This window comes from Nelumbo nucifera, chromosome 5 (assembly GCF_055504915.1).
Source record: "Nelumbo nucifera cultivar China Antique chromosome 5, China Antique-T2T, whole genome shotgun sequence".
Classification (NCBI taxonomy): Eukaryota; Viridiplantae; Streptophyta; class Magnoliopsida; order Proteales; family Nelumbonaceae; genus Nelumbo; species Nelumbo nucifera.
This window is the reverse complement of record NC_142653.1, coordinates 41280550-41352638: the sequence shown is the minus strand read 5'-3', so window position 1 is coordinate 41352638 and position 72089 is coordinate 41280550. Positions and strand designations below refer to the sequence as shown.

The window sequence follows — 72089 nt, the reverse complement described above, 5'->3', positions numbered from 1 at the left end:
TGACCTAAGAAACAAAGAAAGATAATTGGATCTGGCTGAATTGGTTTGTTAAAGCAATGGGTACTTGTTCAGTCCAAGAAGGTTCAGCCGGTGGAAGGCTTGTTTCCTTAACTGTCGATTTAACTTGGGACCATGAGGAATGGTGATTTGCGGTCACTCTTAGATGAGAAAAAGGGGGAGGAGATAGAAGGGGAAGGTTACCAAGTCTGGACCGAAGCATGCAATGGATAAGGCTTTATGTTGAGAGCAAGATAGATTAAAAATCAGTAGGAAGTTTCTTTTGTTTTGCTTGAGTTTTGCCTTGCCCGAGGACGAGCAAAGTTTAAGTGTGAGGGGATTTGATGAGAATAAAAAGTATCATATTTTTATCCCCTAACATTCACTCTTTTATACTTATTTAGCACTTAAATGGACTCATTATTCTTGTATTTCGATTCTGGGCAAAAAGAAGGCAATTGGGAGAAAACAGGGCAATTCGGATGATTTTGCACAGTTTCGGCAACAGTCAGTAATCTGGGTATAACTCTCAATTCCGGACTCCGAATTGGACAATTCTAGAGGCATTAGAACAATGAAAAAAAGGCCCACAACTTTTATGTTTTGGATTTTGACAGATTCGGTCCGCATAGAGTACGAAACCGGGTCCGAAGTCGGAGCAAGTTCGTAGTTAGGCCCATTTCACAACTGAAGCCCAACTCGCAGAAGAACCTTGAAGCAGCCCAAGTTATCAAGCATCCCAACTCGAATTCAAGATCCAAGAGTCCCAATTTCGAATGTAATCTCTAGAGAGAGAAAGTACTATCAGATGTAAAGTCTTGAATGTAATCCTAGAGAGATAAGAAGATTGAGATTAGATCATTAGATAATAGATAGGATAGGATTAGTTCAAAACAGATCAGGACTTTCTAGCCAAGGTTAATCTCCTAGAAGGAGTTGGAAAACAGCCCTCTTCCTCTGCTATATAAAGAGGGGGGCAGACCAGCCTTAGGAATCACTCAAGCATCCAAGAAATCATCAAGCAACTCAAGCTATCAGGAAGAGCAGTTCAGCCTACTGAAAAGCAGAGCATGGAGGGATCAAAATTCATGAGCAGCTAAGTTTTTCCTTTCTGTTTCAAGGGGGGAGGTTCGATTGTGTCATCGTGAGGTTCTGTATTTAATTCAAGTCTTGCTTTTTAATTCAAATATTCATTGGTTCTTGTGCATATTCTCATTGGATGTTAAGGTTAATTAGTCTGACAAATTAATTAATATTGATTTTCCTACTGCTATCCATAGTTCGGTGATCCGTAATTGTCACGAATAATGGTACACGTAGAAATTAGGTTAATATCTTTCTGGATCAATTGTTCGTGAGAGCCTTTTACCAATGTATTGACATGTTTTAACCTAAAGGGAATCGATGGAACAAAATTCGATAATTGCAACTATCTTAATTATTGTTATTTTGGTTTAACTGTTTTCACAAAGCTTAATGCTATCACTAATTGATATGGAACGCTATCGTACCTAGTCGATTAGTGATAAGTGTTGATTGAATGCTGGGTTTGGTCAACTGAATTAGGAAAACACAAGGTTTATTGTGGCTATCCTAATAAATCTAAGGTTAAATGCTTGAATTGCAAGACCACCGAAGTCTACCAGTGATCGATGGCCAATTGACTAACCCGAACCCTTGAATCATAATTCAGTAAGACTGATTACATCTTGTTAGTTGAATTTGCTATTGCTTTCTTGTTCTTTTAAATTGTAGTTATTTAATTTTCCCACTCAGTTATATTATTCATTTGGCTGAGAGATTATTGTTTAGCTCCCTATGGGATTCGACCTAGTACCATTTTTACTGTAGAAATTTTATTGTGGGACTAGCACTAATTTTGAGGGCTTCGACAACCCGTCACTAATGCATAAGGCATACTCTTCATTTCTTCTTTTTCTTTCTCACTTGTAGTATACATTTGTAAATTTAATTTTAAAAGCCCTCTTATCAGTGGTACGCTTCCTAAGACAACCATTGCTTTTTGTTCTTCCTACCTTGGAGGATCCTCATGCCTAGAATTTATTTGACCAGTCCCAAATCCTTTATGGCAAAGGGTTTGCTTAACTCCCTTTAGCTTTTCAATCTTCTTAACATCTTGGCCAACAATCACCATGTCATTGACATATAGATAGATAATGATAAGCCTATATTTAAAAAACATTTCATAAAAAGAAAAATAATGGTATAAGTAGTTTTACTGAAACCACGATCTATCATAAATGATTCAAACTTCTTGTACCTACTATCTTGGGGCTTTATTAAGTCCAAAGACTCTTCTTTTCTCTACATATTAGATTTTCTTTACCCTTGACTAAGAATCACCTAGATAGAGGACATCTTAACAATTGGTGAGAAAATCTCTTCCAAATAAATCCCTTTCTTTTGGTTGAATCCTTTTACAACTAGATAAGCCTTATATCTAGGCTTTGTATCACTTTCTCAGCCTTGACTCTGTACACCCACTTATTCTTGAGTGATTTATTTCTTTCAGGTAGCTTTACCAGGTTGTAAGTATTATTGTCTTGTAAGCATTTCATCTCTTCTTACATTGCCTTCAATGATTGCTCCTTGTTCTTGTGTGATATAGCCTCTTCAAAACTTTTCAATTAATCTCCATTAATGAAAAGTAGGTATTCATTCAAAGGATATATTCTAAAAGGATATTGCAGTTTGATAGATCTTATTAATGGATATTCAATAGGTGGTTTAGGAGATTCTTGTTCTTCGGGCACTGAACTATCACTTGAGTCCTCTCTAAGTGTAAATTCAGATTCTGTGTGCACATCTTCATGCTCATCATGCAGGACCACAAATGAAGATCTTGGGTCAAGATTTACATGGCCTTCTTGCACAGATCTTAGCTTTTCTACCCTCTCAAATTCTTCAATGGTCTAATCATCAAAGAATATTGCATCCTTATTTCAGATGATGTTCTTATATACAAGATCTTATATCCTGTAGCCAAATTTTTATGTCCATATCCCATAAAATGCATTGTTTTCCTTTGTTGTCTAGCTTTGATCTTTCGTCCATAAAAATGTGGACCAAAGCCCGGTAGCCAAAGATTTGTAGGTGTTCATACGGATTGTCGTTTCCTCTCGAAACTCTCTTAAGAACATTTCCTCTTAGTAGAATAGAGGAAGAGAGATTGATTTAGTCTATTGTGGTCCTCATGGCTTTTCCCCTGAAAGGATTGGACAACTTGGAGTGAGAGAGCATGCACTTAATTCTTTCAACTATGGTGTGTGTCATCCTTTCTACTACTCTATTTTTTTTAAGTGTCTTGGGAATAATCTTTTCCAATCTGATACCATATTCTCTACAATTGTTATCAAATGAGCCTAGGTGCTCACCCGCATTACCAATTGTTACACACTTCAATTTTCTATTGATATCTCTTTCAACACTAACATGAAAGTGTTTAAATAATATTAACATTTGATCTTTGGATTTAAGATTATAAGCATAGAATTTCCTTCATTAATGAATGTAACAAAGTATAAAGCACCACCAAGAGTTCTAAAACTCATAGAACACATATCAATATGTATAAGGCCAAGAAGGTTGTTATTATGATGAGAGGCAAACTATTGGAAGGAGACTTTATGTTTTTTTTTTTTTTTCCAAGCAAACAAAGTAGATCTTTAGATGAAAACCTTTACAATAAGTAGTACCTCTTGTCTTGCAATAGGCAATACCTCCACCTCCTTATTGCATATTGCATCTTATATCACATAGAGAGTATTCACTTTCTCTCCTTTGGACACTACTAGAGATCCTCTGGTGAGCTTCCATTTCCTTTCACTAAAGTCATAGGAATATCCATATTATCAACGTAACTGGTGGAGATTAGGTTAAGGCGGATTTTAAGAAAATGTCCCATAGATGATAACGACCTTGCAATCATTGAAGATACCTAGATCAATTAATTATCTTATCCTAGATTTAGGAGGTCATAAAAAATAGGATAAAATACAAAAACCTCCCCCTAAAGTTTCTGACAATCATAAAATGCCTCCTATAGTTTTATTTTAGCAAACACCTCCCTTTTATTTTTTAAAAATTCAATAAATACCCCCCTTCCATCAATAACCAAGGCAGAAAACGTTAAAGAGATTATCATTTTTTAAATACCCATTTTACCCGTTTACAACATCTATTTTTACTAAAATAGTTCTAAGTCCTCACCACCCACTTCCCCTCCGCCTGTTCCATTGCCACCGTCCCTTGAACACGATCTGATCCTCGATGGTGGCATCGTCAAGCGAGATGGGTTCTAAGTTCTCACCACCCACTTCCGTCCCATACGGTATTGCTGCTTATGTCTTCATCCAGATGGGTACTTACACGGGTGGCCTCAATACTTTCGTTGTTGTCGGTCTAGCCTCCAAGCCTCTCCATATCGACAGTAAGCCCCACCCGGGTTCGGAAAGCTCACTAGTCTTCGTAACTTTGACACTTCAACTAACAATCTCGAAGGAGATCTCTCAGAACTCAGGTCCCTGACACAATTCATCTCTCTACAACTCTTCGAGAATAATCTATCGGGAGAAATGCCCAAAGAGTTTGGGGATTTTAAGTATCTCGTGAATTTGACGCTTTACTGGAACAACCTAAGTGGTACTCTCCCTCAGAGGCTTGGTTACTGGACAGACTTCAATACCATCGATGTCTCTGAGAATTATTTGACGGGTCTGATTCCGCCTGATATGTGCAAGAACGACAAATTGAAAGCCTTGCTCATGCTGCATAACAAGTTTATTAGAGAAATTCCAGCTACTTACACAAATTGTTCGACTCTAACTCTATTCTACGTAAGCAATGATTCCCTTTCTAGCAGCATCCCTACTGGAATCTAGGGTTTGCCCAACCTCAACATCATCGATTTCACTATGAATCACCTGGAAGGAGCCGTTACGTTCGACATCACGAATGCCAAAGCACTGTGGCAGTTATACATTGCAAATACTAGAATTTCAGGTGAATTGCCGTCAGAAATCTCAAAAGCAACGACTTTGATTTCTATTGACTTGAGCTCCAACAAGTTCTTAGGTGACATTCCGCTTACTAGTCAACCCATTTTAGGGTCATTTAGTAAGACACCCCTTATATTTTAACTGATGTGTTTACTGAGACCTGCCCTTTAGTTTGCCTCGATTACTAAGATATCCATTATAGTTTTAGTTTGTAATTGTATTAATTATTAATGATTCTTTTAGATCAAAGTGTAAAGTGACATTTTTGACACGAATGCCATCAAACCAAACTAATAATTGAAAAAGAAAATAAGGGATTTAAGCCTATTTTCTTTTGAAGAGTAGAAACCTAACCATTGAATGACAATGGATAGTTGTCCTTTTCCACAGTATTCAAAGTCAAAAACCATGCTAGAAGCTCCCAAAGTTCCTAGAGCAGCATCAACAGCGAATGGGTATATATGTGGCCAACCGTTAATTCATAATAGTCCTGAGGGCTTCGACAACATGACAATTATAACTCAATTAGGAAAAGGAGAAAGCTATTTTGACATTTACATAGCCAAGTGTAAAATCCTCACAAGAATGCTAAAGTATGGGTGAGAATTTGGAAAAAAATCTTCATAAAACAACTTCCTTTCTGAGTAAAAGTTATAGAACAAATATGATTGTTCTTTGTGTTGAATCTTTCTAAGAAGTTTGTTCTTGAAGTTTCTCTCCTGCAAATCCATTTCGGTTGTAAAGATTCTACAGATATTCTGTAAAAATTTTTGCAAAAAGTACTATTCCATCTTGCCTTGAAATTATAGATATTCTGTAAAAATTTGTTGGCGCCTCTGTACAATGTCCAATTTTTTTTAAATCTACGCTCAAATCAGAGTATTTAGATTTACCTAATTCATATGAATTAAAATATCTATGGAATATAAATTCACACTCTTTTTAAGAATTTAAACCTCCACCCATGGAGATGTTTTAATTTGCAATTCTCTTAGAGATGATTTGCAGTTTTATTTCAGTCAAAAGGCATTATGGCTATTGAAGTGGAGTGATAATAATTAAGGCATTCGTTGATATCCTCCTTAATAATTATGGCACGAAGTTGTAGCAATTTAGGTGCTTCGGCAATTCAAGAGTTGGGGCCTTTCTTCTTTTTTCCTTGATCTTAGTGCAGCGCACTTCCTCTCCTTTTTCAAAAACAATGGAAGCAGTAGTTGAAAGGGGGGAGCCAAATGGGAGCTTCCACTTGTTTTCTCCTCTAATTATAGAGGTTCACCAATAGACGATGAGTTGGTTTGAAATATTTGAATTGACTTGAATGGTTTCAATTCAATTCATCACCATTTAATGTTAATTGAAATGGGGGCACTAAATTGACATATCGGTGATCATTTTGTTGACCTAATTAAGGTAATTAAGTCATTTAATTGAAGTTAATTTCAATCCCTAATTGTACTTGGAACGAAGTGCCATTTGGCACATGGTTGGTTCTACACATAAAAGGAAATCCAATTGATTAATTGTAACATTCCTTCTTAACTTAGATTAAATTGGATGCCATTGAGATCCGATAATTCAATTTAAATGCTCTTCTCTAGACTGAAATGACAATTGAATCAATCTCCCTTAATTATGGGGCCATGTTCAACTAATTGGGAAATCATTTATGAAGAAGCCACTTGTTAGCTAGGTGTAATAACACCTCATGGATAATGTGGTCGGTCAAGATCCAACCAGAATTTCTTCCCCCCTCTTTTTGTTTATTATTTATTTTCTTGAATTCATGTTGGGCTCAATGGGACGGAAGGTTTTAGTGGGACCCAATGTATGGGGCCCTCTATCGTACTAGCCCAAGGTGTTGGAGCCCAACACCTTATTTTTGTGCCAAAGATACGTTGGTCCCTCGAGCATGGAGTGCCTTTTTATAGCCAAAGATACGTATCCTGGCCAGAGGTACTCGAGATAGAGTCCCATTTCCTTGTGGAATCATCTTTCCTTACTCCTCCTTATCTGTAATTGTGCTCATCCCCATGACGTGTAGTTGACATGGCTGGAAGGATAAGACGGGGGCCACACGATCCTATCGTGAAAACATATCCAGATGTAGACTTTCTATCATCTAGATCCGACTGGAAATCGGCATCTGTATACCCTTGGATCTGTAGTGAGCTATCGTCGAATACTAGACAAAACTCTTTTGTCCTTCGAAGGTACTTAAGTATGTTTTTCACAGCAGTCCAGTGCTCCTGCCCTAGGTTGGCCTGAAATCTGCTTACCACACTCACTGCCTGAGCAATGTCAGGACGAGTGCAAAGCATGGCATACATGATGCTCCCTACGGCAGAGGCATAGGGAACGTCTTTCATGTCATCAATCTCCTCAGAAGTCTTGGGAGACATCTTCTTGGAGAGAATGACTCCATGCCAGAAAGGAACATTTCCTTTCTTAGAGTTTTCCATGTTGTATCTTTTGACTATTTTGTCAATGTAAGCAGATTGCGATAATCCTATTATCTGCTTCGATCTATCTCTATAGAGTCGAAGACCCAGTATATAGGAGGCTTCTCCAAGATCTTTCATGGAGAATTGTTGTGAAAGCCATACTTTCAGTGTAGTTAACATTCCTACATCATTCCCAAGGAGAAGAATGTCATCTACATATAGAACCAAGAACGTAACCTTGTCACCACTGGTCTTCCTGTAAACACAGGGTTCATCCGGATTCTGCTCAAAGTCAAACGATTTGACAGCAGAGTCAAAATGGATGTTCCAACTTCTAGAAGCTTGCTTAAGTCCATAAATAGATCTATTAAGTTTACATACCATGTTTTCCGAACCTGTAGCAATGAAGCCTTGCGGCTGCTGCATATAGATATCTTCAGTAAGATCTCCATTTAGGAATGCAGTTTTGACATCCATCTGTCAAATCTCATAATCATGGTATGCTGCTACAACTAGCAGGATCCTAATGGATTTAAGCATGGCCACAGGCAAAAAAGGTTTCCTCATAATCGATGCCCTCTTTCTGAGTGTACCCTTTCGCCACCAGACGAGATTTGAAGGTCTCAACCCTACCATCGGGGCCCTTCTTCCTCTTGTAAATCCATTTACATCCGATTGCTTTTACCCCGGAGGGTGGATCTACTAGAGTCCAAACTCCATTGGTCTCCATTGAGTCCATCTCTGCTCTCATGGCCTCCACCCACTTCTGGGAATCTATGTTCAACATAGCTTCCGCATAAGTCACGGGATCCTCCTCACTAGTCAAGGTTTCCACTAGGTAACTATCCTGGTCATAACCATAACGGACTGGTGGCCTGGATACCCGAGTGGATCTTCTAGGTTGGTCACTACCTGGAACTTGTAGGACATCTTCCACTGCTCCTGAGCTCTCCTCATCAAGAACAACTTCCTGACGATGGGTGTCCAGGATGTAATCGGTTTCCAAGAATTGTGCATTTCGACTGCAGAACATTTTCTACTCACTTGGGTCATATAATAGGTAATGTACAGAGCCATTTGGGTAGCCTACAAATAGGCAACAACTGGTCTTGGATTCCAACTTGTCTGCACTCGTTCTTTTAACGTGTGCTGGACAACCCCAAATCTTCAAGTGTCTGACACTTGGTTTCTTTCCGGTCCAAAGTTCATATGGAGTATTCGGAACCGATTTGGTTGGAACCCGATTCAGCACGTAAATCGCAGTCTCTAATGCGTAACCCCAAAAGGATGTGGGTAACTCTGAGTGTATGAGAAGCGACCGGACCATATCTAATAAGGTCCTATTCCTCCTCTCTGAAACACCGTTAAGTTGTGGTGTAGCAGGAGGAGCAAATTGTGATACTATCCCATTGTCCTTTAAGTAGTCCCTGAATTCGTCAGATAGATACTCGCCACCTTGATCTGATCGAAGGGCTTTAATTTCTCTCCCTAACTGTTTCTCGACCTCTTGTCTAAACTTTTTGAACTTTTCAAAGGATTCGGACTTGTGCCTCATTAGGAACACGTAAGCATATCGTGAAAAATCATCTGTGAAGGTGATGAAATACACGTGTTGATTTCGTGTCCTAACACTCAGGGGACCACATACATTAGTATGTATTAGGTCAAGTGTGCCTGTACATCTTTCAGGCTTACCGTTAAATGGTCGTTTCGTCATCTTGCCTTGTAGGCAAGGCTCACAGGTGGGAAGATCTTCTACAGTTAAAAAATCCAAAGGACCATCCTTTACCAACCTTGTGATTCGGTCAACACCGATGTGGCCAAGTCGGTAATGCCACAGGCACGTGGGATTAACTGTATCACAGGCTCTCTTCTTGGGGATTTCAGCCGATGCAGTTTCGGTTATGTTAGTTTCTAGAGAAGGATGTAGAACATAGAGACCGTTCTCCAGTTCCCCATATGCGATGAATCTGTTATTTCTTTTAATAGTAATCGTATTACTAAAGAAGACAGAATAACCATCTGCACACAGTTTTGAGACAGAAATCAAATTTCTCCTAAAATTTTGTACATAAAGACAATCTTTCAGTACAATTGTTCCTTCTCTAAAAGGTAACTCCACGGTTCCTATGGCCACGTCTGCAACAGTTGCAGTAGTCCCCAAGTAGAGTATAACTTCTCCTTCACTTGGCTTTCTGCTTACCTTGAACCCCTGCAGTGAGTTACACGCATGAGTTGAAGCCCTGGAATCAATACACCAGGACGCAGAAGCAACCAACAGATTGTTTTCTATAACACAAGTTTCAAAATTACCTTTCTTGGATTCCAAGTAGGCAGGACAGTTCCTTTTCTAATGGCCAGTCATCTTGCAGAAGTGACAGGCATCCGATGCTTTGTCTTTCTTCTACTTTTTGCCCTTAGTGGCTTTCTTCTGAGGCTTCTTTGCCTTCCTCTTTCTTTTGCCTGTCTTACTAGCTTCAACAAGCATAGCTACATGCTCATCCTTTCTAATCAGTTCTTCAGCTCTTTGCAACATATTGCTGAGCTCTTGCAAGCTGACATTCTGCTTGTTCATGTTATAGTTCATGATGAACGGATTAAAGGAAGGAGGCAAAGAATTAAGGATAGCATCTATCTGGGTCACAAGGTCCAGCCCGGATCCAAGAGCCTCAGTTCGTTGATGTATCCCATCATCCGAAGACAATGGTCGTGAACTTGTTGGCCCTTGTTCATTTGTGTGGTCATGAACTGTTTCAAGACCTTTTGTCGAGTAGAACGATTCTACTCTTCATACATCGTCCTGAGACTGTCCAATATGTCCTTGGCAAGCTCGATCTGATCGAACGACCTCTGTATTGGGTTGTCCAAGGAGGCAATGATGTAACACCGGGCAAGGGAGTTTTTCTCCTCCCATTCTTGATAGTCTCTCCTTTGGGCCTCAGAAGCCCTATCGCCCTGACGCTCCGGGGCAGGATTCTTTGCCACTTTGTCCAGCTTTTCAGATACTAGGACCAGCATAAGGTTCCTATACCAGTCAGCATAGTTTGGGCCCTTCAACTTGTTGTCATCAAGCAGTTTTGCAAAAGATCCATTTGCCATTTTCTGATAAAAGAGCAAACATCAGTCCACAACCTAATTTGATTCATGTTCATTTCATAGATATGGATTTTAATCTACGATCCATTTCCATTTTAATCCGCATGATGTGTAGTTGACGTGGCTGGAAGGATAAGACGGGGGGCCACAGTAATAGTATAGCTCGGTCGAGCTAGGCCGACGTGGCCTATGTAGGATGACATGGCAGGGCGATAGCTGGGCGGCCATGTGTCTCATAGGACCAGCTCAGCCATGACTTGAGCATCTTTAATCATCAATAATCACTTGGAAACCCCAAATCAAGGGAAAGAAGAAGAAAATTGTATGTTGGTGGCCATGCAATTTGAAAGTGCTATAGTGCTTCCTAGGGCCTTGAAAGTCACTACAGAACTAGATGTGTTCGAGATCATATCTAGAGCTGGCCTTGATGCGTACCTCTCGGCTTCAGAGATTGCCTTGCACCTTCACATTGAAAACCCAGATGCAACAACCATGCTCGACTGCGTCATGTCTCTACTAACGAGCTACTATGTTCTGAAATGCTCTCGTCAACCGGGACAATGACCAAGTTGAAAGGTGTTATGGCTTGGCTCCTATCTGCATTTTTTTCACTAACAACTAGGATGGAATGTTGCTTCAACCCCTGCTTCTACTGATTCAGGACAAGTTGATCATCATGGGGACTGATCAAGAGATCGTAACACATATGAACTTTGTGATCATAAACTTGCTTTATTTGGTGTTATACAATGTATTCCCTTATCTCCAATCAGCATGATGTACATTATGACATTTATTGTAAATGAATAAAATACATATTTGATTCATGTTATTATGGTGTGTTTCTGTGTAATACGCTTAAACAGGACACATATGAGACTCGTGTTAGTTCAGAATCTTCAAAACCGTTGGATAGATCTGGGGAGATTTATCCTACCAAGGCTGAAACTGATATACCACCAAGTTGGTTGGGGTGACTTGTCTCAGCTACCAGGGTGAGGTTGCAAATCCCATAGGACTACAAGGTCATAAATCTGACAAGGCTGCATGGCATTCATCCTACAAGGCTATGTAGTCGTGGATCCTATAGGGTTGAAAATGACAAACTCAACCTCCTTTTGAGAGAAAACCCAACAAATAATACTATTGTCAACCCATTTTAGGGTCATTTACTAAGACACCCCCTATATTTTAACTGATGTGTTTACTGAGACCAGCCCTTTAGTTTGCCTCGATTACTAAGATATCCATTATAGTTTTAGTTTGTAATTGTATTAGTTATTAATGATTCTTTTAGATGAAAGTCAAAAACCATGCTAGAAGCTCCCAAAGTTCCTAAAGCAGCATCAACAGCAAATGGGTATATATGTGGCCAACCGTTAATTCATAATAGTCCTGAGGGCTTCGACAACATGACAATTATAACTCAATTAGGAAAAAGAGAAAGCTATTTTGACATTTACATAGCCAAGTGTAAAATCCTCACAAGAATGCTAAAGTATGGGTGAGAATTTGGAAAAAAATCTTCATAAAACAACTTCCTTTCTGAGTAAAAGTTATAGAACATATATGATTGTTCTTTGTGTTGAATATTTCTAAGAAGTTTGTTCTTGAAGTTTCTCTCCTGCAAATCCATTTTGGTTGTAAAGATTCTACAGATGCACCTTCATCACCATCTTGCAATTTGCAAATGATTACTTAATTTTTGCAAAAAGTACTATTCCATCTTGCCTTTAAATTATAGATATTCTATAAAAATTTGTTGGTGCCTCTGTACAATGTCCAAATTTTTCTGAATCTACGCTCAAATCAGAGTATTTAGATTTACCTAATTCATATGAATTAAAATATCTATGGAATATAAATTCACACTCTTTTTAAGAATTTAAACCTCCACCCATGGAGATGTTTTAATTTGCAATTCTCTTAGAGATGATTTGCAGTTTTATTTCAGTCAAAAGGCATTATGACTATTGAAGTGGAGTGGTAATAATTATGGCATTCGTTGATATCCTCCTTGAGAAATGAGAAGTTTGCTATACCTTAGATTCTTGAAAGATCATCATTTTCATTTTTCCAAATTAAAAGAATGGGACAGGCTAGGCCTTTTAATTTTTGTCACACTCTAAGGGGACGTTCTTTTTTTAGATTTTGAGAGGGGGGAAAGTTGGTCAATGGGAATCCCCTTGATCAATAATCCCATGTTCTTTTGTCAGCTTTATGCGAGGACCCGGGAAATTATATTTTCCTGGGTATCATTTATACAGAAAAGTGACACCCATCTCTTAGATGGGTAAATATCTTTCCCACACAAGGGGAAAGTTGCCAACACTTGAATGGGACAAAAATGCCCCTTTTAATAATGAATTTCTATGGCTAAAATGGTCATTCCCTTATTTTCCTGGGGAATAAAAGAAAATGAATAAAAACACTTACCCGGATAAGTGTTTTCCAAGAAGAACTTACCCAGGTAATTGCATTTACCTGGGTAAGTAACTTAACAAAAAGTGAACGGGGCCTAAGAAGGAAACTGTGTTGCAAACTGCTCCACTAATAAAGGTATTGATCAATGGAACTTTTTCACCTATACCTCGATGCATCCAATTCCAAATGACATTGCAAAGCTTCTTAGAGAAGACTACCAACAACTTCTCATTCTTTGAATGGAGTAGTGCTTTTGTTTCTCTTAACCTTATGTATTAACTAGTCGGGACCCGTGCACTACATGGGTTTTTTTTATAAGAAAATTTGATGATGGAATTCTAAGACATTTCCAATTAACTGGTAGCCATCTATGTTCAATTCAAGTATTATTTATTGGGTTATGTCTAGTTTATCCAATCACAATATAAATTACGCTTTTGTGAGAATGGTCAATTTCCTATTCTCTAGATAAATTTCTTTTCTTTTTTGTCTTAATGCTAATTTATTATTATTATTTTGAAAAAACTATTAATTTTATTGGTTTAATTTATTATTATTTTTTCATTAGTTTTAGGTAAAATAATATTGGAAACTTCAAAAGAAAACACCAAACCTATCAGACTGTCAATTCATCTTTGTATTCAAAACATGGAAAAAAAAGGAAGAATGACGGTTCAATACAGGGTCAGAATTTGTAGGACCAAAGCACTGTTGGGGTTGGTGCCAACTTGAGATTGATGCCAATTCACGGGTGAGCATGGGTGCATAGAGTGTGGTCTATTTTCACCAGCTTAATGATAATTAATTTGTCCTTTCCTCTCAAATATTGTTTGTTTGGTCTATTTTCAAAGAGATGACCAAGGATAGGTCATCGGTCTTCCCAAAATGATAAGCTTTTTATCTCATCCGGAGATTGGAACCTAAGCTTATCCACGTGGTCATCATGAGAGAAGCACATTTTTAGGTGATGTTTTCAATTGATTTCCGTCACTGGCGTGTTGGTGTTTCATCATGGGTAAGAGTGTCAATTGGACTGAATTTGGTCCAATCTGATCCAGTCCAATGTAAGTCCATTATAAATGAATCAGTAGGTGTCAATGGATCAAATTTGGATCATTTTGGACTGGACTGGGCCATCTAGTAACCTGTTCAAATTTGTTTTAATTATCCAAATTTGGTCCATTGACACCTATATTCTTATCTTTTACCAATGGATCAGATATTGACTCAATCCAACCCAATCTAATATAAATTCAATATGGATGGACCATGTCCAATCCAATCCAATAAATACTTTGGACTGGTCTAATTCATATATCTTATTGGTCTGTCCAATCCACACAAATTGAATTTGGTTTGAATGGGTCCGATCCAAAACTGGTCCATTGACACCCCTAATCATGGGGACTCGGGAGATAGCAGGAAATATGAACATTGTGATCATAGACATGCTTTAGGAACAAGAGAATATATGTCCAGTGTTTTTGGAATTTAGGAAAGATTATACCAGATTGAAGCATGTGTTTTTGGAAAATAAAATATGCACACCATAAAGATCAAACTGCATTTCATTCTTATTCGGATGCATAATTTAAAAAAGTCACAAACAAGTTCAAAAGTAAAAAAAAAAAAAAAGGAACTAATTATTTGTGGAACTCCATAACCCAAGTATGGTAAGCATTGCAAACAATTTCACAACCAGCAAAGCCCGAGTCTATTGCCAAGGCCTCAAACTCCTTCTGTGTCCTCTCTTTTCCTCCAGGGCAATGAGTTAGCATGACTAAATCATGTGTGAAGGCAATATTAGAGCGGTAACTAGCTTCTGGAGCCATTGGAAGAATTGATTCAACAATGATCACTTTTCCTGACTTTGGTAGGGCTTTCCAACAGTTTCTCAAAATCTTTAAGCAATCTTCATCATTCCAGTCATGAAGTATCCACTACAAAAATCACGAAAATTAAAATATATATATATATATATATATATATATCTATATATATTTGGAGACATTAAATCACAAAAGAATATATCGAAAATGTACCCTATAATACTGTGGATTTTAATTTCCTAAATACTCTCTGTCTATGTTTTATCACTTCCTTGATTTAAGGACTAATAGACATTATGACTTTCTTGATTTGTAAACTTTATTTGCTTTAAATGACTTGATACTACAAAGAGATTCATGGTGAATGTAATTCTCTTCTAGATATCGTGGGACATATCCAGTCTACCCCTCTCAAGACCTAAAAGAACTAACCTTCATAAAAATGGCTTCTCCTTTGGGGACATATTCAAACATACCAGCTATCCATGAGCAACTTGTCCTGATGCAGTAGAAGCAGGGGTCGAAGAGACACTCCGTCCTGGCTGTTGGTGAAAAATTTGCAGACAGGAGCCAAGCCGAGAGGTACGCATCAGGGCCAGCTCTAGATATGATCTCGAACTCATCTAATTCTGTAGTGACTTTCAAGGCCATAGGAAGCACTGAAGCACTTGCCAATTACATGGTCGCCAATATACAGTTTTCTGTACCAGGCCGCTAGTGGCACAATCCGATTTACACCTCTACTCACTAGTGGGACGTCCCAAGAGATTACAGCTGATTTGGATTCTGCGATCATTGGGCTTGCGGTAGGAATGGCAGAGTCTGTCCATATAGTTTGGACTTCAGAAAAAAGGTTCTATCAGGGCGAGGCATGTGTTTTGGGAAAGATTCTACTTGTATACTCTAACACCCCACAAATTAGAAAAGTATTTGTAATATGACTCAATGAACAAAATGTTTAGACATGACAGAATATGCACACCATAAGATCAAGCAGACTACTTTCTTATAATGGTGAAAATTTAAAAACCACAATATCTTTCAAAGGTAAAAATATGTGATCATTTGTGGAACTCCATAAGCCAAGTGTGGTAAGCACAACAAACAATTTCACATTTAGCAAAACCAGAGCTTATTGCCAAGGCCTCAAACTCCTTATACGTCCTCTCTTTTCCTCCGGAGAAAAGAGCTAGCATGACTAAATCATATTGGAAGGCAACCTTAGAGGCGTTACTATTCTCTGGAGCCATTGGAAGAATTGATTCCACAACAATCACTTTTCCCGATTTTGGTAGGGCTTTCCAACAGTTGTTCAAAAGCTTCAAGCAATGTTCATCACTCCAATTGTGAAGTATCCACTACAAATATCAAGAAAACTAGAATAGTATTTCATTAAATAGAACAACAGAAAACAGATATTTGAAACAAAATGTAAAGGACTGATTCATCCCCTATTCTGAATTAGTAATGAACCAATATTATGGAGCCATTAAATCACAAAAGAATAGAACAGAAAGTACCCTGGCATAACCCTGTGCATTTTAATTTCCTAAATATATACCCTGTCTATAATTTGTTACCTATGATTGAAGGGCCAATGAAGTAATGGTCTTCTAGAGATCATGGATTATTATTATTATTTCTTTTGATAAGTGATTAAATATGGCTAATCTGCCTAATATGATGAATAACCCTACAATTTAGTTAATAAATAAACAAAAGAGCTAATTTACCTTCATAAAAATGGCTTCTCCTCTTGGGACACATTCAAACATATCCCCTCCAACATGTTCCACACCTGCCGCATAGTTATAATTATTCTATTAGAAATCTATAAACAGAAGTTATATTTATTTTTTCTAATATAATAATAATTAAATCAAGACAAAGAAAGCTCTTACCAGCATAGGATGGAGCTTCTGCTATGACATGAGGCAAATCAAAATTGATACCTTTGATCTGAGGATACTTGGATGTAATCATTTCTAGGGTGGTTCCAGTCCCACCCCCCACATCAACCACCTCTTCGAGACTCTCAAATCCATTGTATGTGTCAAGAATCTGGTCCATGACTATTATGCTATGAACTGACATTGCCTTGTTAAATAACTTGTTATACCTGGAATCTGTCTCACAGTACTCAAAGAAGGTCATTCCACGGGCCTTACTAAAAGGAATTCCACTTTCCAAAATAGCATCTTTCAGGTGGCACCTACAAGTAGTGATATTGATAACTTTCGTTTTAGTTCAGATCAACAAAGTAAAACACACAAATTCAACAAAAAATGTGGGAAAGCTCAACTCCATTTCTTACATGAAACATGTGAAATGATTGTTAGTCACCAGGTTGGAAAGAGTTCAAGTCAAGGTGAAAGAATCTAATTTTTCATACGTTACAATGAAAAAAAAAAAAAGAACATTACTTCATAGAGAGATGAAAATAAGTTCATTAGAATTTGAACGCCATATTAATTTCTGCAGCTTTAATTGTTTCTAATTAGCTGCATATCCAAACTGAGAAGATAGAAGGGAAGTGATTTCGGCACATCACATCACTTTGAGGGTTCAAAGTGATTACTGCCCCTGGTTAGAGCCATATTCACTATATATTGGAACAGAAAATAGTTAAAAGTGAGAGCTATCTTCTCCCTTTTAGCTGGGAGCCTCAGAGGTTATGAAATAATATATAGAGGCTCCATGATACTAATGAGGTGTACGTATACGTATGATCTGATTTGTTTGATTTTATGACAAACAATAGGCTGCTAGTATCTGATTGAAAGTTCAAATGCTAATAACATTAGTTGGATGACATGTACATAAGAGAAGAGATAAGAGAGTAGAACTGAATAATAAAGTAGGAGAAGAAAAAGATTACAGGGAGAACATCTGTCACATTAGATGAAGTGTCTGTCTATATTGGTGGGGCCACAACAAATAAATCTAAGGCCACGATTCTTGGTTTTAGCCCTGTGCCAGGACCCCTTGTATTGGCATGCAGCTCACACTTTAGCTGAGGTAGATGTGGCATGAACAAAAGCCACACAACCCCTTGTATCGGCATGAACAAAAGCCACACACCGGAGCTAGAATCACAACCGACCTGTCACCCCACTATAGAACCGGCGTCAACCTCACAATGCCTCAGTAGATTTCGCCAAGACCCATACCTCAGAAGAGTGAGATCCTAACTACGTCCCAGACGAGGAGGTGAGTAGTGTAAACACCTCAGTCAAGTCTCACAACTCACTTCTACAGCAGGATCCCAATGGAGTAGGTATAAGAGGCATCCTTGGCCTGAGCCCCCAAGAGTGGGCTCAACCAGAAGAAGAAGATCACGAAATGAGCCCGAACAAAGACCAAAAAGCTAGCCGGTTTGACACCTTGAGATCCGTGTTGAGCCTCAGCCCTAGGACTTCAAGGCTCTGAACCTGGAGTCAAATGATGGGTTGGATTAACTCCTCGATCACATGGAGAGCTTCCAATCACATTCTATCAAATAACTCAGGTGTGGTACTCGGGTTTGGCACCGGGCTCAATTAAAAGCGGGAAGTAGTTTATGGATCTCCTGACCACCCATTATTTTTCCACTAGCTGATGTCATCCGAAGACCACATCATGACGGTTTACCAGCTTTTTGACAAGGACATCCAAGAGTAATTGTGGAGGTTTAATCTGAGTCCCTATAGGTCTAGAACCTTGACCCGACTATATAGGGACTACAAAAATCCATGGCATCCAAGACCCTAACCTGAGGTTTTCGTTGGCGAAGAAACCTCTAGATAACATGAAAGGTTTCCTTGTCGGAGCTTATAAATAAATGAATGTTGAGGAGTTGTCCATGTGCAAAGTGAACCAAGCAAGAAGAGGAAAAGAATGGATTAGTCTATTCTATCAAAATTAGTATTCTATATTTATCTCCTTAATTCTAGGAGAGATATTTCTAATCTAATTAGCTATATATATCTTATTTCTTTCTTTTTTGTATACTAATTTAAGTCGCCCATCTTGTTTCCTGATTGTATTCCTAACTCTATTATAAATACGTTGTAACCTATTAAATTCAACATTAAGAAATATTATTTTCTCCATTTATCTTCTTTGTTTTTTCGTATCAAGGATGATGATCAAGGTGAGGTAACCACAAAAGAGGCTGCCATGATAACATGTCGTCCATGCGTTTTAGATCACTTGGTCGATGCTCCAGGACTCCCCCCGATAAAGCACAAAAATTACACTCCACTGAATGCGATGAGGGGGGAGATCCTGTTGCAGATGAAGTCTGTTAACTACTTGAAGTGGCCTTCTCTCCTAAAGCGAAAACAACAAACAAGAACCAGGACCGCTACTACCACTTCCACAAGGCTAAGGGGCATGACACGAAGAACTGCTGGATCCTAAAGGTCAAGATTGAGGAGTTGATCCACTATGGGTACTTGAAGTAGTTCATGAAGGAGGATTGAGCTATCGAGTTGTCGAGGAACCAGCCCTAGTAGCCCAAAGATCCACTTCTTGGGGTAATCTCCATGATCACTAGTGGGTCGACAATGGTTGGCTGGATGTAGGTCATTGGCAAGAAGAATGACAATCTAGGAATTGAAGGGCGAAGAAAAGAACCCCCTGAAGAGGCCTAGACCGAGGAGATGATTTACTTTAATGAGGACAATCTATGAAGAATCCACCATCCCCACAACGATGCCCTAGTCATCAAGTTGATCATTGCCAATTACGAGGTAAAGCATATATTTGTTGATAATGGCAATTCAACTAATAGTTTATTTGTAGAAGCATTCAACAAAATCAAGCTGGATAGGAAGGATCTCATCCTTACCAACATACCACTCGTTGGTTTCAATGGGACATCATCGGCCCTATTGAGAGGTTTAACTTGTTGGTAACAACAAGGACCACATTGAACATGATTTCTTTAAATCACAAGTTTTTGATTGTTGACATACTATCACCCTACAACACTATTCTTAGTCGCCCTATCTTGCATGCACTTTGAGCTATGGTATCAACATACCACTTGACAATGAAGTTCCCAACCAAGCAAGCAATTGTGGTAGTGTGGGGGGACCACCTAGAGTCCCAAAAATGTTACATGTGGGCATTGAAAGGAAAAGGAAAGTAGTTGTTGGTGGTCGACCTAGACATCAAACCACTACTAGAGTCCAACAAAGACCGAGGACACCTTGTGGAGAGTGTTATCTCAGTTCCAATCTCAAAAGCTATGCTTGAGAAGACAATGTAGATTGGATCATACCTTGAAGAGCCTCTAAAAAGCAAACTCACTTGAAAAGCAAAGAAATGAAACTTCACCCCATTGCAATGAAAGACCATTGACGAGGAGGTTGGGAAGCTCTTCAGTACCACATTCATTATAGAAGATAGAATACCTATGCTAGATAGCAAACATGGTGCTCATTAGGGGTGGCAACGAGCCAATATTTTCACGAGCTGCTCGAGCTCGACTCATGAAAAGCTTGGTTCGGCTCGATTTCAATCGAGCTCGAGCTCGAGCTCAAGCCCAATTCAGTGGCTCGATTAATAAACGAGCTAGACTCGAGCCTACTAGAGCTTGGCTCGTGAGGCTCGTGAGCCGGATCAAATATATATAATATATATATAATAAAATTATATAAAATAATATATATATATATATATAATAAAAATATTATAATTATTAATGATTATAATTATTTATTTTTAAATATAAAATAAATTTTTTATATATAATTTTTATTTTTATAAAATATTAATAAAATATATAATAAATATTTTTATAAAATATAAAACGAGTCGAGCCGAGCTGAGCTCGAGCCTGGTACTATTCATCTCGGCTCGGCTCGAATCCACCCCTAGTGCTCATTAAAAAGGCAAATAGGAAGTGGCATATGTGTATAGATTACACCGACCTAAAGAGAGCTAGCCCAAATGATAGCTTCCCCCTCCCTAGAATAGATCAGCTAGTAGACGCCACCTCGAAGTTTAAGATGCTAAGTTTCATGGATGCCTATTCCGGTTACAACTAAATCCAGATGGATCATACAAAATAAGAGAATACTACTTTTGTAATTGAAAATGGTCTATATTGTCACAAGGTTTTGCCCTTTAGCCTTAAGAATGTCGGGGCAACCTACCAACATATTGTAGACAAGATTTTTTTCTGAATTAATAGGAAATAAAATTGAAGTTTATGTTACCAATATGGTAGAAAAAAATAGGTTTTTAAACTCCCACATTGTTGATTTAACCAACATATTTAAAGTTTTAAGAAAATATGACCTGAAGCTCAATCTTAACAAATGTGTGTTCAGCATTACATTGAGTGAGTTCCTTGGTTATATGGTTAAACCCAACATGGAATCAAAGCCAAACCTGAGAAGATCCAAGCAATCTTGGATATGCAACCTCTGAGGTCGGTGAAGGAAGTCCAAAATCTCACTTGTTAAGTCACCACCCTCGACCGCTTTATGTCTAAGTTGACAAGGCAATACCTACCCTTTTTTCAAGAAATAAAAAAAGCCAAAGACTTCCAATGGATCAAGGAGTGCCAGCTCGCTTTTGATGAACTTAAACAGTACCGCGTCTCGTCATTGTTATAGACAAGGCCCAAGCTGGGGGATGAACTACTGTTTTAATATCAATAAGCAATAAGGTAGTCAACTTGATACTGTCCCTAAATGTAGACAAAGTGCAATGACTTGTTTACTGCATAAGCAAGGTCATACATGTAGCCAAGACTAGGTACCCTAACATAGAGAAGCTTGTCTTTACACTTATAGTATCAACTCAGAAACTATAAGCCTACTTCCAAGTGTACATCATTGTCGTCTTCACTGATCAACCTCTCCACTAAGCCCTATAGAAGTCTAAAGTCTCAAGAAGACTGACATTCGGTTTGAGCCGCGCCTAGGGATCAAGGCATAGGTCTTAGCATATTTTATTGTAGAATGTATGTTCAGCATGCCAGCCTTGGAACCGGATAAGCCAACAACAAGCTTGGAGGCATTCACTACCATTAAACCTTCATTCGGTTGGGAAGAAGAACCCTAGATCCTCTATGTGGACGGCTCGTCTAATCAAAGAGAAAGCGGAGCTAGACTTATCTTGCTAAATCCAGACAAAGTGAAGTAGGAGTACACACTCAAATTTGGGTTCCAAGTGTCGAACAATGAAGTTGAATATGAAGCCCACATCATTGATTTAATCGAAAACTAAACCGATTAAGTGCATTTTCCAATTTGGTTTTCTCATTTCAATTCGATTTTTCATGGACACCCCTTACGACAATGGCGGCCACCACCGTTGTCCTTGCCATCATCGTTAGAAGGGGCGAATAGAAAAAGCATTGAAAAGAATGGGAGATGACTCTGATGTACTTGTGAAGAGAAGAGAATTTGTGCCACTTGATTTCCATACACCTATCTTGGTTTACACTAGGAACGATGATTTCGAAGTTTGTCTTCAACCCACTCCTCAATCCCAATGCAACGACTTGGTTTTCTTCAACAATTGAAAATCCGCTAACCGAAGCCAACTGGTTAACCATTTGATTGGTTGAGCTAACCACCAGTTTATTAGTTCATCAGTTTTTTGGTTTTCTTATATTTATAATATAAATATTTATATTTAATTAATAAATGTATATTCATTTATAATATACATAAATATATATAATATATGAATATATATTTATTAATCGGTGGATTCAATTAATCGCCTATCTTTTATATGAATTAACTAAAATCAAACCGATAATCAAAGTTTTCAGCTTGATCCGGTTTTTCATGATCACCCCTAGTTAACAACATTTGACTAGAGTGTATATTTTTGAGAGTTCAAAATACTCAATTATCGCATTTTGAAGTTCAGGGTACTTATATATCGCTACCCCAAAGTACATGGTAATTGTATGTAATCTACCCAAAAGATAGGAATTGTAGAGGTTTCAATAAATTTTCTAAGATATTTCTACCGAATGGGTTACGTGGCAATTGTTTTTCCACCTAAAGTTGTGTGTGGAGATGAAGTAGTGAATGGCCATGTATGATAGATCCACCGACATCTTGCCTTATTTGTTGGTTGGATTTTTTTTCAACTTAACAAGGACAAGGATGTATTATTGTCTGTGTATGCTTAAAGGAATCTTCAACAAAGTGCTCTAGTTGCCCCAATAATCCTAAGCTATAAGCCATTTGTATATGTCTTGGACAATGAGACTGGACATATATAATATAACCTTGCATGAAAACCATTTTGTTTTTTTTGTTTTTATATTTGAGTTAGGAGTAACAGGATTCACAATAATAATGGGTGGGTTTAACAATAAATGCTGTTAGGTAGGTATTATTTCAGCAATTCCCCTTTCTTATTTTTTCCTAGGCATCTAGAATGGTAAAAGTTGACTTTGATTTTTGTTCATGCTTAGCATTTGGAAAAGGTTTACAAAGCTTCCACTAATGGTTAGGTATTTTTTCACTATTACGCTGATTTGATGCTTAATGACGCCTAATTGTCATAAACGATTATAATTATTACCTTTTTGATTTTACAAACAAATAAAATACAATCATCGAATTAAAAAACATAAATAGAACCAATCGCATACTAAGTTCAAGAATGATATCTAGATTAATATAACTTTTAAAACCATCCAAGATATTTGTTAGAGTCACGCATCATTAATTGATTGTCTATTTTGTTTGTTATTTCGTCCAAAGGTTACACTGTAGAGTATACAAATGATGAATGAGACTCATCATGGGAGATCTAGGTGGTGATATCTCAACTATCGAAGTGAGTCTTCATGCGCACCGATGCTAATCCAATTGACCCTCTTAAACTTTCAAATTCTAACACTTTCCCCCCTCCGTTAACATTCGTTCATGTGTTTCTTAAAAATTTCTAAATCCCCAAATTATCCTTCTTAATTTGTCGGACTATTTTGCCCTTTCTCTTATATATTTGTATACTCTTTACATACATTTCTTTCTTTTTATTCTATCAATCAAATGAGCAAAACAACAATCAGTTTATCCTCTATTTGAAAACACTTAAAATAATAATTTATTCGAATATGAATTAATTTTAAGTGATGGGACCCCACAATAAGCGAAAAATAAACACTTATTTATGATCGACAAAATAACGTAAAATAAGTGATTATTTTGATAATAAACACTAAAAGAATAAGCCAGAATTGGTTGGCTTTTTTAAGTGCTTGTTCCATTTTAGCTTCGGATTTTAAGTGCTTTAAGCTCACCCAATGATGGCACATAGGTCATGCTAGGGCCGATACAGTCGTGTGGGTCATGTTGGGCCTGGGGTTTTTGGTCTGCGAGCCAAGCCAGCACGGAACAACCAAGCAGGCCGTGTTGCCCGTAGCCCATGTGCTGGCATGGCCCAGCATGACCCACACATATATATCTATATATATATATATATATTATTGTATATAAGCAATTGTATACCTCAAAATTAATATAAAATTAAAATTTTAAGTTTTTTCAAATTTTTTAAATAAATAGCATTGGCATGATTCACGGCCCGGCCTGGCCCACGCCACGGGCTTGGGACGTGGGTCTTGCCGGGCCAACCCCCATGTTATCCTCTATTTGCAAAGATTTTTTTCTCTTGGACATAAGGATTCTTAAAAATCAGTTTATCCTCTATTTGAAAACACTTAAAATAATAATTTATTCGAATATGAATTAATTTTAAGTGGTGGGACCCCACAATAAGCGAAAAATAAACACTTATTTATGAAGCACTGAAGCACTTGCCAATTGCATGGCCGCCAATATACAATTTTCTTCTTCTTTCTCTTCATTTGGGGTTTCAAAGTGATTACTGATGATTAAAGCCATACTCACTGTAGAGAAGAATTAGAAAGAAAGCTACACAGTTAGAATAAAGATAATCCCTCTCTCACCGCTCACAATCTCACAATTTATGAAATATATATAGGCTCGTCCATGATGCTAATGACATGTGATTTTATTGCGTGATGTGATTTGTAGTTTGATGGCAACCACTACCAGCCATTAGGTAGGCTTCTACTTAGACTTTTGTTTTTATTTTTTTTCTTTGGTCAACAGAATTTCACTTTTCACTCCACAGCAACAAAACAACAAAGCAAAGACAAGAAACACCAAAAAAAGAAATCACTTACTAGTACTACTAATTACTTAGACTCAGTTTGGAAAGAGTACAAATACAATTATGTAGTGTAAATTTGTACAAAATATAAGATTTTGTACTCTACATGTATATTTGTATTTGTACACTTTTCAAACTGAGCTTTTGGCTGCTTTTGGTTGCAACACAAAATTGTTTGCTTTAGTATAAAAATGCATGGGAGTGCAAATGAAAATAATGCATATTTTGATTTAATTTTGTTTTGCACTTTATTTTATTCAGCTTCACATCAGAATTTTCACCTAAATCATTTGCACTGCTATAACTTTGCATCAATACAAATTTATTTGCCTTGCAACCAAACACCGCCTTAGGAACAGAAACAAAAGTAATCAACTAAAATAGTTTATGAAATAGGACAAAGGGCATGCGTCCAACCACTCATTGAAGAGACCAAACCCCACTGGGCAAGGAGATGAGAAAGCCTATTCAAGTCTCGTTTAACAAAGAATAAAGAAACTGAAAGAACTTGGGCAAGGTTTAGATAGTCAAGTAACAAAAATATTATTTACGACGCTGCCCTTCCTGTTGTCAATACAAATTTCGTGCGTAAATTTGGAGCACAAAAATTAATGTGGATAAATTCAAAGGAATTGAATTTTTTCTTTTCAGAAATTTAAATGGGATACAGACGCACTTTTTCTTGGCAAAGAAAACCCTCTGATTCTCTTGCCTTGGACAAAAGCTGAAACTGTGACTAGAACTTGCAATTATGAGAAGCAAGCAACGCCCAACCTTGTGTCAATGAAAATTTACTCATGCTCAATCAAGGATTAGAACGTAAACAGCTGAAACAATGTTCTTGCTTGTAGAATTGACAGAAGCCCTTTGAATCATGGGAATTTCACGAGTTGATGTGGCACGAAGTTGTAGCAATTTCGGTGCTTCGGCAATTCAAGAGTTGGGGCCTTTCTTCTTTTTCCCTTGATCTTAGTGCAGCGCATTTCCTCTCCTTTTTCAAAAACCACGGAAGCAGTAGTTGAAAGGGGGGAGCCGAATGGGAGCTTCCTCTTGTTTTCTCCTCTATTTATAGAGGCTCACCAATAGACGATGAGTTGGTTTGAAATATTTGAATTGACTTGAATGGTTTCAATTCAATTCATCACCATTTAATATTAATTGAAATGGGGGCACTAAATTGACATACCGGTGATCATTTTGTTGACCTAATTAAGGTAATTAAGTCATTTAATTGAAGTTAATTTCAATCCATAACTGTACTTGGAACGAAGTGCCATTTCGCACATGGTTGGTTCTACACATAAAAGGAAATCCAATTGATTAATTGTAACATTCCTTCTTAACTTAGATTAAATTGGATGTCATTGAGATCCAATAATTCAATTTAAATGCTCTTCTCTAGACTGAAATGGCAATTCAATCAATCTCCCTTAATTATGGGGCCATGTTCAACTAATTGGGAAATCATTTATGAAGAAGCCACTTGTTAGCTAGGTGTAATAACACCTCATGGGTAATGTGGTCGGTCAAGATCCAACCAGAATTTCTTCCCCCCTCTTTTTGTTTATTATTTATTTTTTTGAATTCATGTTGGGCTCAATGGGACGGAAGGTTTTAGTGGGACCCAATGTATGGGCCCTCTATCGTATTAGCCCAAGGTGTTGGAGCCCAACACCTTATTTTTGTGTCAAAGATACATTGGTCCCTCGAGCATGGAGTGCCTTTTTATTAGCCAAAGATACGTATCCTGGTCAGAGGTACTCGAGATAGAGTCCCATTTCCTTGTGGAATCATCTTTCCTTACTCCTCCTTATCTGTAATTGTACTCATCCCCATGACGTGTAGTTCACATGGCTGGAAGGATAAGACGGGGGCCACAATAATAGTATAGCTAGGCCGACGTGGCAAAGCCTGGATGACATGGCAGGGCGATAGCTAGGCAGCCACGTGTCTCGCAGGACCTGCTCAACCATGACCCGAACACCACTACCCCAGTTCTAAAGTCGAGGAATGAAGTAGTCCAATTCGTTCTCCAGCTGAAGAACTTCAAGTTGATGTCTGGATGGGTATCTGGCCCTTTTGGTGTTCCCCGGTGACTGTCGCAATCTTGAGAACCAGGCAATATGGAGAATGGTCGAGGAATCTTCCCATTGTTCGCTGCAGAACTCTAAAAGCTCTGACTTCGGAATTCGAACCACTCCCCGAAATGTTGTGCGGTTGTGTAGCTTGGCGAAGGGCCAAAGTGTCAAACTGAGCTTCTGAGTCCGTCCTGTTGGGGCCGAGGAATGACTCTGGTTCCAAGTGGAAGTCAAGCTTTGGTGCAGTGGTGATGCTCGGCCATGGTGCATCGAGATTTGGAGTTGGATCTGTATTTCGGATTTGGGGTTTGTGTCATGCTCGACTTTGATATGCCAACCTTCCGAAATCGAGGCTTAGCTCGACCGTATGCCGAGGAAAGGCCTTTTGCTGATGGTTGGAGGCCGAGCTCTGGAATTGAGGTTGTGATGTTCGGCCACGGGGTGCCGGGCTGCGAAGATGGGTTCCTTCGAGATTTCTGTGCTACGAAGACGGGTTCCGCCGAAGTTTCGGTTCCCAAACCACTCCCCCAGTTCTGCTGTTGAGGAGGGGAGTCCTCGGCTAGACTACTGCGTAGCCTTGTAGCCTTAAGCAACCAATCCGAGGACTTGAGTGCCCTAGCCGAGGGTTTACGTCGAAGGTTGGACCGGTACTGTGGCTCTCCACGTCAAAGGTTGGACCGGTAGTGTAGTTGAACCGGTGCAATTAATAGGCATAACTACTGCTTGAGGAGGATGCCACATCGGTTTTCAAGGCTTCCCGTCATACATTATTGGTCTTCCGAGGCATTGTTAGAGGTGCTTCATCTGCACCACTGATTTCTTCTCGATCCGCGTTCCTGATAGTTATAAAAAGGAAGACAGTGGGGAGCTCGACAACTAACACGACAGATAGCTTGGTGGTCTTCGCTCCTCAGCTCTTGTGAATTGCCCAATATGTACTTTTCATCTCATTAGTCCTCTTCCTCTTCCGTGTCCTTCAGTAGTTCCGGTTCCAGCTCTTCTTACGGCTTGAACTACGAGCCTTAGCTGAGAGATTTTGTGGCTGCCGAAGTTGAGGAGGCTTAGGTTGGTCCCTCCGAGATGGAAGCAGAGCTTTCTCTACGGGTAGGTCGTCGATTTGGCACAACGTCCTGCGTCTTGGCGCCCGGGGACATGGCTCAGATCCGAGCAATGTATGCCATTCCCGCGGAATACCAAATGAGGTGTTCACTTCCTAGGGAGATAGCCACTGATTCTTAGCTCAGTGAACTATGTGTTTATGAGCACAGTTTGGAGGCTGGACTGAGGTTCTAGTTGAGCGAGGGGTTCACCGAGGTGCTAAATGAAGGGATAGGATATCCATCACATGGACTTCCAAATCTTGCGGAATAAGGGGCGAATTTCAAAAATTTTTCTCTCCCTTCAACTGGGAATTGTATTGCCTATTTTAGAAAAACATATTTTTCAAGGATCAATCTTGAACCATTAACCAAATCAGATCTGAACCAAAAGAAGTTGGAGGGAGGATTACCTGATACGGAGAAATAATATCTCCCAATGGAGGTGTTCACGCCCAAGGAAGGATCCAAAGACTGCTCCCACTGAAAATGGCACAATGTAGGATGGAGTAGAATCAGCAATGTTTTTCAAAAGAACATGACCCTTTGCAAGAATCAACTGGATGGCTTGTGAGTACAACTCCAATCAATCTTTTCCCAAAAGATTGATATCAAGATCAGATCTTGATTTCTCCCAAGAACTGGAGATCGAACTGGAGATAATGGCGGCGACAAGAAGGAGGCGGCAAGAGAGATTTCGTAGGGTGCAGAATTCTCCCTTCTTGTGATTTCAGCTCTGAAGACAAGAGTTTTAGGTTGCATGTCTAAAGGCTGCCGCCCCTTCCTCCTTTTATAGATTTAAAGGAATTAGCTCCTAATCCTATTAGGAGCTGCTGATCCAAATTATATTTAGATTAGAAGTCCCTTTATGTGATAAGGGAAAACCCTTATCTTATCTGCAGATCAGATCAGCCATCTTCAAATCTAATTTGGAGGCTTCCAGATCTAAATCTTATTTAGATCTTAGACTCTCTAAGTGGATAGGGTCTACGCCCAATCCTATGAGCTAATCCACATCATAATTCGCCCCTTTTAATTGACTGATCAAATCTCATAATCATGGTATGCTGCTACAGCTAGTAGGATCCTAATGGATTTAAGCATGGCCACAGGCGAAAAGGTTTCCTCATAATCGGTGCCCTCTTTCTGAGTGTACCCTTTCGCCACCAGACGAGCCTTGAAGGTCTCAACTTTACCATCGGGGCCCTTCTTCCTCTTGTAAATCCATTTGCAACCGATTGCCTTTACCCCGGAGGGTGGATCTACTAGAGTCCAAACTCCATTGGTCTCCATTGAGTCCATCTCTGCCCTCATGGCCTCCACCCACTTCTGGGAATCTATGTCCAACATAGCTTCCGCGTAAGTCACGGGATCCTCCTCACTAGTCAAGGTTTCCACCAGGTAACTATCCTGGTCATAACCATAACGGACTGGTGGCCTGGATGCCCGAGTGGATCTTCTAAGTTGGTCACTACCTGGAACTTGTGGGACATCTCCCACTGCTCCTAAGCTCTCCTCATCAAGAACAACTTCCTGACGATTGGTGTCCAGGATATAGTCGGTTTCCAAGAATTGCGCATTTCGACTGCAGAACACTTTCTGCTCACCTGGGTCATAGAAAAGGTAACCTACAGAGCCTTTTGGGTAGCCTACAAATAGGCAACGGCTAGTCTTAGATTCCAACTTGTCTGCACTCGTTCTTTTAACGTGTGCTGGACAACCCCAAATCTTCAAGTGTCTGACACTTGGTTTCTTTCCGGTCCAAAGTTCATATGGAGTATTCGGAACCGATTTGGTTGGAACCCGATTCAGCACGTAAATCGCAGTCTCTAATGCGTTGTTAGACAGTTTTGTATGCCCTTAGCTTCAATCATTTTGATGTACTTTTGTTGTTTAGTGGAAATAAATAAAGTGCATGTTTGATTCATGTTGTTTGGTTTAATTCTGTGTAAAACCATAAAACTGGACATTTGTAGAGACTCATGTTAGTTTTAAATGTTCACAGCCGTTGGATATGTCTGGGGAGATTTATCCTGCCAAGGCTGATACTGGTGTGCCACCAAGTGTTGGGATGGCCTGTCTCAGCCATCAGGGTAAGACCCGAGGCACATACAGCATGGGATTACTTGAATCCTTGAACCGGACCAGATTTCCAGTCTTGCCCTGGACCTTGGAGATAGATGGGCAAAACTGGAAAGTTACACCTGACCCCTAGACTCGATTGTGACACTTCACTAGGTGCTGGATCAGGCTGCCTTTGATATGCCAATCAGTGAGATCCTGAGTGGGGATCAAAACCTGGGTATGTTGGGGCAGTTTGAGAATTCATCTGAGTGGGTGGTCATAGTGACAGAATCAGCCACTTTGTCGGACAAAGGGTAATGATCGGGAATGCACTCTCTCTAATGGAAACCAAACTGCCGGCAGTTGATTTCAATCGTTGGAATTTTGTTTTTGCAAAATTAATATATTTACATATATATGTACGGTTTCAAAATGTTTGCAAATGGTTTTAATTCCCGGGATCCATGTGAGAGGAGAGTGCGGCACTGTTCCTTGCAGCCGAGGGAGAGGTCCTCTCTTGTCGGGCAGTGCTTGATCATTAAGGGCTGAGAGGTTAAGTGTAAGACCATTTAGGACAATACCTGATGGGCTAATCTTGCACCTGCCCACAGTCCCTGGGTTTTTATAAGATGGCTTGGCCCAGGGACCACTTAATGTAAGTGTTGGGCCCATAGGGTTCATACGATGGACTCAAGGGGTTCATTGAGATTTTCAGTGAATTTGGCTGGGCCTTGTATTAAAGGCTGGGCCGAACCCATGTGGCTGGTGTGTAGATCAATGCTTGGGTCCCACGCCATACAAAGAAGCCCAACTGGGCAGCAGATTGGAAACTAATTAAACACTGAATACTTAATGGGCCTAAAGCCCATTTCGAAGTGGGCTGATATGATCACCCATCAATGGGGCGAATTTGAGATTGAAGTTAGCAAAAAGGATTGGGCTCTTAGCCTTATCCACTCTTAGAGACCAAATTCAAATCAGATTTGAATCTGGTAACCTCCTGATAAGATCAGGAGTAAGCTAACTCTATCTGGGAAAAGGATTAAGATTATCCCCTATCCAAATACTGATTTGGATTGGGATAACTCCTAATTAGGAGATTTCTTAATCAAGAAGAAAGGAGGATATTTCGAATGTACCAAGAGGGAGAGAAATCAAATTTTCGATCCAAGGGGTTTTGGTAAGCAAGAAGGGTTCCTGCGATTTGAGATTAGATCTCATACTCTCCAGAAAAGAAAACAGTTCAGCCTTTTCGTTTCTGGAGATCTCCTCCTGCCGCCGCCATCTGCATTGTTGCAAGATTCGATCTTTGCAGAAAAGAAAGTCAAGTAACCAGTTCTTGACATCAGTCTTGCAAGAAAGACTGAAAGAATTCAGTGTTTAGTACATCCAGGGGATTCTTGTGAAGGATCCAGTGTGTAGGACGCACCCTGCTGGTTCTGTTCCATCCACAGCTGTGTCATCTTCAGCGGGGACAGATCTTGGAGCATTCTTTGGGCGTGAACACCAACTTTGGGAGATACTGCTTCTCCGGATCAGGTATAATCCTCCCATTTATCTTTTGGTACAGATCTGGTTTGATTAGGGTTCAAGTAGATCCTTGAATATTGTATTCTAAATTCAGGGAATATGATTCCCAGTTGGGAGTAGGTAGGAAATTTTTGAAATTCGCCCCACCCATTCCGCAACCTTTATGGCGTCCATTAGATGGATCCTACCATTCTTTCAGTGGTATCAGAGCCACAGGTTCGAATCTTGAACCAAAAGAAAATCAGATCTGACCCTGCGCAGATGGATAGAAGGTGTTCTTTCAAGATTTGCGCAGATTGTTTTCTTTTTTTCAAGAAACTGTTTCTTGTTAAGGGCGATTGATCTGAAATTAATTTCTATTAAATCCAAAATTTATTTGGAATTGTTCTTTATTTATTTTGATTTAATGGACTGTTCAAACCTGGAGATCGCAGTGCAGTTTTAGCGCAGATGGTCTGCGCACCCTTTTTCTTTTCTATTTATTTATTTCATTCAATTCGGTCTGTAAATAATTTTTTTTATTTTTAGACTGAATGTATAGGATTTGATCAAGAATGTAATTAATAGAAATAGGATTCCTATTATTTTTCTTGATTAAAGAAGATGGAAGAAGATGGCGGCGCTGGAGATTTGCAGATGGAGAAATCGTTTTCTGCGATTTGCAGTTTATGAAACTGCAACCCTTGTGATTAACCTCTGTTTTGCAGGTGGTGCGAACAGTCCATAATTGTTTTGTGTTTGCTAGAAATCAAAACTATTAATTTCAGATCATTCAATAATTAATTCTTGAATTGAAAATCAGTTTTGGACCATTTCGGACTAGATTGGACCAAAACTGTTTGGACCGAATCTGGGTTTCGAAAGGGGCTGTTCTCAGTCCAATTGTCTCACACTTTCGTTCCAAATCTGATGTTCAATTACAAGGGATTAATTCGGCCCACCTGTAAAGCCCAGTTTTAAAGGGTTAAAACTGCAAAAGCCCATTATTGTGAGATAAGCTGTATGGGCCGAACTGCTATCTGCGATTCAGCCCATACACCTAGTGGACATTAATCGTTAATGACTTGGTTTTTAAATGGGCCGTTGAATGGGCTTTACAGCAATTAATTGATTGGATCAATTCCTCCTTTACATGTGATGTTTGGATGTTTGATGTGCTGCGACCATGGGCCATAAGTACTTGGCCCGTGATGACTCGTTAGTGGCTCTTGCGCACACCATGGCTGAATGAACATCATTGCCATGGTGTCCCTGAAGGTCATTGGATGACCCCCTCTTTGCCTGGTGGGCCCCACAACCCTGAAAAGGGATGCGTACGGAACCCCTAGCCGATGAAGGCCCACCAGAAATCTGACTTTATGAAAGTCAGTGGGAGCCACTTTGGTTTGACCTAAATTAGAACTAGGCCGTGATTTTGTTCCCTCCAGCAAATATGAATGCAAGTGATAGGGAGATCCATATGATGGACTCTCTAAAGGCCTTCCGTCATTAGCACAATGATGGGTCCATCAGTAATGAGGAAACGCACCATAAAATTGGGCTATCCATTTGCTGTTGGATCTGTTAGAGTGTTTCATAAGATGATAGGGGCGTCATAGACCGATGTGGGAGGGGCTTCACCAGAAAATGGGAACTCTCTCACGGTACCTTGGCGTAACCTGAATATGATGGGTGTGCACTCACTGACAGAAGGGTTTACCTGAAAACGGCTCTGAACCTTGTCTGACAGAGGCCAAAGGGAAACTCATTTGATGAGTGGATATGATCCGTCACAGAAAGGTGGTGGGGTTATGCAGCTGAAACAGTTGGCTTCACGCACCCCATGTGATTTCCCACATTTCCAGAGACATTTCGTCGTCTCCGTCACTGAGATAGGAGGGAAATCTCAAAGATGAACAAATGGGAATGGAACATAGATTAAAAGCCATATCTATGTAGGTAAACAAGAATCAAACTAAGGTTGTGGACTAATGTTTTTGCTGTTTTATCAGAAAATGGCAAACGGTCAATTTGCAAAGCTTCTAGACGATAACAAGCTTAAGGGCCCAAACTATGCCGACTGGTACAGAAATCTTATGCTGGTCCTAACTTCTGAAAAGTTAGACAAGGTAGTGAAAAATCCTGCCCCGGAACGTCCGGGTGATAAGGCTTCTGAGGCCCGTAGGAGGGACTACCAAGATTGGGAGGATAAAAACTCCCTAGCCCGCTGCTTTGTCATTGCCTCATTAGACAACTCAATACAGAGGCAGTTCGATCAGATCGAACTTGCCAAGGACATATTGGACAGTCTAAGGACAATGTATGAGGAGCAGAACCGTTCTACTCGACAGAAGGTCCTGAAATTGTTCATGACCGCGCAGATGACCAAAGGGCAGAAAGTTCATGACCATTGTCTTCGGATGATGGGATACATCAACGAACTTGAAGCTCTTGGATCCGGGCTAGATCTTGGCACGCAAGTGGATGCCATCCTAAATTCTTTGCCCTCTTCCTTCAATGCGTTCACCATGAACTACAATATGAATAAGCTGAATGTCAGCGTCCAGGAACTCAGCAATATGTTGCAGAGGGCCGAGGATTTACTCAAGAAGGATGAGCCTGTGGTTATGCTTGCTGAAGCTAACAAATCGGGCAAGAGAAAGAGAAAGGCAAAGAAGCCCCAGAAGAAGACTACCAAACCCAAGAAGCAGAAGAAGAAGAAGGCATCTGATGTCTGTCACTTCTGCAAGCAGACCGGCCACTGGAAGAGGAACTGTCCTACCTACCTGGAATCTAAGAAAGGTAATATCGAAACTTGTGTCATAGAAACTAATATGTTAGTTACTTCTGTGTCCTGGTGTGTTGACTCCGGGGCTTCAACTCATGCGTGTAACTCACTGCAGGGGTTCAAAGTTAGCAGAAGGCTGAGTGAAGGTGAAGTGACACTGTTCTTGGGAACAACTGCAAGTGTTGCAGCTACGGCAATAGGAACCGTAGAATTAGTTTTTAAAGAAGGAGTCCTTGTACTTAAAGATTGTCTTTATGTACAGAACTTGAGAAGGAATTTAATTTCTGTTTCAAAATTGTGTGCTGATGGATATACTGTTTACTTTAGTAATATGATTACTGTTAAACGGAATAATAAATTCATCGCATGCGGGGAACTAGAGAACGGTCTCTATGTTTTGCATCCTTCTTTGGAAACTAACTTAACCGAAACTACGTCGGTCGAAAGTCCCAAGAAAAGGACTCGTGATACAGTAAATCTCACGTGCCTCTGGCATTACCGACTTGGCCACATCGGTGTCGACCGAATCACAAGACTGGTAAAGGATGGTCCTTTGGATTTTCTAACCGTAGAAAATCTTCCCACTTGTGAACCTTGCCTCCAAGGTAAGATGACTAAGCGGCCATTTGACGGTAAGCCTGAAAGATGTGCAGGCACACTTGACCTAATACATACTGATGTATGTGGTCCCCTGAGTGTTAGGACACGGAATCAACACGTGTACTTCATCACCTTTACAGATGATTTTTCACGATATGGTTACGTGTACCTAATGAGACATAAGTCTGAATCATTTGAAAAGTTAAAAGAGTTCAGACAGGAAGTCGAGAAACAGTTAGGGAGAGAAATTAAGGCCCTTCGATCAGATCGAGGTGGCGAGTATCTCTCTGACGAATTCAGGGACTACTTAAAGGCCAATGGGATAGTGTCACAACTAGCTCCTCCTGCTACACCTCAACTCAACGGTGTTTCAGAGAGGAGAAATAGGACCTTATTAGACATGGTCCGGTCACTTCTCGTACGCTCAGAATTTCCCACATCCTTTTGGGGATACGCATTAGAGACTGCTACCTACGTGCTGAATAGGGTTCCAACCAAATCAGTTCCGAAAACTCCATATGAACTTTGGACCGGAAGGAAGCCAAGTGTGAGACACTTGAAGATTTGGGGTTGTCCTGCACACGTTAAAAGAACAAGTGCGGACAAGTTGGAATCTAAAACCAGCCGTTGCCTGTTTATAGGCTACCCAAAGGATTCGGTGGGTTATCTATTCTATGACCCAAGTGAGCAGAAAGTGTTCTGCAGTCGAAACGCCCGATTCTTAGAATCCGATTACATCCTGGACACCCATCGTCAGGAAATAGTTCTTGATGAGGAGAGCTCAGGAGCAGTGGGAGATGACCCACAAGTTCCAGGTAATGACCAACCTAGAAGGTCCACCCGGGTATCCAGACCACCAGTCCGATATGGTTATGACCAGGATAGTTACCTGGTGGAAGCCTTGACTAGTGAAGAGGATCCCGTGTCTTACGCGGAAGCTATGTTAGACATAGACTCCCAGAAGTGGGTGGAGGCCATGAGAGCCGAGATGGACTCAATGGAGACCAATGGAGTCTGGACTCTAGTGGATCCGCCCTCCGGGGTAAAAGCAATTGGTTGCAAATGGATCTACAAGAGGAAGAAGGGCCCCGATGGCAGGATTGAGACCTTTAAAGCTCGTTTGGTGGCAAAAGGGTATACTCAGAAAGAAGGCATCGACTATGAGGAAACCTTTTCACCGGTGGCCATGCTTAAATCCATTAGGATCCTGCTAGCTGTAGCAGCGTACCATGATTACGAGATTTGGCAAATGGATGTCAAAACAGCGTTCCTGAATGGAGATCTTAGTGAAGATATCTACATGCAGCAGCCGCAAGGCTTCATTGCTGCTGGTCAGGAACACATGGTATGTAAACTTAATAGATCCATATATGGACTTAAGCAGGCTTCTAGGAGTTGGAACATCCGTTTTGATTCTGCAGTCAAAACGTTTGACTTTGAGCAGAATCCGGATGAGCCCTGTGTTTACAGGAAATCCAGTGGGGATAAGATCACCTTTTTAGTCTTGTATGTGGACGATATCCTACTCATTGGGAATGATGTAGGAATGTTGACTTCGGTCAAGGTGTGGCTATCACAGCAGTTCTCCATGAAAGATCTTGGAGAAGCTTCATACATACTGGGTCTTCGACTCTATAGAGATAGATCGAAGCGGATAATTGGATTATCCCAGGCTGCTTACATTGACAAAATTGTCAAAAGATACAGCATGGAAAACTCCAAGAAAGGAAACGTTCCTTTCAGGCACGGAGTCACTCTCTCCAAGAAGATGTCTCCCAAGACTTCTGAGGAGATTGAGAGCATGAGAGACGTTCCCTATGCCTCAGCTGTGGGGAGCATCATGTTTGCCATGTTGTGCACTCGCCCGGACATAGCTCAGGCGGTGAGTGTGGTAAGCAGATTCCAGGCAAACCCAGGACAGGAGCATTGGACTGCTGTGAAGAACATACTCAAATACCTTCGAAGGACGAAAGAGTTTTGTCTGGTATTCGATGGTGGTTCACTGCAAGTTCTAGGGTATACCGATGCCGATTTCCAGTCGGATCCAGATGATAGAAAGTCTACATCTGGGTATGTTTTCACGATAGGATCGTGTGCTGTTTGCTGGAAAAGCAGCAAACAGGGGTCCACTGCAGACTCCACAACCGAGGCCGAGTACATTGCCGCAAGTGAAGCTGCCAAGGAAGCCGTGTGGATGAAGAAATTCATACACGAATTGGGAGCGATTCCATCCAGCACATCACCCATCCCGTTGTTGTGTGACAACAATGGAGCGATCGCCCAGGCTAAAGAGCCTCGGGCCCACTCGAAGTCAAAGCACATCGAGAGGAAGTACCATGTACTGCGGGAGATCGTTGGTAGAGGGGACGTCCTAATTCAAAAGGTAGCATCAGCGGATAATGTGGCAGACCCATTGACTAAGCCACTGACACAGAAGGTGTTTGAGAAACACGTGGAAAGTATGGGACTCCGGCTTGTACCAGATTGGACCTAAGTGCAAGTGGGAGCTGTTAGACAGTTTTGTATGCCCTTAGCTTCAATCATTTTGATGTACTTTTGTTGTTTAGTGGAAATAAATAAAGTGCATGTTTGATTCATGTTGTTTGGTTTAATTCTGTGTAAAACCCTAAAACTGGACATTTGTAGAGACTCATGTTAGTTTTAAATGTTCACAGCCGTTGGATATGTCTGGGGAGATTTATCCTGCCAAGGCTGATACTGGTGTGCCACCAAGTGTTGGGATGGCCTGTCTCAGCCATCAGGGTAAGACCCGAGGCACATACAGCATGGGATTACTTGAATCCTTGAACCGGACCAGATTTCCAGTCTTGCCCTGGACCTTGGAGATAGATGGGCAAAACTGGAAAGTTACACCTGACCCCTAGACTCGATTGTGACACTTCACTAGGTGCTGGATCAGGCTGCCTTTGATATGCCAATCAGTGAGATCCTGAGTGGGGATCAAAACCTGGGTATGTTGGGGCAGTTTGAGAATTCATCTGAGTGGGTGGTCATAGTGACAGAATCAGCCACTTTGTCGGACAAAGGGTAATGATCGGGAATGCACTCTCTCTGATGGAAACCAAACTGCCGGCAGTTGATTTCAATCGTTGGAATTTTGTTTTTGCAAAATTAATATATTTACATATATATGTACGGTTTCAAAATGTTTGCAAATGGTTTTAATTCCCGGGATCCATGTGAGAGGAGAGTGCGGCACTGTTCCTTGCAGCCGAGGGAGAGGTCCTCTCTTGTCGGGCAGTGCTTGATCATTAAGGGCTGAGAGGTTAAGTGTAAGACCATTTAGGACAATACCTGATGGGCTAATCTTGCACCTGCCCACAGTCCCTGGGTTTTTATAAGATGGCTTGGCCCAGGGACCACTTAATGTAAGTGTTGGGCCCATAGGGTTCATACGATGGACTCAAGGGGTTCATTGAGATTTTCAGTGAATTTGGCTGGGCCTTGTATTAAAGGCTGGGCCGAACCCATGTGGCTGGTGTGTAGATCAATGCTTGGGTCCCACGCCATACAAAGAAGCCCAACTGGGCAGCAGATTGGAAACTAATTAAACACTGAATACTTAATGGGCCTAAAGCCCATTTCGAAGTGGGCTGATATGATCACCCATCAATGGGGCGAATTTGAGATTGAAGTTAGCAAAAAGGATTGGGCTCTTAGCCTTATCCACTCTTAGAGACCAAATTCAAATCAGATTTGAATCTGGTAACCTCCTGATAAGATCAGGAGTAAGCTAACTCTATCTGGGAAAAGGATTAAGATTATCCCCTATCCAAATACTGATTTGGATTGGGATAACTCCTAATTAGGAGATTTCTTAATCAAGAAGAAAGGAGGAGATTTCGAATGTACCAAGAGGGAGAGAAATCAAATTTTCGATCCAAGGGGTTTTGGTAAGCAAGAAGGGTTCCTGCGATTTGAGATTAGATCTCATACTCTCCAGAAAAGAAAACAGTTCAGCCTTTTCGTTTCTGGAGATCTCCTCCTGCCGCCGCCATCTGCATTGTTGCAAGATTCGATCTTTGCAGAAAAGAAAGTCAAGTAACCAGTTCTTGACATCAGTCTTGCAAGAAAGACTGAAAGAATTCAGTGTTTAGTACATCCAGGGGATTCTTGTGAAGGATCCAGTGTGTAGGACGCACCCTGCTGGTTCTGTTCCATCCACAGCTGTGTCATCTTCAGCGGGGACAGATCTTGGAGCATTCTTTGGGCGTGAACACCAACTTTGGGAGATACTGCTTCTCCGGATCAGGTATAATCCTCCCATTTATCTTTTGGTACAGATCTGGTTTGATTAGGGTTCAAGTAGATCCTTGAATATTGTATTCTAAATTCAGGGAATATGATTCCCAGTTGGGAGAAGGTAGGAAATTTTTGAAATTCGCCCCACCCATTCCGCAACCTTTATGGCGTCCATTAGATGGATCCTACCATTCTTTCAGTGGTATCAGAGCCACAGGTTCGAATCTTGAACCAAAAGAAAATCAGATCTGACCCTGCGCAGATGGATAGAAGGTGTTCTTTCAAGATTTGCGCAGATTGTTTTCTTTTTTTCAAGAAACTGTTTCTTGTTAAGGGCGATTGATCTGAAATTAATTTCTATTAAATCCAAAATTTATTTGGAATTGTTCTTTATTTATTTTGATTTAATGGACTGTTCAAACCTGGAGATCGCAGTGCAGTTTTAGCGCAGATGGTCTGCGCACCCTTTTTCTTTTCTATTTATTTATTTCATTCAATTCGGTCTGTAAATAATTTTTTTTATTTTTAGACTGAATGTATAGGATTTGATCAAGAATGTAATTAGTAGAAATAGGATTCCTGTTATTTTTCTTGATTAAAGAAGATGGAAGAAGATGGCGGCGCTGGAGATTTGCAGATGGAGAAATCGTTTTCTGCGATTTGCAGTTTATGAAACTGCAACCCTTGTGATTAACCTCTGTTTTGCAGGTGGTGCGAACAGTCCATAATTGTTTTGTGTTTGCTAGAAATCAAAACTATTAATTTCAGATCATTCAATAATTAATTCTTGAATTGAAAATCAGTTTTGGACCATTTCGGACTAGATTGGACCAAAACTGTTTGGACCGAATCTGGGTTTCGAAAGGGGCTGTTCTCAGTCCAATTGTCTCACACTTTCGTTCCAAATCTGATGTTCAATTACAAGGGATTAATTCGGCCCACCTGTAAAGCCCAGTTTTAAAGGGTTAAAACTGCAAAAGCCCATTATTGTGAGATAAGCTGTATGGGCCGAACTGCTATCTGCGATTCAGCCCATACACCTAGTGGACATTAATCGTTAATGACTTGGTTTTTAAATGGGCCGTTGAATGGGCTTTACAGCAATTAATTGATTGGATCAATTCCTCCTTTACATGTGATGTTTGGATGTTTGATGTGCTGCGACCATGGGCCATAAGTACTTGGCCCGTGATGACTCGTTAGTGGCTCTTGCGCACACCATGGCTGAATGCACATCATTGCCATGGTGTCCCTGAAGGTCATTGGATGACCCCCTCTTTGCCTGGTGGGCCCCACAACCCTGAAAAGGGATGCGTACGGAACCCCTAGCCGATGAAGGCCCACCAGAAATCTGACTTTATGAAAGTCAGTGGGAGCCACTTTGGTTTGACCTAAATTAGAACTAGGCCGTGATTTTGTTCCCTCCAGCAAATATGAATGCAAGTGATAGGGAGATCCATATGATGGACTCTCTAAAGGCCTTCCGTCATTAGCACAATGATGGGTCCATCAGTAATGAGGAAATGCACCATAAAATTGGGCTATCCATTTGCTGTTGGATCTGTTAGAGTGTTTCATAAGATGATAGGGGCGTCATAGACCGATGTGGGAGGGGCTTCACCAGAAAATGGGAACTCTCTCACGGTACCTTGGCGTAACCTGAATATGATGGGTGTGCACTCACTGACAGAAGGGTTTACCTGAAAACGGCTCTGAACCTTGTCTGACAGAGGCCAAAGGGAAACTCATTTGATGAGTGGATATGATCCGTCACAGAAAGGTGGTGGGGTTATGCAGCTGAAACAGTTGGCTTCACGCACCCCATGTGATTTCCCACATTTCCAGAGACATTTCGTCGTCTCCGTCACTGAGATAGGAGGGAAATCTCAAAGATGAACAAATGGGAATGGAACATAGATTAAAAGCCATATCTATGTAGGTAAACATGAATCAAACTAAGGTTGTGGACTAATGTTTTTGCTGTTTTATCAGAAAATGGCAAACGGTCAATTTGCAAAGCTTCTAGACGATAACAAGCTTAAGGGCCCAAACTATGCCGACTGGTACAGAAATCTTATGCTGGTCCTAACTTCTGAAAAGTTAGACAAGGTAGTGAAAAATCCTGCCCCGGAACGTCCGGGTGATAGGGCTTCTGAGGCCCGTAGGAGGGACTACCAAGATTGGGAGGATAAAAACTCCCTAGCCCGCTGCTTTGTCATTGCCTCATTAGACAACTCAATACAGAGGCAGTTCGATCAGATCGAACTTGCCAAGGACATATTGGACAGTCTAAGGACAATGTATGAGGAGCAGAACCGTTCTACTCGACAAAAGGTCATGAAATTGTTCATGACCGCGCAGATGACCAAAGGGCAGAAAGTTCATGACCATTGTCTTCGGATGATGGGATACATCAACGAACTTGAAGCTCTTGGATCCGGGCTAGATCTTGGCACGCAAGTGGATGCCATCCTAAATTCTTTGCCCTCTTCCTTCAATGCGTTCACCATGAACTACAATATGAATAAGCTGAATGTCAGCGTCCAGGAACTCAGCAATATGTTGCAGAGGGCCGAGGATTTACTCAAGAAGGATGAGCCTGTGGTTATGCTTGCTGAAGCTAACAAATCGGGCAAGAGAAAGAGAAAGGCAAAGAAGCCCCAGAAGAAGACTACCAAACCCAAGAAGCAGAAGAAGAAGAAGGCATCTGATGTCTGTCACTTCTGCAAGTTCTAGGGTATACCGATGCCGATTTCCAGTCGGATCCAGATGATAGAAAGTCTACATCTGGGTATGTTTTCACGATAGGATCGTGTGCTGTTTGTTGGAAAAGCAGCAAACAGGGGTCCACTGCAGACTCCACAACCGAGGCCGAGTACATTGCCGCAAGTGAAGCTACCAAGGAAGCCGTGTGGATGAAGAAATTCATACACGAATTGGGAGCGATTCCATCCAGCACATCACCCATCCCGTTGTTGTGTGACAACAATGGAGCGATCGCCCAGGCTAAAGAGCCTCGGGCCCACTCGAAGTCAAAGCACATCGAGAGGAAGTACCATGTACTGCGGGAGATCGTTGGTAGAGGGGACGTCCTAATTCAAAAGGTAGCATCAGCGGATAATGTGGCAGACCCATTGACTAAGCCACTGACACAGAAGGTGTTTGAGAAACACGTGGAAAGTATGGGACTCCGGCTTGTACCAGATTGGACCTAAGTGCAAGTGGGAGCTGTTAGACAGTTTTGTATGCCCTTAGCTTCAATCATTTTGATGTACTTTTGTTGTTTAGTGGAAATAAATAAAGTGCATGTTTGATTCATGTTGTTTGGTTTAATTCTGTGTAAAACCCTAAAACTGGACATTTGTAGAGACTCATGTTAGTTTTAAATGTTCACAGCCGTTGGATATGTCTGGGGAGATTTATCCTGCCAAGGCTGATACTGGTGTGCCACCAAGTGTTGGGATGGCCTATCTCAGCCATCAGGGTAAGACCCGAGGCACATACAACATGGGATTACTTGAATCCTTGAACCGGACCAGATTTCCAGTCTTGCCCTGGACCTTGGAGATAGATGGGCAAAACTGGAAAGTTACACCTGACCCCTAGACTCGATTGTGACACTTCACTAGGTGCTGGATCAGGCTGCCTTTGATATGCCAATCAGTGAGATCCTGAGTGGGGATCAAAACCTGGGTATGTTGGGGCAGTTTGAGAATTCATCTGAGTGGGTGGTCATAGTGACAGAATCAGCCACTTTGTCGGACAAAGGGTAATGATCGGGAATGCACTCTCTCTGATGGAAACCAAACTGCCGGCAGTTGATTTCAATCGTTGGAATTTTGTTTTTGCAAAATTAATATATTTACATATATATGTACGGTTTCAAAATGTTTGCAAATGGTTTTAATTCCCGGGATCCATGTGAGAGGAGAGTGCGGCACTGTTCCTTGCAGCCGAGGGAGAGGTCCTCTCTTGTCGGGCAGTGCTTGATCATTAAGGGCTGAGAGGTTAAGTGTAAGACCATTTAGGACAATACCTGATGGGCTAATCTTGCACCTGCCCACAGTCCCTGGGTTTTTATAAGATGGCTTGGCCCAGGGACCACTTAATGTAAGTGTTGGGCCCATAGGGTTCATACGATGGACTCAAGGGGTTCATTGAGATTTTCAGTGAATTTGGCTGGGCCTTGTATTAAAGGCTGGGCCGAACCCATGTGGCTGGTGTGTAGATCAATGCTTGGGTCCCACGCCATACAAAGAAGCCCAACTGGGCAGCAGATTGGAAACTAATTAAACACTGAATACTTAATGGGCCTAAAGCCCATTTCGAAGTGGGCTGATATGATCACCCATCAATGGGGCGAATTTGAGATTGAAGTTAGCAAAAAGGATTGGGCTCTTAGCCTTATCCACTCTTAGATACCAAATTCAAATCAGATTTGAATCTGGTAACCTCCTGATAAGATCAGGAGTAAGCTAACTCTATCTGGGAAAAGGATTAAGATTATCCCCTATCCAAATACTGATTTGGATTGGGATAACTCCTAATTAGGAGATTTCTTAATCAAGAAGAAAGGAGGAGATTTCGAATGTACCAAGAGGGAGAGAAATCAATTTTCGATCCAAGGGGTTTTGGTAAGCAAGAAGGGTTCCTGCGATTTGAGATTAGATCTCATACTCTCCAGAAAAGAAAACAGTTCAGCCTTTTCGTTTCTGGAGATCTCCTCCTGCCGCCGCCATCTGCATTGTTGCAAGATTCGATCTTTGCAGAAAAGAAAGTCAAGAAACCAGTTCTTGACATCAGTCTTGCAAGAAAGACTGAAAGAATTCAGTGTTTAGTACATCCAGGGGATTCTTGTGAAGGATCCAGTGTGTAGGACGCACCCTGCTGGTTCTGTTCCATCCACAGCTGTGTCATCTTCAGCGGGGACAGATCTTGGAGCATTCTTTGGGCGTGAACACCAACTTTGGGAGATACTGCTTCTCCGGATCAGGTATAATCCTCCCATTTATCTTTTGGTACAGATCTGGTTTGATTAGGGTTCAAGTAGATCCTTGAATATTGTATTCTAAATTCAGGGAATATGATTCCCAGTTGGGAGAAGGTAGGAAATTTTTGAAATTCGCCCCACCCATTCCGCAACCTTTATGGCGTCCATTAGATGGATCCTACCATTCTTTCAGGTGCTGCTTCTATCACATGAAGCAAATCAAAATTGATACCTTTGATTTGAGGATACCTAGATGTAATCATTTTTAGTGTGGTTCCATTCCCACCTCCCACGTCAACCACCTCTTTAAGACCTTCAAATCCCTTGTATGTGTCAAGAATCTTCTTCAAGACTATTATGGTGTGACATGACATTCCCTTATTAAAGAATTCGTTAAACCTTGAATCTTTCTCACAGTACTGAAATAAGGTCATTCCATGTTCCTTATGGAAAGGAATTCCACCTTCCAATATAGCATCTCCCAGCCGGTACCTGCAAGCAGCGACAAAGTTCAGAGAGAATGTAGTGTTTTTTTTTTCTCCCGGAAATACAGAATGAATGTCACATAAGGAGTGATGTTGGTGGTGGAATATTGTGCCCAAATCAGAGATCATAGCTCGGCAAGTAAGATCATACCAGCTATCCACGAGAGACTTTTCTTGTTGCAGTAGATCCAGGGGTCGAAGAGACACTCCGTCCTGGCTGTTGGTGAAAAATTTGCAGACAGGAGCCAAGCCATAACGCCTTTCAACTTGGTCATTGTCCCGTTTGACGAGAGAGCATTTAAGAACAGAGTAGCTCGTCAGTAGAGACAAGACACGGTCGAGCATGGTTGCTGCATCTGGGTTTTCAGTGTGAAGGTGCAAGGCAATCTCTGAAGCTGAGAGGTACGCATCAGGGCCAGCTCTAGATATGATCTCGAACACATCTAGTTCTGTAGTGACTTTCAAGGCCATAGGAAGCACTGAAGCACTTGCCAATTGCATGGCCGCCAATATACAGTTTTCTTCTTCTTTCTCTTCATTTGGGGTTTCAAAGTGATTACTGATGATTAAAGCCATACTCACTGTAGAGAAGAATTAGAAAGAAAGCTACACAGTTAGAATAAAGATAATCCCTCTCTCACCGCTCACAATCTCACAATTTACGAAATATAAATAGGCTCGTCCATGATGCTAATGACATGTGATTTTAAGGCGTGATGTGATTTGTAGTTTGATGGCAACCACTACCAGCCATTAGGTAGGCTTCTACTTAGACTTTTGTTATTATTTTTTTTCTTTGGTTAACAGAATTTCACTTTTCACTCCACAGCAACAAAACAACAAAGCAAAGACAAGAAACACCAAAAAAAGAAATCACTTACTAGTACTACTAATTACTTAGACTCAGTTTGGAAAGAGTACAAATACAATTATGTAGTGTAAATTTGTACAAAATATAAGATTTTGTACTCTACATGTATATTTGTATTTGTACACTTTTCAAACTGAGCTTTTGGCTGCTTTTGGTTGCAACACAAAATTGTTTGCATTAGTATAAAAATGCATGGGAGTGCAAATGAAAATAATGCATATTTTGATTTAATTTTGTTTTGCACTTTATTTTATTCAGCTTCACATCTTATTTTACTTTATTTGAACTACAATCAAAGAAAATAAGGTAAATTTTGGAAAAAAAATCAGAATTTTCACCTAAATCATTTGCACTGCTATAACTTTGCATCAATACAAATTTATTTGCCTTGCAACCAAACACCGCCTTAGGAACAGAAACAAAAGTAATCCACTAAAATAGTTTATGAAATAGGACAAAGGGCATGCGTCCAACCACTCATTGAAGAGACCAAACCCCACTGGGCAAGGAGATGAGAAAGCCTATTCAAGTCTCGTTTAACAAAGAACAAAGAAACTAAAAGAACTTGGGCAAGGTTTAGATAGTCAAGTAACAAAAATACTATTTCTGACGCTGCCCTTCCTGTTGTCAACACAAATTTCGTGTTTAAATTTGGAGCACAAAAATTAATGTGCACAAATTCAAAGGAATTTTTTTTTTTTTTTGCAAAAATTTAAATGGGATACAAACTCTCTTTTTCTTGGCAAAGAAAAATCCTCTGATTCTCTTGTCTTGGATGAAAGCCGAAATTGCGACTAGAACTTGCAATTGTGAGAAACAAGCAACGCCCAACCTTGTGTCAATGAAAATTTACTCATGCTAAATCAATGATTAGAACGTGAACAGCTGTTAGACAGTTTTGTATGCCCTTAGCTTCAATCATTTTGATGTACTTTTGTTGTTTAGTGGAAATAAATAAAGTGCATGTTTGATTCATGTTGTTTGGTTTAATTCTGTGTAAAACCATAAAACTGGACATTTGTAGAGACTCATGTTAGTTTTAAATGTTCACAGCCGTTGGATATGTCTGGGGAGATTTATCCTGCCAAGGCTGATACTGGTGTGCCACCAAGTGTTGGGATGGCCTGTCTCAGCCATCAGGGTAAGACCCGAGGCACATACAACATGGGATTACTTGAATCCTTGAACCGGACCAGATTTCCAGTCTTGCCCTGGACCTTGGAGATAGATGGGCAAAACTGGAAAGTTACACCTGACCCCTAGACTCGATTGTGACACTTCACTAGGTGCTGGATCAGGCTGCCTTTGATATGCCAATCAGTGAGATCCTGAGTGGGGATCAAAACCTGGGTATGTTGGGGCAGTTTGAGAATTCATCTGAGTGGGTGGTCATAGTGACAGAATCAGCCACTTTGTCGGACAAAGGGTAATGATCGGGAATGCACTCTCTCTGATGGAAACCAAACTGCCGGCAGTTGATTTCAATCGTTGGAATTTTGTTTTTGCAAAATTAATATATTTACATATATATGTACGGTTTCAAAATGTTTGCAAATGGTTTTAATTCCCGGGATCCATGTGAGAGGAGAGTGCGGCACTGTTCCTTGCAGCCGAGGGAGAGGTCCTCTCTTGTCGGGCAGTGCTTGATCATTAAGGGCTGAGAGGTTAAGTGTAAGACCATTTAGGACAATACCTGATGGGCTAATCTTGCACCTGCCCACAGTCCCTGGGTTTTTATAAGATGGCTTGGCCCAGGGACCACTTAATGTAAGTGTTGGGCCCATAGGGTTCATACGATGGACTCAAGGGGTTCATTGAGATTTTCAGTGAATTTGGCTGGGCCTTGTATTAAAGGCTGGGCTGAACCCATGTGGCTGGTGTGTAGATCAATGCTTGGGTCCCACGCCATACAAAGAAGCCCAACTGGGCAGCAGATTGGAAACTAATTAAACACTGAATACTTAATGGGCCTAAAGCCCATTTCGAAGTGGGCTGATATGATCACCCATCAATGAGGCGAATTTGAGATTGAAGTTAGCAAAAAGGATTGGGCTCTTAGCCTTATCCACTCTTAGAGACCAAATTCAAATCAGATTTGAATCTGGTAACCTCCTGATAAGATCAGGAGTAAGCTAACTCTATCTGGGAAAAGGATTAAGATTATCCCCTATCCAAATACTGATTTGGATTGGGATAACTCCTAATTAGGAGATTTCTTAATCAAGAAGAAAGGAGGAGATTTCGAATGTACCAAGAGGGAGAGAAATCAAATTTTCGATCCAAGGGGTTTTGGTAAGCAAGAAGGGTTCCTGCGATTTGAGATTAGATCTCATACTCTCCAGAAAAGAAAACAGTTCAGCCTTTTCGTTTCTGGAGATCTCCTCCTGCCGCCGCCATCTGCATTGTTGCAAGATTCGATCTTTGCAGAAAAGAAAGTCAAGAAACCAGTTCTTGACATCAGTCTTGCAAGAAAGACTGAAAGAATTCAGTGTTTAGTACATCCAGGGGATTCTTGTGAAGGATCCAGTGTGTAGGACGCACCCTGCTGGTTCTGTTCCATCCACAGCTGTGTCATCTTCAGCGGGGACAGATCTTGGAGCATTCTTTGGGCGTGAACACCAACTTTGGGAGATACTGCTTCTCCGGATCAGGTATAATCCTCCCATTTATCTTTTGGTACAGATCTGGTTTGATTAGGGTTCAAGTAGATCCTTGAATATTGTATTCTAAATTCAGGGAATATGATTCCCAGTTGGGAGAAGGTAGGAAATTTTTGAAATTCGCCCCACCCATTCCGCAACCTTTATGGCGTCCATTAGATGGATCCTACCATTCTTTCAGGTGCTGCTTCTATCACATGAAGCAAATCAAAATTGATACCTTTGATTTGAGGATACCTAGATGTAATCATTTTTAGTGTGGTTCCATTCCCACCTCCCACGTCAACCACCTCTTTAAGACCTTCAAATCCCTTGTATGTGTCAAGAATCTTCTTCAAGACTATTATGGTGTGACATGACATTCCCTTATTAAAGAATTCGTTAAACCTTGAATCTTTCTCACAGTACTGAAATAAGGTCATTCCATGTTCCTTATGGAAAGGAATTCCACCTTCCAATATAGCATCTCCCAGCCGGTACCTGCAAGCAGCGACAAAGTTCAGAGAGAATGTAGTGTTTTTTTTTTCTCCCGGAAATACAGAATGAATGTCACATAAGGAGTGATGTTGGTGGTGGAATATTGTGCCCAAATCAGAGATCATAGCTCGGCAAGTAAGATCATACCAGCTATCCACGAGAGACTTTTCTTGTTGCAGTAGATCCAGGGGTCGAAGAGACACTCCGTCCTGGCTGTTGGTGAAAAATTTGCAGACAGGAGCCAAGCCATAACGCCTTTCAACTTGGTCATTGTCCCGTTTGACGAGAGAGCATTTAAGAACAGAGTAGCTCGTCAGTAGAGACAAGACACGGTCGAGCATGGTTGCTGCATCTGGGTTTTCAGTGTGAAGGTGCAAGGCAATCTCTGAAGCTGAGAGGTACGCATCAGGGCCAGCTCTAGATATGATCTCGAACACATCTAGTTCTGTAGTGACTTTCAAGGCCATAGGAAGCACTGAAGCACTTGCCAATTGCATGGCCGCCAATATACAGTTTTCTTCTTCTTTCTCTTCATTTGGGGTTTCAAAGTGATTACTGATGATTAAAGCCATACTCACTGTAGAGAAGAATTAGAAAGAAAGCTACACAGTTAGAATAAAGATAATCCCTCTCTCACCGCTCACAATCTCACAATTTACGAAATATAAATAGGCTCGTCCATGATGCTAATGACATGTGATTTTAAGGCGTGATGTGATTTGTAGTTTGATGGCAACCACTACCAGCCATTAGGTAGGCTTCTACTTAGACTTTTGTTATTATTTTTTTTCTTTGGTTAACAGAATTTCACTTTTCACTCCACAGCAACAAAACAACAAAGCAAAGACAAGAAACACCAAAAAAAGAAATCACTTACTAGTACTACTAATTACTTAGACTCAGTTTGGAAAGAGTACAAATACAATTATGTAGTGTAAATTTGTACAAAATATAAGATTTTGTACTCTACATGTATATTTGTATTTGTACACTTTTCAAACTGAGCTTTTGGCTGCTTTTGGTTGCAACACAAAATTGTTTGCATTAGTATAAAAATGCATGGGAGTGCAAATGAAAATAATGCATATTTTGATTTAATTTTGTTTTGCACTTTATTTTATTCAGCTTCACATCTTATTTTACTTTATTTGAACTACAATCAAAGAAAATAAGGTAAATTTTGAAAAAAAAATCAGAATTTTCACCTAAATCATTTGCACTGCTATAACTTTGCATCAATACAAATTTATTTGCCTTGCAACCAAACACCGCCTTAGGAACAGAAACAAAAGTAATCCACTAAAATAGTTTATGAAATAGGACAAAGGGCATGCGTCCAACCACTCATTGAAGAGACCAAACCCCACTGGGCAAGGAGATGAGAAAGCCTATTCAAGTCTCGTTTAACAAAGAACAAAGAAACTAAAAGAACTTGGGCAAGGTTTAGATAGTCAAGTAACAAAAATACTATTTCTGACGCTGCCCTTCCTGTTGTCAACACAAATTTCGTGTTTAAATTTGGAGCACAAAAATTAATGTGCACAAATTCAAAGGAATTTTTTTTTTTTTTTGCAAAAATTTAAATGGGATACAAACTCTCTTTTTCTTGGCAAAGAAAAATCCTCTGATTCTCTTGTCTTGGATGAAAGCCGAAATTGCGACTAGAACTTGCAATTGTGAGAAACAAGCAACGCCCAACCTTGTGTCAATGAAAATTTACTCATGCTAAATCAATGATTAGAACGTGAACAGCTGTTAGACAGTTTTGTATGCCCTTAGCTTCAATCATTTTGATGTACTTTTGTTGTTTAGTGGAAATAAATAAAGTGCATGTTTGATTCATGTTGTTTGGTTTAATTCTGTGTAAAACCATAAAACTGGACATTTGTAGAGACTCATGTTAGTTTTAAATGTTCACAGCCGTTGGATATGTCTGGGGAGATTTATCCTGCCAAGGCTGATACTGGTGTGCCACCAAGTGTTGGGATGGCCTGTCTCAGCCATCAGGGTAAGACCCGAGGCACATACAACATGGGATTACTTGAATCCTTGAACCGGACCAGATTTCCAGTCTTGCCCTGGACCTTGGAGATAGATGGGCAAAACTGGAAAGTTACACCTGACCCCTAGACTCGATTGTGACACTTCACTAGGTGCTGGATCAGGCTGCCTTTGATATGCCAATCAGTGAGATCCTGAGTGGGGATCAAAACCTGGGTATGTTGGGGCAGTTTGAGAATTCATCTGAGTGGGTGGTCATAGTGACAGAATCAGCCACTTTGTCGGACAAAGGGTAATGATCGGGAATGCACTCTCTCTGATGGAAACCAAACTGCCGGCAGTTGATTTCAATCGTTGGAATTTTGTTTTTGCAAAATTAATATATTTACATATATATGTACGGTTTCAAAATGTTTGCAAATGGTTTTAATTCCCGGGATCCATGTGAGAGGAGAGTGCGGCACTGTTCCTTGCAGCCGAGGGAGAGGTCCTCTCTTGTCGGGCAGTGCTTGATCATTAAGGGCTGAGAGGTTAAGTGTAAGACCATTTAGGACAATACCTGATGGGCTAATCTTGCACCTGCCCACAGTCCCTGTGTTTTTATAAGATGGCTTGGCCCAGGGACCACTTAATGTAAGTGTTGGGCCCATAGGGTTCATACGATGGACTCAAGGGGTTCATTGAGATTTTCAGTGAATTTGGCTGGGCCTTGTATTAAAGGCTGGGCCGAACCCATGTGGCTGGTGTGTAGATCAATGCTTGGGTCCCACGCCATACAAAGAAGCCCAACTGGGCAGCAGATTGGAAACTAATTAAACACTGAATACTTAATGGGCCTAAAGCCCATTTCGAAGTGGGCTGATATGATCACCCATCAATGGGGCGAATTTGAGATTGAAGTTAGCAAAAAGGATTGGGCTCTTAGCCTTATCCACTCTTAGAGACCAAATTCAAATCAGATTTGAATCTGGTAACCTCCTGATAAGATCAGGAGTAAGCTAACTCTATCTGGGAAAAGGATTAAGATTATCCCCTATCCAAATACTGATTTGGATTGGGATAACTCCTAATTAGGAGATTTCTTAATCAAGAAGAAAGGAGGATATTTCGAATGTACCAAGAGGGAGAGAAATCAAATTTTCGATCCAAGGGGTTTTGGTAAGCAAGAAGGGTTCCTGCGATTTGAGATTAGATCTCATACTCTCCAGAAAAGAAAACAGTTCAGCCTTTTCGTTTCTGGAGATCTCCTCCTGCCGCCGCCATCTGCATTGTTGCAAGATTCGATCTTTGCAGAAAAGAAAGTCAAGTAACCAGTTCTTAACATCAGTCTTGCAAGAAAGACTGAAAGAATTCAGTGTTTAGTACATCCAGGGGATTCTTGTGAAGGATCCAGTGTGTAGGACGCACCCTGCTGGTTCTGTTCCATCCACAGCTGTGTCATCTTCAGCGGGGACAGATCTTGGAGCATTCTTTGGGCGTGAACACCAACTTTGGGAGATACTGCTTCTCCGGATCAGGTATAATCCTCCCATTTATCTTTTGGTACAGATCTGGTTTGATTAGGGTTCAAGTAGATCCTTGAATATTGTATTCTAAATTCAGGGAATATGATTCCCAGTTGGGAGAAGGTAGGAAATTTTTGAAATTCGCCCCACCCATTCCGCAACCTTTATGGCGTCCATTAGATGGATCCTACCATTCTTTCAGTGGTATCAGAGCCACAGGTTCGAATCTTGAACCAAAAGAAAATCAGATCTGACCCTGCGCAGATGGATAGAAGGTGTTCTTTCAAGATTTGCGCAGATTGTTTTCTTTTTTTAAAGAAACTGTTTCTTGTTAAGGGCGATTGATCTGAAATTAATTTCTATTAAATCCAAAATTTATTTGGAATTGTTCTTTATTTATTTTGATTTAATGGACTGTTCAAACCTGGAGATCGCAGTGCAGTTTTAGCGCAGATGGTCTGCGCACCCTTTTTCTTTTCTATTTATTTATTTCATTCAATTCGGTCTGTAAATAATTTTTTTTTATTTTTAGACTGAATGTATAGGATTTGATCAAGAATGTAATTAATAGAAATAGGATTTCTGTTATTTTTCTTGATTAAAGAAGATGGAAGAAGATGGCGGCGCTGGAGATTTGCAGATGGAGAAATCGTTTTCTGCGATTTGCAGTTTATGAAACTGCAACCCTTGTGATTAACCTCTGTTTTGCAGGTGGTGCGAACAGTCCATAATTGTTTTGTGTTTGCTAGAAATCAAAACTATTAATTTCAGATCATTCAATAATTAATTCTTGAATTGAAAATCAGTTTTGGACCATTTCGGACTAGATTGGACCAAAACTATTTGGACCGAATCTGGGTTTCGAAAGGGGCTGTTCTCAGTCCAATTGTCTCACACTTTCGTTCCAAATCTGATGTTCAATTACAAGGGATTAATTCGGCCCACCTGTAAAGCCCAGTTTTAAAGGGTTAAAACTGCAAAAGCCCATTATTGTGAGATAAGCTGTATGGGCAAAACTGCTATCTGCGATTCAGCCCATACACCTAGTGGACATTAATCGTTAATGACTTGGTTTTTAAATGGGCCGTTGAATGGGCTTTACAGCAATTAATTGATTGGATCAATTCCTCCTTTACATGTGATGTTTGGATGTTTGATGTGCTGCGACCATGGGCCATAAGTACTTGGCCCGTGATGACTCGTTAGTGGCTCTTGCGCACACCATGGCTGAATGCACATCATTGCCATGGTGTCCCTGAAGGTCATTGGATGACCCCCTCTTTGCCTGGTGGGCCCCACAACCCTGAAAAGGGATGCGTACGGAACCCCTAGCCGATGAAGGCCCACCAGAAATCTGACTTTATGAAAGTCAGTGGGAGCCACTTTGGTTTGACCTAAATTAGAACTAGGCCGTGATTTTGTTCCCTCCAGCAAATATGAATGCAAGTGATAGGGAGATCCATATGATGGACTCTCTAAAGGCCTTCCGTCATTAGCACAATGATGGGTCCATCAGTAATGAGGAAACGCACCATAAAATTGGGCTATCCATTTGCTGTTGGATCTGTTAGAGTGTTTCATAAGATGATAGGGGCGTCATAGACCGATGTGGGAGGGGCTTCACCAGAAAATGGGAACTCTCTCACGGTACCTTGGCGTAACCTGAATATGATGGGTGTGCACTCACTGACAGAAGGGTTTACCGGAAAACGGCTCTGAACCTTGTCTGACAGAGGCCAAAGGGAAACTCATTTGATGAGTGGATATGATCCGTCACAGAAAGGTGGTGGGGTTATGCAGCTGAAACAGTTGGCTTCACGCACCCCATGTGATTTCCCACATTTCCAGAGACATTTCGTCGTCTCCGTCACTGAGATAGGAGGGAAATCTCAAAGATGAACAAATGGGAATGGAACATAGATTAAAAGCCATATCTATGTAGGTAAACATGAATCAAACTAAGGTTGTGGACTAATGTTTTTGCTGTTTTATCAGAAAATGGCAAACGGTCAATTTGCAAAGCTTCTAGACGATAACAAGCTTAAGGGCCCAAACTATGCCGACTGGTACAGAAATCTTATGCTGGTCCTAACTTCTGAAAAGTTAGACAAGGTAGTGAAAAATCCTGCCCCGGAACGTCCGGGTGATAGGGCTTCTGAGGCCCGTAGGAGGGACTACCAAGATTGGGAGGATAAAAACTCCCTGGCCCGCTGCTTTGTCATTGCCTCATTATACAACTCAATACAGAGGCAGTTCGATCAGATCGAACTTGCCAAGGACATATTGGACAGTCTAAGGACAATGTAAGAGGAGCAGAACCGTTCTACTCGACAGAAGGTCCTGAAATTGTTCATGACCGTGCAGATGACCAAAGGGCAGAATGTTCATGACCATTGTCTTCGGATGATGGGATACATCAACGAACTTGAAGCTCTTGGATCCGGGCTAGATCTTGGCACGCAAGTGGATGCCATCCTTAATTCTTTGCCCTCTTCCTTCAATGCGTTTACCATGAACTACAATATGAATAAGCTGAATGTCAGCGTCCAGGAACTCAGCAATATGTTGCAGAGGGCCGAGGATTTACTCAAGAAGGATGAGCCTGTGGTTATGCTTGCTGAAGCTAACAAATCGGGCAAGAGAAAGAGAAAGGCAAAGAAGCCCCAGAAGAAGACTACCAAACCCAAGAAGCAGAAGAAGAAGAAGGCATCTGATTGGTTGAGCTAACCACCAGTTTATTAGTTCATCAGTTTTTTGGTTTTCTTATATTTATAATATAAATATTTATATTTAATTAATAAATGTATATTCATTTATAATATACATAAATATATATAATATATGAATATATATTTATTAATCGGTGGATTCAATTAATCGCCTATCTTTTATATGAATTAACTAAAATCAAACCGATAATCAAAGTTTTCAGCTTGATCCGGTTTTTCATGATCACCCCTAGTTAACAACATTTGACTAGAGTGTATATTTTTGAGAGTTCAAAATACTCAATTATCGCATTTTGAAGTTCAGGGTACTTATATATCGCTACCCCAAAGTACATGGTAATTGTATGTAATCTACCCAAAAGATAGGAATTGTAGAGGTTTCAATAAATTTTCTAAGATATTTCTACCGAATGGGTTACGTGGCAATTGTTTTTCCACCTAAAGTTGTGTGTGGAGATGAAGTAGTGAATGGCCATGTATGATAGATCCACCGACATCTTGCCTTATTTGTTGGTTGGATTTTTTTTCAACTTAACAAGGACAAGGATGTATTATTGTCTGTGTATGCTTAAAGGAATCTTCAACAAAGTGCTCTAGTTGCCCCAATAATCCTAAGCTATAAGCCATTTGTATATGTCTTGGACAATGAGACTGGACATATATAATATAACCTTGCATGAAAACCATTTTGTTTTTTTTGTTTTTATATTTGAGTTAGGAGTAACAGGATTCACAATAATAATGGGTGGGTTTAACAATAAATGCTGTTAGGTAGGTATTATTTCAGCAATTCCCCTTTCTTATTTTTTCCTAGGCATCTAGAATGGTAAAAGTTGACTTTGATTTTTGTTCATGCTTAGCATTTGGAAAAGGTTTACAAAGCTTCCACTAATGGTTAGGTATTTTTTCACTATTACGCTGATTTGATGCTTAATGACGCCTAATTGTCATAAACGATTATAATTATTACCTTTTTGATTTTACAAACAAATAAAATACAATCATCGAATTAAAAAACATAAATAGAACCAATCGCATACTAAGTTCAAGAATGATATCTAGATTAATATAACTTTTAAAACCATCCAAGATATTTGTTAGAGTCACGCATCATTAATTGATTGTCTATTTTGTTTGTTATTTCGTCCAAAGGTTACACTGTAGAGTATACAAATGATGAATGAGACTCATCATGGGAGATCTAGGTGGTGATATCTCAACTATCGAAGTGAGTCTTCATGCGCACCGATGCTAATCCAATTGACCCTCTTAAACTTTCAAATTCTAACACTTTCCCCCCTCCGTTAACATTCGTTCATGTGTTTCTTAAAAATTTCTAAATCCCCAAATTATCCTTCTTAATTTGTCGGACTATTTTGCCCTTTCTCTTATATATTTGTATACTCTTTACATACATTTCTTTCTTTTTATTCTATCAATCAAATGAGCAAAACAACAATCAGTTTATCCTCTATTTGAAAACACTTAAAATAATAATTTATTCGAATATGAATTAATTTTAAGTGATGGGACCCCACAATAAGCGAAAAATAAACACTTATTTATGATCGACAAAATAACGTAAAATAAGTGATTATTTTGATAATAAACACTAAAAGAATAAGCCAGAATTGGTTGGCTTTTTTAAGTGCTTGTTCCATTTTAGCTTCGGATTTTAAGTGCTTTAAGCTCACCCAATGATGGCACATAGGTCATGCTAGGGCCGATACAGTCGTGTGGGTCATGTTGGGCCTGGGGTTTTTGGTCTGCGAGCCAAGCCAGCACGGAACAACCAAGCAGGCCGTGTTGCCCGTAGCCCATGTGCTGGCATGGCCCAGCATGACCCACACATATATATCTATATATATATATATATATTATTGTATATAAGCAATTGTATACCTCAAAATTAATATAAAATTAAAATTTTAAGTTTTTTCAAATTTTTTAAATAAATAGCATTGGCATGATTCACGGCCCGGCCTGGCCCACGCCACGGGCTTGGGACGTGGGTCTTGCCGGGCCAACCCCCATGTTATCCTCTATTTGCAAAGATTTTTTTCTCTTGGACATAAGGATTCTTAAAAATCAGTTTATCCTCTATTTGAAAACACTTAAAATAATAATTTATTCGAATATGAATTAATTTTAAGTGGTGGGACCCCACAATAAGCGAAAAATAAACACTTATTTATGAAGCACTGAAGCACTTGCCAATTGCATGGCCGCCAATATACAATTTTCTTCTTCTTTCTCTTCATTTGGGGTTTCAAAGTGATTACTGATGATTAAAGCCATACTCACTGTAGAGAAGAATTAGAAAGAAAGCTACACAGTTAGAATAAAGATAATCCCTCTCTCACCGCTCACAATCTCACAATTTATGAAATATATATAGGCTCGTCCATGATGCTAATGACATGTGATTTTATTGCGTGATGTGATTTGTAGTTTGATGGCAACCACTACCAGCCATTAGGTAGGCTTCTACTTAGACTTTTGTTTTTATTTTTTTTCTTTGGTCAACAGAATTTCACTTTTCACTCCACAGCAACAAAACAACAAAGCAAAGACAAGAAACACCAAAAAAAGAAATCACTTACTAGTACTACTAATTACTTAGACTCAGTTTGGAAAGAGTACAAATACAATTATGTAGTGTAAATTTGTACAAAATATAAGATTTTGTACTCTACATGTATATTTGTATTTGTACACTTTTCAAACTGAGCTTTTGGCTGCTTTTGGTTGCAACACAAAATTGTTTGCTTTAGTATAAAAATGCATGGGAGTGCAAATGAAAATAATGCATATTTTGATTTAATTTTGTTTTGCACTTTATTTTATTCAGCTTCACATCAGAATTTTCACCTAAATCATTTGCACTGCTATAACTTTGCATCAATACAAATTTATTTGCCTTGCAACCAAACACCGCCTTAGGAACAGAAACAAAAGTAATCAACTAAAATAGTTTATGAAATAGGACAAAGGGCATGCGTCCAACCACTCATTGAAGAGACCAAACCCCACTGGGCAAGGAGATGAGAAAGCCTATTCAAGTCTCGTTTAACAAAGAATAAAGAAACTGAAAGAACTTGGGCAAGGTTTAGATAGTCAAGTAACAAAAATATTATTTACGACGCTGCCCTTCCTGTTGTCAATACAAATTTCGTGCGTAAATTTGGAGCACAAAAATTAATGTGGATAAATTCAAAGGAATTGAATTTTTTCTTTTCAGAAATTTAAATGGGATACAGACGCACTTTTTCTTGGCAAAGAAAACCCTCTGATTCTCTTGCCTTGGACAAAAGCTGAAACTGTGACTAGAACTTGCAATTATGAGAAGCAAGCAACGCCCAACCTTGTGTCAATGAAAATTTACTCATGCTCAATCAAGGATTAGAACGTAAACAGCTGAAACAATGTTCTTGCTTGTAGAATTGACAGAAGCCCTTTGAATCATGGGAATTTCACGAGTTGATGTGGCACGAAGTTGTAGCAATTTCGGTGCTTCGGCAATTCAAGAGTTGGGGCCTTTCTTCTTTTTCCCTTGATCTTAGTGCAGCGCATTTCCTCTCCTTTTTCAAAAACCACGGAAGCAGTAGTTGAAAGGGGGGAGCCGAATGGGAGCTTCCTCTTGTTTTCTCCTCTATTTATAGAGGCTCACCAATAGACGATGAGTTGGTTTGAAATATTTGAATTGACTTGAATGGTTTCAATTCAATTCATCACCATTTAATATTAATTGAAATGGGGGCACTAAATTGACATACCGGTGATCATTTTGTTGACCTAATTAAGGTAATTAAGTCATTTAATTGAAGTTAATTTCAATCCATAACTGTACTTGGAACGAAGTGCCATTTCGCACATGGTTGGTTCTACACATAAAAGGAAATCCAATTGATTAATTGTAACATTCCTTCTTAACTTAGATTAAATTGGATGTCATTGAGATCCAATAATTCAATTTAAATGCTCTTCTCTAGACTGAAATGGCAATTCAATCAATCTCCCTTAATTATGGGGCCATGTTCAACTAATTGGGAAATCATTTATGAAGAAGCCACTTGTTAGCTAGGTGTAATAACACCTCATGGGTAATGTGGTCGGTCAAGATCCAACCAGAATTTCTTCCCCCCTCTTTTTGTTTATTATTTATTTTTTTGAATTCATGTTGGGCTCAATGGGACGGAAGGTTTTAGTGGGACCCAATGTATGGGCCCTCTATCGTATTAGCCCAAGGTGTTGGAGCCCAACACCTTATTTTTGTGTCAAAGATACATTGGTCCCTCGAGCATGGAGTGCCTTTTTATTAGCCAAAGATACGTATCCTGGTCAGAGGTACTCGAGATAGAGTCCCATTTCCTTGTGGAATCATCTTTCCTTACTCCTCCTTATCTGTAATTGTACTCATCCCCATGACGTGTAGTTCACATGGCTGGAAGGATAAGACGGGGGCCACAATAATAGTATAGCTAGGCCGACGTGGCAAAGCCTGGATGACATGGCAGGGCGATAGCTAGGCAGCCACGTGTCTCGCAGGACCAGCTCAACCATGACCCGAACACCACTACCCCAGTTCTAAAGTCGAGGAATGAAGTAGTCCAATTCGTTCTCCAGCTGAAGAACTTCAAGTTGATGTCTGGATGGGTATCTGGCCCTTTTGGTGTTCCCCGGTGACTGTCGCAATCTTGAGAACCAGGCAATATGGAGAATGGTCGAGGAATCTTCCCATTGTTCGCTGCAGAACTCTAAAAGCTCTGACTTCGGAATTCGAACCACTCCCCGAAATGTTGTGCGGTTGTGTAGCTTGGCGAAGGGCCAAAGTGTCAAACTGAGCTTCTGAGTCCGTCCTGTTGGGGCCGAGGAATGACTCTGGTTCCAAGTGGAAGTCAAGCTTTGGTGCAGTGGTGATGCTCGGCCATGGTGCATCGAGATTTGGAGTTGGATCTGTATTTCGGATTTGGGGTTTGTGTCATGCTCGACTTTGATATGCCAACCTTCCGAAATCGAGGCTTAGCTCGACCGTATGCCGAGGAAAGGCCTTTTGCTGATGGTTGGAGGCCGAGCTCTGGAATTGAGGTTGTGATGTTCGGCCACGGGGTGCCGGGCTGCGAAGATGGGTTCCTTCGAGATTTCTGTGCTACGAAGACGGGTTCCGCCGAAGTTTCGGTTCCCAAACCACTCCCCCAGTTCTGCTGTTGAGGAGGGGAGTCCTCGGCTAGACTACTGCGTAGCCTTGTAGCCTTAAGCAACCAATCCGAGGACTTGAGTGCCCTAGCCGAGGGTTTACGTCGAAGGTTGGACCGGTACTGTGGCTCTCCACGTCAAAGGTTGGACCGGTAGTGTAGTTGAACCGGTGCAATTAATAGGCATAACTACTGCTTGAGGAGGATGCCACATCGGTTTTCAAGGCTTCCCGTCATACATTATTGGTCTTCCGAGGCATTGTTAGAGGTGCTTCATCTGCACCACTGATTTCTTCTCGATCCGCGTTCCTGATAGTTATAAAAAGGAAGACAGTGGGGAGCTCGACAACTAACACGACAGATAGCTTGGTGGTCTTCGCTCCTCAGCTCTTGTGAATTGCCCAATATGTACTTTTCATCTCATTAGTCCTCTTCCTCTTCCGTGTCCTTCAGTAGTTCCGGTTCCAGCTCTTCTTACGGCTTGAACTACGAGCCTTAGCTGAGAGATTTTGTGGCTGCCGAAGTTGAGGAGGCTTAGGTTGGTCCCTCCGAGATGGAAGCAGAGCTTTCTCTACGGGTAGGTCGTCGATTTGGCACAACGTCCTGCGTCTTGGCGCCCGGGGACATGGCTCAGATCCGAGCAATGTATGCCATTCCCGCGGAATACCAAATGAGGTGTTCACTTCCTAGGGAGATAGCCACTGATTCTTAGCTCAGTGAACTATGTGTTTATGAGCACAGTTTGGAGGCTGGACTGAGGTTCTAGTTGAGCGAGGGGTTCACCGAGGTGCTAAATGAAGGGATAGGATATCCATCACATGGACTTCCAAATCTTGCGGAATAAGGGGCGAATTTCAAAAATTTTTCTCTCCCTTCAACTGGGAATTGTATTGCCTATTTTAGAAAAACATATTTTTCAAGGATCAATCTTGAACCATTAACCAAATCAGATCTGAACCAAAAGAAGTTGGAGGGAGGATTACCTGATACGGAGAAATAATATCTCCCAATGGAGGTGTTCACGCCCAAGGAAGGATCCAAAGACTGCTCCCACTGAAAATGGCACAATGTAGGATGGAGTAGAATCAGCAATGTTTTTCAAAAGAACATGACCCTTTGCAAGAATCAACTGGATGGCTTGTGAGTACAACTCCAATCAATCTTTTCCCAAAAGATTGATATCAAGATCAGATCTTGATTTCTCCCAAGAACTGGAGATCGAACTGGAGATAATGGCGGCGACAAGAAGGAGGCGGCAAGAGAGATTTCGTAGGGTGCAGAATTCTCCCTTCTTGTGATTTCAGCTCTGAAGACAAGAGTTTTGGGTTGCATGTCTAAAGGCTGCCGCCCCTTCCTCCTTTTATAGATTTAAAGGAATTAGCTCCTAATCCTATTAGGAGCTGCTGATCCAAATTATATTTAGATTAGAAGTCCCTTTATGTGATAAGGGAAAACCCTTATCTTATCTGCAGATCAGATCAGCCATCTTCAAATCTAATTTGGAGGCTTCCAGATCTAAATCTTATTTAGATCTTAGACTCTCTAAGTGGATAGGGTCTACGCCCAATCCTATGAGCTAATCCACATCATAATTCGCCCCTTTTAATTGACTGATCAAATCTCATAATCATGGTATGCTGCTACAGCTAGTAGGATCCTAATGGATTTAAGCATGGCCACAGGCGAAAAGGTTTCCTCATAATCGGTGCCCTCTTTCTGAGTGTACCCTTTCGCCACCAGACGAGCCTTGAAGGTCTCAACTTTACCATCGGGGCCCTTCTTCCTCTTGTAAATCCATTTGCAACCGATTGCCTTTACCCCGGAGGGCGGATCTACTAGAGTCCAAACTCCATTGGTCTCCATTGAGTCCATCTCTGCCCTCATGGCCTCCACCCACTTCTGGGAATCTATGTCCAACATAGCTTCCGCGTAAGTCACGGGATCCTCCTCACTAGTCAAGGTTTCCACCAGGTAACTATCCTGGTCATAACCATAACGGACTGGTGGCCTGGATGCCCGAGTGGATCTTCTAAGTTGGTCACTACCTGGAACTTGTGGGACATCTCCCACTGCTCCTAAGCTCTCCTCATCAAGAACAACTTCCTGACGATTGGTGTCCAGGATATAGTCGGTTTCCAAGAATTGCGCATTTCGACTGCAGAACACTTTCTGCTCACCTGGGTCATAGAAAAGGTAACCTACAGAGCCTTTTGGGTAGCCTACAAATAGGCAACGGCTAGTCTTAGATTCCAACTTGTCTGCACTCGTTCTTTTAACGTGTGCTGGACAACCCCAAATCTTCAAGTGTCTGACACTTGGTTTCTTTCCGGTCCAAAGTTCATATGGAGTATTCGGAACCGATTTGGTTGGAACCCGATTCAGCACGTAAATCGCAGTCTCTAATGCGTTGTTAGACAGTTTTGTATGCCCTTAGCTTCAATCATTTTGATGTACTTTTGTTGTTTAGTGGAAATAAATAAAGTGCATGTTTGATTCATGTTGTTTGGTTTAATTCTGTGTAAAACCATAAAACTGGACATTTGTAGAGACTCATGTTAGTTTTAAATGTTCACAGCCGTTGGATATGTCTGGGGAGATTTATCCTGCCAAGGCTGATACTGGTGTGCCACCAAGTGTTGGGATGGCCTGTCTCAGCCATCAGGGTAAGACCCGAGGCACATATAGCATGGGATTACTTGAATCCTTGAACCGGACCAGATTTCCAGTCTTGCCCTGGACCTTGGAGATAGATGGGCAAAACTGGAAAGTTACACCTGACCCCTAGACTCGATTGTGACACTTCACTAGGTGCTGGATCAGGCTGCCTTTGATATGCCAATCAGTGAGATCCTGAGTGGGGATCAAAACCTGGGTATGTTGGGGCAGTTTGAGAATTCATCTGAGTGGGTGGTCATAGTGACAGAATCAGCCACTTTGTCGGACAAAGGGTAATGATCGGGAATGCACTCTCTCTGATGGAAACCAAACTGCCGGCAGTTGATTTCAATCGTTGGAATTTTGTTTTTGCAAAATTAATATATTTACATATATATGTACGGTTTCAAAATGTTTGCAAATGGTTTTAATTCCCGGGATCCATGTGAGAGGAGAGTGCGGCACTGTTCCTTGCAGCCGAGGGAGAGGTCCTCTCTTGTCGGGCAGTGCTTGATCATTAAGGGCTGAGAGGTTAAGTGTAAGACCATTTAGGACAATACCTGATGGGCTAATCTTGCACCTGCCCACAGTCCCTGGGTTTTTATAAGATGGCTTGGCCCAGGGACCACTTAATGTAAGTGTTGGGCCCATAGGGTTCATACGATGGACTCAAGGGGTTCATTGAGATTTTCAGTGAATTTGGCTGGGCCTTGTATTAAAGGCTGGGCCGAACCCATGTGGCTGGTGTGTAGATCAATGCTTGGGTCCCACGCCATACAAAGAAGCCCAACTGGGCAGCAGATTGGAAACTAATTAAACACTGAATACTTAATGGGCCTAAAGCCCATTTCGAAGTGGGCTGATATGATCACCCATCAATGGGGCGAATTTGAGATTGAAGTTAGCAAAAAGGATTGGGCTCTTAGCCTTATCCACTCTTAGAGACCAAATTCAAATCAGATTTGAATCTGGTAACCTCCTGATAAGATCAGGAGTAAGCTAACTCTATCTGGGAAAAGGATTAAGATTATCCCCTATCCAAATACTGATTTGGATTGGGATAACTCCTAATTAGGAGATTTCTTAATCAAGAAGAAAGGAGGATATTTCGAATGTACCAAGAGGGAGAGAAATCAAATTTTCGATCCAAGGGGTTTTGGTAAGCAAGAAGGGTTCCTGCGATTTGAGATTAGATCTCATACTCTCCAGAAAAGAAAACAGTTCAGCCTTTTCGTTTCTGGAGATCTCCTCCTGCCGCCGCCATCTGCATTGTTGCAAGATTCGATCTTTGCAGAAAAGAAAGTCAAGTAACCAGTTCTTGACATCAGTCTTGCAAGAAAGACTGAAAGAATTCAGTGTTTAGTACATCCAGGGGATTCTTGTGAAGGATCCAGTGTGTAGGACGCACCCTGCTGGTTCTGTTCCATCCACAGCTGTGTCATCTTCAGCGGGGACAGATCTTGGAGCATTCTTTGGGCGTGAACACCAACTTTGGGAGATACTGCTTCTCCGGATCAGGTATAATCCTCCCATTTATCTTTTGGTACAGATCTGGTTTGATTAGGGTTCAAGTAGATCCTTGAATATTGTATTCTAAATTCAGGGAATATGATTCCCAGTTGGGAGTAGGTAGGAAATTTTTGAAATTCGCCCCACCCATTCCGCAACCTTTATGGCGTCCATTAGATGGATCCTACCATTCTTTCAGTGGTATCAGAGCCACAGGTTCGAATCTTGAACCAAAAGAAAATCAGATCTGACCCTGCGCAGATGGATAGAAGGTGTTCTTTCAAGATTTGCGCAGATTGTTTTCTTTTTTTCAAGAAACTGTTTCTTGTTAAGGGCGATTGATCTGAAATTAATTTCTATTAAATCCAAAATTTATTTGGAATTGTTCTTTATTTATTTTGATTTAATGGACTGTTCAAACCTGGAGATCGCAGTGCAGTTTTAGCGCAGATGGTCTGCGCACCCTTTTTCTTTTCTATTTATTTATTTCATTCAATTCGGTCTGTAAATAATTTTTTTTATTTTTAGACTGAATGTATAGGATTTGATCAAGAATGTAATTAATAGAAATAGGATTCCTATTATTTTTCTTGATTAAAGAAGATGGAAGAAGATGGCGGCGCTGGAGATTTGCAGATGGAGAAATCGTTTTCTGCGATTTGCAGTTTATGAAACTGCAACCCTTGTGATTAACCTCTGTTTTGCAGGTGGTGCGAACAGTCCATAATTGTTTTGTGTTTGCTAGAAATCAAAACTATTAATTTCAGATCATTCAATAATTAATTCTTGAATTGAAAATCAGTTTTGGACCATTTCGGACTAGATTGGACCAAAACTGTTTGGACCGAATCTGGGTTTCGAAAGGGGCTGTTCTCAGTCCAATTGTCTCACACTTTCGTTCCAAATCTGATGTTCAATTACAAGGGATTAATTCGGCCCACCTGTAAAGCCCAGTTTTAAAGGGTTAAAACTGCAAAAGCCCATTATTGTGAGATAAGCTGTATGGGCCGAACTGCTATCTGCGATTCAGCCCATACACCTAGTGGACATTAATCGTTAATGACTTGGTTTTTAAATGGGCCGTTGAATGGGCTTTACAGCAATTAATTGATTGGATCAATTCCTCCTTTACATGTGATGTTTGGATGTTTGATGTGCTGCGACCATGGGCCATAAGTACTTGGCCCGTGATGACTCGTTAGTGGCTCTTGCGCACACCATGGCTGAATGCACATCATTGCCATGGTGTCCCTGAAGGTCATTGGATGACCCCCTCTTTGCCTGGTGGGCCCCACAACCCTGAAAAGGGATGCGTACGGAACCCCTAGCCGATGAAGGCCCACCAGAAATCTGACTTTATGAAAGTCAGTGGGAGCCACTTTGGTTTGACCTAAATTAGAACTAGGCCGTGATTTTGTTCCCTCCAGCAAATATGAATGCAAGTGATAGGGAGATCCATATGATGGACTCTCTAAAGGCCTTCCGTCATTAGCACAATGATGGGTCCATCAGTAATGAGGAAACGCACCATAAAATTGGGCTATCCATTTGCTGTTGGATCTGTTAGAGTGTTTCATAAGATGATAGGGGCGTCATAGACCGATGTGGGAGGGGCTTCACCAGAAAATGGGAACTCTCTCACGGTACCTTGGCGTAACCTGAATATGATGGGTGTGCACTCACTGACAGAAGGGTTTACCTGAAAACGGCTCTGAACCTTGTCTGACAGAGGCCAAAGGGAAACTCATTTGATGAGTGGATATGATCCGTCACAGAAAGGTGGTGGGGTTATGCAGCTGAAACAGTTGGCTTCACGCACCCCATGTGATTTCCCACATTTCCAGAGACATTTCGTCGTCTCCGTCACTGAGATAGGAGGGAAATCTCAAAGATGAACAAATGGGAATGGAACATAGATTAAAAGCCATATCTATGTAGGTAAACAAGAATCAAACTAAGGTTGTGGACTAATGTTTTTGCTGTTTTATCAGAAAATGGCAAACGGTCAATTTGCAAAGCTTCTAGACGATAACAAGCTTAAGGGCCCAAACTATGCCGACTGGTACAGAAATCTTATGCTGGTCCTAACTTCTGAAAAGTTAGACAAGGTAGTGAAAAATCCTGCCCCGGAACGTCCGGGTGATAAGGCTTCTGAGGCCCGTAGGAGGGACTACCAAGATTGGGAGGATAAAAACTCCCTAGCCCGCTGCTTTGTCATTGCCTCATTAGACAACTCAATACAGAGGCAGTTCGATCAGATCGAACTTGCCAAGGACATATTGGACAGTCTAAGGACAATGTATGAGGAGCAGAACCGTTCTACTCGACAGAAGGTCCTGAAATTGTTCATGACCGCGCAGATGACCAAAGGGCAGAAAGTTCATGACCATTGTCTTCGGATGATGGGATACATCAACGAACTTGAAGCTCTTGGATCCGGGCTAGATCTTGGCACGCAAGTGGATGCCATCCTAAATTCTTTGCCCTCTTCCTTCAATGCGTTCACCATGAACTACAATATGAATAAGCTGAATGTCAGCGTCCAGGAACTCAGCAATATGTTGCAGAGGGCCGAGGATTTACTCAAGAAGGATGAGCCTGTGGTTATGCTTGCTGAAGCTAACAAATCGGGCAAGAGAAAGAGAAAGGCAAAGAAGCCCCAGAAGAAGACTACCAAACCCAAGAAGCAGAAGAAGAAGAAGGCATCTGATGTCTGTCACTTCTGCAAGCAGACCGGCCACTGGAAGAGGAACTGTCCTACCTACCTGGAATCTAAGAAAGGTAATATCGAAACTTGTGTCATAGAAACTAATATGTTAGTTACTTCTGTGTCCTGGTGTGTTGACTCCGGGGCTTCAACTCATGCGTGTAACTCACTGCAGGGGTTCAAAGTTAGCAGAAGGCTGAGTGAAGGTGAAGTGACACTGTTCTTGGGAACAACTGCAAGTGTTGCAGCTACGGCAATAGGAACCGTAGAATTAGTTTTTAAAGAAGGAGTCCTTGTACTTAAAGATTGTCTTTATGTACAGAACTTGAGAAGGAATTTAATTTCTGTTTCAAAATTGTGTGCTGATGGATATACTGTTTACTTTAGTAATATGATTACTGTTAAACGGAATAATAAATTCATCGCATGCGGGGAACTAGAGAACGGTCTCTATGTTCTGCATCCTTCTTTGGAAACTAACTTAACCGAAACTACGTCGGTCGAAAGTCCCAAGAAAAGGACTCGTGATACAGTAAATCTCACGTGCCTCTGGCATTACCGACTTGGCCACATCGGTGTCGACCGAATCACAAGACTGGTAAAGGATGGTCCTTTGGATTTTCTAACCGTAGAAAATCTTCCCACTTGTGAACCTTGCCTCCAAGGTAAGATGACTAAGCGGCCATTTGACGGTAAGCCTGAAAGATGTGCAGGCACACTTGACCTAATACATACTGATGTATGTGGTCCCCTGAGTGTTAGGACACGGAATCAACACGTGTACTTCATCACCTTTACAGATGATTTTTCACGATATGGTTACGTGTACCTAATGAGACATAAGTCTGAATCATTTGAAAAGTTCAAAGAGTTCAGACAGGAAGTCGAGAAACAGTTAGGGAGAGAAATTAAGGCCCTTCGATCAGATCGAGGTGGCGAGTATCTCTCTGACGAATTCAGGGACTACTTAAAGGCCAATGGGATAGTGTCACAACTAGCTCCTCCTGCTACACCTCAACTCAACGGTGTTTCAGAGAGGAGAAATAGGACCTTATTAGACATGGTCCGGTCACTTCTCGTACGCTCAGAATTACCCACATCCTTTTGGGGATACGCATTAGAGACTGCTACCTACGTGCTGAATAGGGTTCCAACCAAATCAGTTCCGAAAACTCCATATGAACTTTGGACCGGAAGGAAGCCAAGTGTGAGACACTTGAAGATTTGGGGTTGTCCTGCACACGTTAAAAGAACAAGTGCGGACAAGTTGGAATCTAAAACCAGCCGTTGCCTGTTTATAGGCTACCCAAAGGATTCGGTGGGTTATCTATTCTATGACCCAAGTGAGCAGAAAGTGTTCTGCAGTCGAAACGCCCGATTCTTAGAATCCGATTACATCCTGGACACCCATCGTCAGGAAATAGTTCTTGATGAGGAGAGCTCAGGAGCAGTGGGAGATGACCCACAAGTTCCAGGTAATGACCAACCTAGAAGGTCCACCCGGGTATCCAGACCACCAGTCCGATATGGTTATGACCAGGATAGTTACCTGGTGGAAGCCTTGACTAGTGAAGAGGATCCCGTGTCTTACGCGGAAGCTATGTTAGACATAGACTCCCAGAAGTGGGTGGAGGCCATGAGAGCCGAGATGGACTCAATGGAGACCAATGGAGTCTGGACTCTAGTGGATCCGCCCTCCGGGGTAAAAGCAATTGGTTGCAAATGGATCTACAAGAGGAAGAAGGGCCCCGATGGCAGGATTGAGACCTTTAAAGCTCGTTTGGTGGCAAAAGGGTATACTCAGAAAGAAGGCATCGACTATGAGGAAACCTTTTCACCGGTGGCCATGCTTAAATCCATTAGGATCCTGCTAGCTGTAGCAGCGTACCATGATTACGAGATTTGGCAAATGGATGTCAAAACAGCGTTCCTGAATGGAGATCTTAGTGAAGATATCTACATGCAGCAGCCGCAAGGCTTCATTGCTGCTGGTCAGGAACACATGGTATGTAAACTTAATAGATCCATATATGGACTTAAGCAGGCTTCTAGGAGTTGGAACATCCGTTTTGATTCTGCAGTCAAAACGTTTGACTTTGAGCAGAATCCGGATGAGCCCTGTGTTTACAGGAAATCCAGTGGGGATAAGATCACCTTTTTAGTCTTGTATGTGGACGATATCCTACTCATTGGGAATGATGTAGGAATGTTGACTTCGGTCAAGGTGTGGCTATCACAGCAGTTCTCCATGAAAGATCTTGGAGAAGCTTCATACATACTGGGTCTTCGACTCTATAGAGATAGATCGAAGCGGATAATTGGATTATCCCAGGCTGCTTACATTGACAAAATTGTCAAAAGATACAGCATGGAAAACTCCAAGAAAGGAAACGTTCCTTTCAGGCACGGAGTCACTCTCTCCAAGAAGATGTCTCCCAAGACTTCTGAGGAGATTGAGAGCATGAGAGACGTTCCCTATGCCTCAGCTGTGGGGAGCATCATGTTTGCCATGTTGTGCACTCGCCCGGACATAGCTCAGGCGGTGAGTGTGGTAAGCAGATTCCAGGCAAACCCAGGACAGGAGCATTGGACTGCTGTGAAGAACATACTCAAATACCTTCGAAGGACGAAAGAGTTTTGTCTGGTATTCGATGGTGGTTCACTGCAAGTTCTAGGGTATACCGATGCCGATTTCCAGTCGGATCCAGATGATAGAAAGTCTACATCTGGGTATGTTTTCACGATAGGATCGTGTGCTGTTTGCTGGAAAAGCAGCAAACAGGGGTCCACTGCAGACTCCACAACCGAGGCCGAGTACATTGCCGCAAGTGAAGCTGCCAAGGAAGCCGTGTGGATGAAGAAATTCATACACGAATTGGGAGCGATTCCATCCAGCACATCACCCATCCCGTTGTTGTGTGACAACAATGGAGCGATCGCCCAGGCTAAAGAGCCTCGGGCCCACTCGAAGTCAAAGCACATCGAGAGGAAGTACCATGTACTGCGGGAGATCGTTGGTAGAGGGGACGTCCTAATTCAAAAGGTAGCATCAGCGGATAATGTGGCAGACCCATTGACTAAGCCACTGACACAGAAGGTGTTTGAGAAACACGTGGAAAGTATGGGACTCCGGCTTGTACCAGATTGGACCTAAGTGCAAGTGGGAGCTGTTAGACAGTTTTGTATGCCCTTAGCTTCAATCATTTTGATGTACTTTTGTTGTTTAGTGGAAATAAATAAAGTGCATGTTTGATTCATGTTGTTTGGTTTAATTCTGTGTAAAACCCTAAAACTGGACATTTGTAGAGACTCATGTTAGTTTTAAATGTTCACAGCCGTTGGATATGTCTGGGGAGATTTATCCTGCCAAGGCTGATACTGGTGTGCCACCAAGTGTTGGGATGGCCTGTCTCAGCCATCAGGGTAAGACCCGAGGCACATACAGCATGGGATTACTTGAATCCTTGAACCGGACCAGATTTCCAGTCTTGCCCTGGACCTTGGAGATAGATGGGCAAAACTGGAAAGTTACACCTGACCCCTAGACTCGATTGTGACACTTCACTAGGTGCTGGATCAGGCTGCCTTTGATATGCCAATCAGTGAGATCCTGAGTGGGGATCAAAACCTGGGTATGTTGGGGCAGTTTGAGAATTCATCTGAGTGGGTGGTCATAGTGACAGAATCAGCCACTTTGTCGGACAAAGGGTAATGATCGGGAATGCACTCTCTCTGATGGAAACCAAACTGCCGGCAGTTGATTTCAATCGTTGGAATTTTGTTTTTGCAAAATTAATATATTTACATATATATGTACGGTTTCAAAATGTTTGCAAATGGTTTTAATTCCCGGGATCCATGTGAGAGGAGAGTGCGGCACTGTTCCTTGCAGCCGAGGGAGAGGTCCTCTCTTGTCGGGCAGTGCTTGATCATTAAGGGCTGAGAGGTTAAGTGTAAGACCATTTAGGACAATACCTGATGGGCTAATCTTGCACCTGCCCACAGTCCCTGGGTTTTTATAAGATGGCTTGGCCCAGGGACCACTTAATGTAAGTGTTGGGCCCATAGGGTTCATACGATGGACTCAAGGGGTTCATTGAGATTTTCAGTGAATTTGGCTGGGCCTTGTATTAAAGGCTGGGCCGAACCCATGTGGCTGGTGTGTAGATCAATGCTTGGGTCCCACGCCATACAAAGAAGCCCAACTGGGCAGCAGATTGGAAACTAATTAAACACTGAATACTTAATGGGCCTAAAGCCCATTTCGAAGTGGGCTGATATGATCACCCATCAATGGGGCGAATTTGAGATTGAAGTTAGCAAAAAGGATTGGGCTCTTAGCCTTATCCACTCTTAGAGACCAAATTCAAATCAGATTTGAATCTGGTAACCTCCTGATAAGATCAAGAGTAAGCTAACTCTATCTGGGAAAAGGATTAAGATTATCCCCTATCCAAATACTGATTTGGATTGGGATATCTCCTAATTAGGAGATTTCTTAATCAAGAAGAAAGGAGGAGATTTCGAATGTACCAAGAGGGAGAGAAATCAAATTTTCGATCCAAGGGGTTTTGGTAAGCAAGAAGGGTTCCTGCGATTTGAGATTAGATCTCATACTCTCCAGAAAAGAAAACAGTTCAGCCTTTTCGTTTCTGGAGATCTCCTCCTGCCGCCGCCATCTGCATTGTTGCAAGATTCGATCTTTGCAGAAAAGAAAGTCAAGTAACCAGTTCTTGACATCAGTCTTGCAAGAAAGACTGAAAGAATTCAGTGTTTAGTACATCCAGGGGATTCTTGTGAAGGATCCAGTGTGTAGGACGCACCCTGCTGGTTCTGTTCCATCCACAGCTGTGTCATCTTCAGCGGGGACAGATCTTGGAGCATTCTTTGGGCGTGAACACCAACTTTGGGAGATACTGCTTCTCCGGATCAGGTAT

At 41.0% G+C, this 72089-nt stretch overlaps 2 protein-coding genes across 2 annotated transcripts; both read right to left on the bottom strand.

The window, feature by feature from the left end:
- Positions 1-14517: 14517 nt before the first annotated feature.
- On the bottom strand, positions 14518-45552 carry LOC148791455 (caffeic acid 3-O-methyltransferase 1-like). The gene is made up of 7 exons (XM_088888186.1): positions 44995-45552; positions 44537-44850; positions 16707-17039; positions 16539-16603; positions 15868-16163; positions 15238-15472; positions 14518-14916 (listed from the first exon to the last, which is right to left on the bottom strand). The coding sequence occupies exons 1-7, from the start codon at positions 45417-45419 to the stop codon at positions 14620-14622; spliced, it is 1965 nt and encodes a 654-aa protein (XP_088744312.1). The 5' UTR covers positions 45420-45552; the 3' UTR covers positions 14518-14619.
- A 2582-nt stretch (positions 45553-48134) lies between these two features.
- On the bottom strand, positions 48135-49830 carry LOC148791454 (caffeic acid 3-O-methyltransferase 1-like). Its single transcript, XM_088888456.1, has 2 exons — positions 48999-49830; positions 48135-48854 (listed from the first exon to the last, which is right to left on the bottom strand). Exons 1-2 carry the CDS (start codon positions 49421-49423, stop codon positions 48530-48532), a joined length of 750 nt encoding a protein of 249 aa, XP_088744582.1. The 5' UTR covers positions 49424-49830; the 3' UTR covers positions 48135-48529.
- Positions 49831-72089: the final 22259 nt, after the last annotated feature.

Excerpts from the sequence above, each read along its gene's own strand:
- LOC148791454 (XM_088888456.1), bottom strand. The coding sequence starts at position 49,423 with ATGGCTTTAATCATCAGTAATCACTTTGAAACCCCAAATGAAGAGAAA. Across the intron at positions 48,855-48,998 it reads AAGTCTCTCGTGGATAGCTG|GTACCGGCTGGGAGATGCTA; the intron begins GTATGATCTTAC and ends CGCTGCTTGCAG.
- LOC148791455 (XM_088888186.1), bottom strand. The coding sequence starts at position 45,419 with ATGGCTTTAATCATCAGTAATCACTTTGAAACCCCAAATGAAGAGAAA. Across the intron at positions 15,473-15,867 it reads CTTATGGAGTTCCACAAATG|TGCTTCAGTGCTTCCTATGG; the intron begins ATCACATATTTT and ends GTAATTGGCAAG. Across the intron at positions 14,917-15,237 it reads GAGAAGCCATTTTTATGAAG|TGGATACTTCATGACTGGAA; the intron begins GTTAGTTCTTTT and ends TGATTTTTGTAG.